At 41.0% G+C, this 72,089-nt stretch overlaps 3 protein-coding genes across 3 annotated transcripts; all 3 read left to right on the plus strand.

Moving 5' to 3' along the window:
- Positions 1–380: 380 nt before the first annotated feature.
- Positions 381–29,790, plus strand: LOC310855776 (lysophosphatidylcholine acyltransferase 1). Its single transcript, XM_083760918.1, has 14 exons — positions 381–643; positions 4,199–4,338; positions 7,971–8,185; positions 15,288–15,400; positions 18,179–18,239; positions 20,029–20,087; positions 20,593–20,627; positions 21,973–22,027; positions 22,251–22,333; positions 23,977–24,102; positions 25,027–25,180; positions 25,613–25,711; positions 26,814–26,955; positions 28,830–29,790. The coding sequence occupies exons 1-14, from the start codon at positions 527–529 to the stop codon at positions 29,057–29,059; spliced, it is 1,629 nt and encodes a 542-aa protein (XP_083617044.1). The 5' UTR covers positions 381–526; the 3' UTR covers positions 29,060–29,790.
- Positions 29,791–41,395: 11,605 nt separating this feature from the next.
- On the plus strand, positions 41,396–58,895 carry slc6a3 (solute carrier family 6 member 3; the record flags this gene model as incomplete). The annotated part of the gene is made up of 15 exons (XM_083761392.1): positions 41,396–41,482; positions 42,059–42,263; positions 43,635–43,766; positions 45,440–45,641; positions 46,894–47,032; positions 48,584–48,718; positions 50,090–50,193; positions 51,755–51,879; positions 52,617–52,729; positions 53,336–53,464; positions 53,685–53,784; positions 55,685–55,785; positions 56,956–57,123; positions 57,571–57,642; positions 58,872–58,895. The coding sequence occupies 15 exons, from the start codon at positions 41,396–41,398 to the stop codon at positions 58,893–58,895; spliced, it is 1,836 nt and encodes a 611-aa protein (XP_083617518.1).
- Positions 58,896–64,947: 6,052 nt separating this feature from the next.
- Positions 64,948–71,229, plus strand: LOC310856670 (doublecortin domain-containing protein 2-like; the record flags this gene model as incomplete). Its single annotated transcript, XM_083762141.1, has 8 exons — positions 64,948–65,237; positions 65,836–65,890; positions 67,957–68,033; positions 68,756–68,890; positions 69,088–69,237; positions 70,198–70,252; positions 70,559–70,739; positions 71,192–71,229. 8 exons carry the CDS (start codon positions 64,948–64,950, stop codon positions 71,227–71,229), a joined length of 981 nt encoding a protein of 326 aa, XP_083618267.1.
- Positions 71,230–72,089: the final 860 nt, after the last annotated feature.

Consider the following 72,089-nt stretch of genomic DNA (forward strand, 5'->3'; position numbering starts at 1 on the left):
AGCTGGTGTTTTTACATTATGCCAGCCATATACAACACACAAGTACAACTGTCAACACAACAACAAGCACTCACGCGATAACGTTGTAGCAAGTAGCAACAGTCAGTCAAGTCGTGCGTGGATACCATAGACTGTAAAAGGTGGATACTGGACGGAAGCGCGCTCGGCGCATGCGCTCAGACAGGAGGAGGGGGAGGATAGCTCCGTTAGCTAGCATCATCATCATCATCAGTCAGCGGACAAGTGGCAACTGTACTGTACTGCGCACTACAGTACAGGAACGCGACTCAGAATATATCCCTGCTAATCCTCAAGCAGAGTCCTGTACGGGTCCACGGGAAGGGAAGATTACACGTTAATAACCTGCACTGTTACCCGGAATTAGCCAGCGTGCAAGACGGAGAAAGAAGCTGCGCAGCGGGCTGAGATTTTGTTCTTTTCTTCCCCTCTGTTGCTCTCTCCTCCTCCTCCTCCTCCTCGGCAGCGCTGTTGCATCCTCGACGACTCTGTGTGATTGTGAAAAAGGATGCTGTTGCACCGGAGAAGACGGTGCGAAGGAGATGGCAAGACGATGGACCATGTTCCCCCCTTCAGAAACCCCTTTGTGCACGTCTTGAGATTCACCCCTGTTGAAAAGGCAAAGGTAAATGGACCTTAACTCGTTCCATCATATTACCGAACAGCGCGTCGGTTTGGCGGCTGTTTGTTGTGTTCTTACAGGTGAAATGATCCCGTTTCCAATTAGCTTTGACATTTTTTCTTGATTGCATGCCAGTCAGCTGAGCTAATGTTAGCTAGCTAAAGAGCCTCATAAGTAACATGTTGCTCTCCTCTCACAGACTTGCAACCTTTACTGTATTACTGTACTGTATTACTGATGTACTGTATGTATGGCAGCCTGGCTGCATCTTGGCCTATATGTTATTGCTTACTATCCAAGCTAGTGTGTGTGTGTGTGTGTGTGTGTGTGTGTGTGTGTGTGTATATGTATATATATATATATATATATATATATATATATATATATATATATATATTTTTTTTTTATTATTATTATTTTTTTGGTGTACACGCATTCCTGTGGTGCATCCCCAACCACACAGATCTGTCATAGCAGAGTTTGAAGAACATCCAATGTGACACACACACACACACACACACACACACACACACACACACACACACACACACTGTTATGGGTCATCCAATTAATTTAAAACAATGAGTTTGTTAGATTTTCTTCCCCCCAAGATATATTTTTGAAAATAGCAGATCAAAAGCTTAAAACACAGTGCGACCCCTCAAGACCTCCTGACCCCTCTTTGAGAACCACTGCGACCAATCATTTCTCTTCACGTTGTCACCATGTCCAACTGTTCGAGCTGGCATGCATATTGACCTCACACAAAACAAACCAGTTATTTGATTGTGATTTGACTGCCTATCAGCCACTGCTTGCATGCATGTGATCATGTCCATGTGTACTGTATATGATTGGATTGATTATGGCATAGCAGGATTGTGTGTGTGTGTGTGTGTGTGTGTGTGTGTGTGGGTCACGACTCAAGGCACCATTGTATCACCTGGGAATCAAACCCCAGTCTCCCACGTGGAAAGCCAACAACTTAACCACAAATCCAAAGGGATATCATCATTTTTCATTCCACAGATCATGGATTTCACAATGCCACGCCAGACTTCCCGGTCCTTCATTGCCATTAGTCAGGGAATATTATCAGTATTACCAGTCAAATCTGTGAATACATTTCTTACCAAGAATTCTCTTCACCAATGTGTTTGTAAAGGTGACTACTAACATATCCCACATTGGTTTATATTCAACCACCCTAGGGGAACTTTTGACAGCTGCTGAAAGTTGGGGTACCATCAACAACCATTATAAGGCAAAATGTTCTAAATTTCATAATGCTCCCATGCGGCTGACATTGCTGCTTGCTGAGCTCGAGACTCAAATCGTGCGGCCTCTCGAGCGAGCTGCGTGCCACAGTGCTGCCTGCCTGCTGGCTAGCTAGCTGCCTGCTTTGTGTTTTTCGCTGTGATCCGATCCGATATATAATAGCCATAGCCTAGTCACTTCTTTTGGGCTTGTTTTCTGGTTGCTTATTTCTCTTGCAATACTGGTGTGTGTTTAGTGTGAGAGAGATGATGTTGTGATGATAAACACCCATAATAGAACTTTGACTTTGATGCATACAAATCCTAGCCCATTTTTGTTTTATATTATTTACAGTAACATCACATTATGTTTTCTAGTCGAACGCCACAGCTACACTCCCTGTGCAGAACTGTACAAATGTATGCTTCATTTTGGCTTTTAAGACAAACCAAACCAAGTGACATCTGTGCACTCAAGCTTTGTGTCTAAATGTTTTTTCTTTTAGCAATTGCATAATCAGAAAGGAAATACATTCCGGAATCACGCCCTATATCAGTGGTTGTGTGTCGTGTGTCAGCACCCTGGCCACGAGTGACTAAGTTATAAATGATTTAATCTAAATCTGCATTTTTTTCTTTTTCTTTTGTGCAAATTTAAACTAGGCTGGTTAGCATTATCTTATAAACACTTTCAGACTAGAGGTGGGTGGACATTTTCTTACCCAGATTATGTCCCACAATGTTATTTAGACCAGTTTTGACACATACAGTAAAAGTCCTCGCCCATCTTTCCATTATTTACACTACCGTAACATCACATCATGGTTTCTAGATGAAAGCTACCTCCTAAGCAGACATACAAATGTATGCTTTGTTTTTCTATTTAAAAGTGAAGGAATATTCTACTCTGAATAGCCTTAACTCCTACTATGCAATTGTATAAACAACAATTCTAGAACAATGCGAACTTGCGATCGCATAGATTAACGCAGCCAAAACCTGCAGATTATGCAGGGAACAAATAAAGATCTGCATATTTTGCAACATTCAACATCAATCACATTTAAAACCCGGCCGGCATATTTCATCTCAAAATCAAGGATTTAGCCCACTTTGGGTTTGAATGCATTTTTTTGAAATGGCACAATAAAGAGGTTCTCAGCCACAACCACTTTCAGCATAGAAGGAAACGCATTCCAGAATTGTGCTCTACCTGTATATTGCCTTGCTCTGCACATAACTATTTTGGGATAGTTCTCAAAGGAGCACCTGGAGATGTGGCTTGGTATGCACGGCGGCGTGGGGGTGGACGTCTCTACTCTACCACGTTATGCTGCATTCACACGGGCAGATGCAAAAGATGCACAGACAGTGTATTTGTAGCTGTTAAACCAGGTCAGGTTGTGGCCTCCTGGTGGCGCTATAATAGGCCAATGTGAAAAGGGTGCCATTTCTTCATACGCCTTCGATGGCAATTGGATGATTTGAGGCATTTTGTTCCAAAAATGTGTTTAGCAAAAATCCACCTGTTGGTGGTGCTATAACAGGCCAATGTGAAAAGGGTGGGATATATTCCTCAGCCATTCCTCAGTCTAGTAAGAGTGCGTGAAAGATTTCACGTCAATTACAGCCAGGCAGTGTTCATGATTTGAGGCTTTTTGTTCAAAACGGGCCAATCTTGCATAGTATCGGACAGATCCGTCTTGAGCACATGACTATAGAAATACTGTGTAGCGATTTGCGCGATGTTTGGACAGAATCTGGAGGACTAATATAAAAAATGGCGGCGGTGGCTCAGGGGTAGAGTGCCTGGATGGTAACCGTAAGGTGGCCAGTTCGAACCCGGGCTCCCCCAGAGTTACTGTCGAAGTGTCCTTGAGCAAGACACTGAACCCCTAATTGCTCCCGATGTGCTAGTTGGTGCCTTGCATGGTTTCCCCTGCCATCGGTGTATGAATGTGTGTGTGAATGGGTGAATGTAATGCACAATCTCTGTAAAGCGCCTTGGATAAAGGCGCTATATAAATGCACCATTTACCATTTACCTCTAGGGAGTGTGCATGCAATGTTTCACGCAGATCGGTGCAGTTATAGGTAATAATGTGAAAATCTGCCTCATGGTGGCGCTATAACAGGCCGTTCTGGAAAATGTGGTGCAGAGGTTCATCGTTGGCATCCAGGGAGTGTGTGTGCAAAGTTTGGCATCGACTGGGTTAAACAACTCGACAGTGTCAGCATTATTTACTGTAAACTTTGTTTACAAAAAAAAAAACTATTGACCATTTTTACTGCTCTTTTGCAGATAGCGTTTATGACTGTCACACTATTCCCCATTCGTCTCCTCATGGCGGCATTCATGATGCTGTTGGCTTGGCCCTTCGCATTCCTGGCCTCAATGGGGCGCTCCGAGACTGTCATCGAACCCCAGTGTCTTTGGAGGAGGTGAGTGCAAAACCATGCAATTTTTATGATGTGGTATACATGGGATGTGATATAAAAGGATGACATTTGACACGTGCAGTAGCCAGTAGGGCCGCCTACTAGAGACCTGCGGATGGCAGATTTAGCCGCAATTGCTGCAGTTTACCGCAGTTGGCGGATGGTGTGATTAATATAAATAGGATGATATAATTAATGCGGTTGGATAACGGGTGAATTGAGTTATGCCCTTATATATTTCCATTGTGGTGTTCCAAGTCAGTAGAGACCTGTGGATGGCGGATTTAGCCGTTGTTGCTGCGGGTGTTGGCGGATGGTGTGGTTAATATAAATAGGATGATGCGTTTGGATAACGGGCGGATAATGCATTTGCGGGTGACAAAAAACTCCATCTGCAGGTCTCTACAGCCTACTAATTAAAACTGTACTCATCGTCTGGGCCGTGGCTCAGCGGTCCATGCACCTTGGCTGGTAATCCAGTCTGGCAGTGTGCCGCGGGTACGACTCCCGATCCCGATGGCCTTTACTGCATGTCACCCCCCCTTCTCTCTCCCCATTTCATGTCAGCCTACTGTCTGTCCCTCCATAAATAAATAAAATAAATAAAGGCGCAAGCCACAAAAAAACTTTTGTGGCGGTAACTCTGTTGCCCACTGGTAGTGTGCACAAGAAATGTGTTGCTCATTGGTCCAGTAGTTTGTGAGATTAGATCTGGACACACAAACACACAGAACAACCCTCTAACAGACGGCTAGACTCCAGCAGAGTCATGCCTTTATAATTAAATAATTAATAAACTGTTTCTGAGAATCAATCGTCGTATAACATCACCTCTTTCCCCAGTTCAAAATCCCTCTAGAGGTTCTGTAGTTCAGTTGTAAGGCATTCACTGCTTGATCCTTCATTCCGCTCTCAGACTTGTTGAAGGCGTAATGATTATGTTCAAGAAAATCCAACAACAGGTATAATCCTCTCATTGAATGCTCATCAAAAAAGGCTAGAATTACCATCTGAGAGGTTAATAAGCAAGTGGGTGACTAAATCGTTTTAAAGGAAAGGAGACTTTGGTGGTGATGTATGATCTTAAAGTAATTTGGAGCTAGATCATCATCTTATAACAAGCGTAAGAATGTAGACGGAATTGGTGATTAGTGATAACTTTACAATTATTTTTATGCTGGTAATGTTGACTTGCCTTTGCCTTCCTAGCTACTGTAGTTGTTAGGCAGCAAGCAGTGTGGCTACTGTATAAATAGCTGGAGGAAGGACTGAAATTCCTTTCCCACTCATTTCAATGAAAGTTGCTCATGCAGCGCATGCTCCTCTCTTCTGAGTTTGAAGACCTCATAGGTCCAAAAGCATGCACATCCTACCTCACAAACGACCTCCTTGCACGAGCCCATTGTTCATTCATTTTTGGGCCCGAAACCGTCAATGCAAATAGTTTTGCTGTCCTGAGCAGGAACACAGTCAAAAGCAATTATTTGGACACACTTAACGTGTATCTGCATCTCTCTGTCTCTCTCTCTCACTCACTCTTTCTCTCTCTCCAGCATGTGTATGTCAATATGGCGCTGTGAAAAATACACATGCATGTGTATACGTAAGACAGTGTTGGTGATGCACCCGCTTGAAAATATTCTGATTTACATGCTTATATTGACAACTTGGATACAAGTTATACTGTAGTTGCATGCATTCAGCTGATGGAGCTGTATATCCTATAACCCTAGGCACGTGCAGAGGGGGGACCAGGGGGGCTAAAAAAGTTATTATCTTTTCAGTCCATATACAGTAAGGGCATGTGGGGGGCTAATGGGGGGCCCTGGGGGCCAATGTGGCCAATAAGGGCTTATGTGGGGGGCCAATTCCACTACTTTTAACGGCCGTGGTCGAACCAAAGTGCTTCACATTACAGAGCATAATAACATACACTGAGGCAGAAAGGATAAAATATTTTAAAAAAGCATTAACTCAAAGTGTCAGAGAGCAACATGTGATTAACATCTGCATCTCTCTCCGTCTCTCTCTCTGTCTCTCTGGGCCAATAAGGGCCATTGGCAGTTTTAGTTTCAGATTAATGAGAACGTATTGCTTATATTACTGTACAATGACATGAAATGGCACAAGTGATGGACCCCACAAAAAGACCATCCCCAAAAATCGTGGCACGCCTACACATGTGCCCTTTTCTGGGTTTTGAGCCCCTGCCCCCTCAGTGCCCTCTTCACGGCTCTGCTATACCCCCGACATAACGTTAAGAGGACATCTCGTTAACGCTATGGTACGTTTAACTTCCTGTGCACGCATGAAAGGCTGCACTGTCTGGCACTGCCTGTCGACTGCTGCAAAAATAAAAAGGACACTTTCACTACTCACCAATACAAAGACGTTTTTGTGGAGTTGAAAGCCTACTTTCCCTAGTGGACACACTATGAGCCCCCACCACACATTTTGGCCAGAAAATAAAATATTTTTACCGGAAGAGAAAATATGTTACTCCAATGCACCCTCTACAGAAAAATCCCATTGCCCCGATTTTTCCTTCCAGTTGCTTCCAATGCATTGCTCATTTTCAACAAGCTAGGGCTTTACATCTACTGTATGTTCTGTATTAGTAATGGTGGTTCTTACACAGCAAAGTAGCTTTGTAAGTCAGATGTTATGCAAGTGCATTACACATGACCAGTGACATTTCTCTGATAATGGTTTAAAGACAAGCTTAAGTGTTTTTTCACAGTTGTCTAATAAGGTTGGGCGATATAGCAACATTTTCCTATCGCCCATCGTCTGGCCCACAATCGCCAATATATTCGTGCAATGTGATTACAGTTTTTTCTACTCGCGGGTCGCGAGTAGAAAAAAATACAGATCCACAAGCTCTCAACGCGTCGTGTCAGCTTTGTGATGAGACACGAGACAGCAGTGTGCATTCTGGTGTGACTGTAAATTATTAAACTCCATGGATCCGGAGCTGTCCGGACTCCGGAGTGTAAACAACATGTAGGCTACAGTACATTAGCCTCCCTCGGCTCGCGATTGGACTCGTAAAATCACGATTGACGTATCGTATCGTCACCCAACACTATAGTGTCTAACTTTTGTACCGTGATTTATTGTGAAACAGCTTTATCTAGTTTGATTTTTTGCATATCTTTTCTAGATCCACATCTGTGTGTGTGTGTGCGTGCGTGCGCGGTGGAAATGACCTGATACACTGGCTTGTTATGTTACGACTAATGCACTTATTGTACACTTGAATTAGGCCTGTCAGAATTATTACGTAATCACCTGATGCAATATAATGTTTTCCAAACATTTTCAAAGGAATTGCTGAAATACAGTAGCACATCTACAAACTCCCAAAGCATCAATGTGATGCGTTGTGAGCTTGTAGATCGGCTTTTGGCCATGTCCACTATTACGTTTGGGAGAGGCATATAAAGTTATTAAATTTGTCAATTAAATCGTTAACACACAATTATTTGTCTGAAAATACTCGTCATGATCATGACAGCGCCAGCTGTGCGATGAGTATTGGCTTGAAATGAATATTAGTGACCTATGTATTGTAGACTTCAATATAAGAAGTCTCACTCATTCTGTCTCCATCTCTGTCACTGCTTCATCCCTAGATTCGTGGATGTGGCTCTAAAAACCATCATGCGGGTCATGTGGTTTGCTGGAGGCTTCCATTGGATTACGGTGAAAGGTCGTAAGGCATTGCCTACAGAAGCACCCATCCTGACTTTGGCGCCCCACTCATCTTACTTTGATGCCATCCCAGTCACCATGACGATGGCCTCCATTGTAATGAAGGCCGAAAGCAAGGATATACCGATTTGGGGAAGTAAGTAACAGCATATACGACTGTAGTTGTTGATTTAGAAGTACAATATATTGCTATTGTGCATGTCTACTACTCTACACCACTGGTAAAAAGAAAAAAGATGGAGGGTGAATGCTTATGGTTGCAATTTAATTTCTAATACAATAAAAAATTGTAGTTCTACACCGAAAGAAACCATAGAATTATTGTCACCATATAAATCCTAAGATACTTGTAAGCGCTATTTGTAACATTTCCATCATGTTCAATTTCCTGACATTCACCATTATATTATACAGGAAGGATCCTATGCATGTATGTCCAAACAGTATTCCCGTAGTTGTTAATGACAACTTTAGTTTTTTTCAACCAAGGCTCATGTTTTAGGTTGTTATTAGAGAAAGTGAAAGATGAGTGTAGATTGTTTTTTTCATTTTCTGCTTTCTTTCGTTTTAGGGATTTTAGCTGTTTTTGACAGGGGGCGGGGGCATTCGAGCATGGGGCTAAATATGTATTTATTTTTACAAAATATTATGGCGATTTCTTTTTTTATTATTTACTATAGTCCTAACCCCAGGAAATTACATCTTGCCACAAAAGATCATAGGATCTACTGAATGTGAAGGTAGCCTACTGGGGGGAAGCCACACTGTGTGTCATAGGCTCAATATCAGTTTGACACATTCAGTAGATCCTGTGATCTTTTGTGGCCAGATGTAATTTATTGGGGTCTAGTAGGACTATAGTAAATAATAAAAAAAGAAATCGCCATAAAATCTTGTAAAGAAATACATATTTAGCCCCTTGTTCGAATGCCTCTGCCCCCCTGACAAAAACAGCTAAAATTCCTAAAACGAAAGAAAGCAGAAAATGAAGAAAAATTTACCCTCGTCTTTTACTTTCTCTAACAACCTAAAACATGAACCTTGGTTGAAACAAACTAAAGTTGTCCATAAAACACTGCTCCTAAAAAAACAAAAGGATAGTACCAGGGAACCTTCTCTCTTGGTTTCTTGTCTGTCTGTCTTTGTCTGGTTTCTGGTAAGAACAGTGTGTGCTCCCCTATGCCTGTGCCCACACTAATTACTGCACTTGTGCTCTATAGACAAGCTGTGCAGTGTCTTATGGGCGGGTGTTAGAGGGTTAATCCCTCTCCTGTTCACTCCTGTTGGATTTTTGACTATGCCCATTTGCCCACAATTATTTAATTTCCGACCAGCGCACCTGCCCGCAACAAAATAATTAAGCCGTTATTGTCCAGTCCCAAGACTGAGAGATCCAAACATATTACAATTTACAATTTAGGCATTTAGCAGACGCTCTTAATCCAGAGCGACTTACAATAATCAGGAACAAAAGCATGGGAATACATCACAAAAGCATTTATCATAAAACATGCGTAAGCTAAGAAAGTAACAGTGGAATATCTATATTATGAGACTATACATATAAGCTATATATATATACTACTATGCTATACAGTACATATGTACTATGGCGTGCTATGACTATATACAATGCAATTATAGTGCCGTCTACATAACATGCTATAAGTCTTTATCAGATGCTATCTAAGTCTACAGAAATGCTATCTAAGGGGGTAGGGTAAGTGCTATGGGCCATGATGGAGTCTAAAAAGGTGGGTTTTCAGACTATGGCGGAAGATTGGGAGTGATGCTGCAGTTCTGACTGCAATGGGAAGTGCATTCCACAGTTTTGGAGCCAGAAGGGAGAAGAGTTTGGGACGTGTGGAGCGTTGTCCCGGCGTTTTTAGTGAGGGTACTTCCAGCTTCCCTGCGTTGGCTGATCTGAGTGTGCGGGAGGGTTTGTAGGGTTCAATCATACTTGCAAGATATGGGGGAGCCATACCTTTGGTTGCCTTGAATGCCAGCATCAGAGTTTTGTATTCTGTGCGGGCAGCGACCGGGAGCCAGTGGAGGGAGCGGAGCAGGGGGGAGACATGTGAGAATTTTGGCTGGTTGAAGACCAAGCGAGCTGCGGCATTTTGGATCAGCTGGAGAGGCTTAAGTGCACATGCTGGTAGGCCAGTAAGGAGGGAGTTACAATAGTCGAGTTTTGACAAGACTGTTGTCTGGATTAGGAGCTGGGCTGATTCCTGGGTGAGGAACGGTCTAATTCGTCGTATATTATAGAGTGTGAACCTACAGGATCGAGTGACAAAATGAACAACCCCAGAATGATGGAGTAAGCGAGCGCAAGAGAGGGGCTGCTTTGTGAGGAGTTGCACAGCGTGAGCACACACACACATAGTGTTTGTGTTTATATTTGCTGTGATTTAAAAAATATATATATTCAGCTCCATCTCAATGAATTAGAATATTGTCTAAAAGTTCATTTTAAGTATTTAAAACCTTTTTTTGTTTTTATCAAAAACTCCTACAGTATCTCAAAATATTATTATATATTTTACGACTCCGAGACCACTAAAACCATACCATACTTGGTCTGGGCTACGTTTGAACAAATTATTTCATCAATGGGGCGTGGCATGGAGGTCACTGTTATGGAAGCCCAGGTTTGCTTTGACAATAGCCATCAATGCATTTGTATTGTTGAGTCTCATGTCTCACACCTTCCTCTTGACAATACACCCTAGATTCTCTGCGGTTCAGGTCAGGCCAGTTGGCTGGTCATTTAAGCACAGTAATACCATGGTGTACACCAGTTACTAGTAGTTTTGGCACTGTGGGCAGGTGCCAAATCGAGCTGGAAAGGAAAATTAGCATCTCCATGAAGCTGGTCAACATACTGAAGCACAACTCTAAAAGAAAATGACTGTCAGTGGATCAACACCAGCAGATGTAAATCATCACTGTGTTTTGTGAAGTCCAGAGTCTCAACACAACCATCTATTATGCACTGTGTGCCACCGTACATTGACGAGCTTTATGTTGATGCTGATCTTCCTTTTCCAGCAGCATTTGGCACCTGCCCACAGAGCCAAAACTACTAGTAACTGGTGTACTGACCATTACTGTGCTTAACTGACCAGCCAACTGGCCTGACCTGAACCGCACAGAGAATATAGGTTGTATTGTCAAGAGGAAGGTGTGAGACACAAGACTGAACTATACAAATTAATTTACGGCTGTTATCAAAGCAAACCCGGGCTTCCATAACACCTCATCAGTGCCACAGGCTGATCACCTCTATGCCATGCCCCATTGATGAAATAATTTGTTAATAATGTGTTCAAAAAGGAGCATGTTTTCACAGCATGTGGCCCATAGATGCAAATTATCTCCTCATTCTGGTACACCATCTTGCTGTCTGCTAACGAAACGCTGTAAATCAATACTTGGGGCAGCTGCTGGCCTCTAATTGGATCATGTCTGACAGAATCCATGTTCTTGTGGGCATTCGGTCCTCATACTAGCTTCTTGATTCCTTCCAAGAGATACTTTTGTTTAACCCCACATGACAATTTGGAGCTGTGGTGTCAGCAGACTATTGTCTCATCCTATATAGCAAAATCCTGATTGTTAATTTAGCTATAAATGAGCTATAAGTATCCATATTTACACTTTTGACGTAGACCATCACTTGCCATATACCAGGCCTTTTGCAACTTGCATTCATTTTGGAGTGTTTCTGTTTTTGCCATCCATCCAATGCATACTCCTTCAGACGACCAACATTATTTTAGAAAGGGAGGTGATATAACTTTAAAATTGACGTTATTCCGAGCCTTGGAAGGGCTGTCGCAGATCTTTTTCTCGTAACACGTGCACCTCCAGATTCCAGACTCACAGAACTATAGTTCGGGAAGCCTTTCCGAAGCAGGAGAGTATGTATTGCGAGAGTATGTATTGCGCTTTTCAGAAACTACTATATATTAATAGTCTCATGCGGAACCCATGCATTGCACACATGACATTTGTACCCTTGTAAAATGCTGTACTGTAAGTGCCATAATGCTGAATGGCCTCACCACTGTACCGTGTGCTTCAACATAATCATGCTTGATTATTAATACTTTGAAGCACTGAGAAAACTGTTGCGCCTTTCTTCGTCCTTTTTTTCTCTCTTCAAACTTAACTACGGTAGCGGTGGTCTCAAAAACATAAGGAAAACTTTGACTGGAAAAGACTCGCTCACCGTATAGAAAAAGAAGTAAAACTCCTTAGACTGAGACTTAGAAAAATATATTTTATTTTATTTTATCATGCTGTGCTCATGGTGCTCTGTGCTCATGGTGCAATTAAAAAGCAAACGTTTCGGTCCTCAGACCTTCGTCAGTGCTATGGTTTTTCACAGACAAAGAACTTGCTTTTACACAACTCCAAAACAATAGCACTGACGAAGGTCTGAGGACCGAAACGTTTGCTTTTTAATTGCACCATGAGCACAGAGCACCATGAGCACAGCATGATAAAATAAAAGAAAATATATTTTTCTAAGTCTCAGTCTAAGGAGTTTTACTTCTTTTTCTATACGGTGAGCGAGTCTTTTCCAGTCAAAGTTTTCCTTATTAATACTTTGCCCACCAAATAACGTAAGTTGCATTGATTGTTAATTGATTAGTCTGCAAGTGCCAATAAACGTAAGTTGCGTTAATTCAGTTTTGATCTGCTCTAGTCAAAAGGCTACTCACATTAGCTTCGGTTGGCTATCTGTTGTTAGCCATAAGACTGGACCATCTTGATTTGCGCGTGCACACATGAAGTTTAGGTTGAGAGGAGTGCTTGTACTGATGGTCTTTCTACTCCCATTCTTTACATGCTTGGTACAGCTAGCAATAAGTACCCAGATGCTGACAGGACGATATTGGTGTGCAAGGGATTTTTACATTTCTTTGGTAATGGGTGCTATTTTGGAAGGAAGTAGAGGTGTATATGCAGTATATACCGTATTGTCTCGAATATAACACGACTCTGATTATAAGACGACCCCCATTTTTCAAGACTCATTTGTGTAAAAAGAACATTGAATGTCAAATAGTCTAGTCCCTGATTATAATACGACCCCGTTTTCTTAGGATATTTCCTTTGGAAAAAACATAGTCTTATATTCAGGCCAATAGGGTAGTTTGTATGTATTCCTCTGTCAGAGTGACATTAGATCCTTCCTTTTAACTACTGTATCTATTCCAGCCAGTTGCCTGCCATGCCACCAACCCAGTAATGTGTGCTAGTTAGGGGTGTAACGATACATTTTAACAATACGATACGATACGTATCACTATACATGGTTGACGATACGATACATGGACGATATTGGTTCATTATGGCGATCCGATACGATACGATTCAATGATTTGAAATCGATACAGTAACTATTTAAAATACATTGACATTATTTTAAGTAATTAAACCCCTCTTTTTCATTTTTCTTCTAAAAAATGCTAAATACCACGCACAAAAATGTAGTATTGAATTTCAAATTTTCAAAGGGGGGGTAGTGAATTATGTTGTGTGATGTGAAATGTGAGCTTTAGTCATATTCTATCATAATCAAATGCTTTTGGAGAGAAATGAGTCACTTTCAGTAGTAGAACACTGTAGAGGGGAGCTGTGTGTCTGACTGTGCCCAGGTGATGATGGTCTTGATGCTCATCAAGGAAGGCAATTATGTTTCTGCACTGTCAAAAGTAATGCTACTTCTTTTGTAGTAAAATGTGAAAAAAGCTCGGGGGGAAGATAAATTAGATAAAATTCAAAAAAGGTTAATTCTTCTGGAAAATATTTTTTGTTTAAAATATTGTGAAAAATCATATCGCGATACGAATCGTATCGTGAGTTGAGTGAATCGTTACATGCCTAATTAATTGCATAGCAAAATTATTCAATACCGATTATTTCCATTGCAAAACGATACGATACATACTCAATGTTTCGATATACTTATTCTTGAAATTAAAATAGATTTTTCGATGCAGTTACTATATCGTTACACCCCTAGTGCTCGTGTTCCTGGCAGCAGTGTATGCGACTATGAGTGGCCAAATTCTGTTAAAATCTGTGACCATGGATCTTTTTTTTCTTTCCTCTCCCCACCTCCTGCCTAGCCTAGTCAGGCTTCAACTACTGTATTACAGAAGAGCCAAATTACACTTCTGCCAATTTCCAACCTACTGGCTAAAACAAGCAGCATACACAATTATAAATTTCATTGGACACCTATCGCTTGCTGGCACATCATCTTTATTGTCAGCTGCATGCAAAGAATCAGCCTAATCTTTTGCAGGAGAATGTTGGACATTAAGAATGAACTGGTCTAAATGTAACATTTCACGAATAATAGATTATTTCTTTCACCTTTATTTATTCAGGGAAGTCAATTGAGAACCAGCTCTCTTTTACAATGACGCCCTGATTACACTGTACATAGCACACAAATACATTACAAGAAAAAATTACATTACAAGAGCAACCAGAAGATAGTTGTGAGTAGCGCAACAAAAACATCAGCTACAGCCCTGCACAGACTGTAGAACAAATTGTAGTGGGCTAACTGCATTTTTAAAGATTATAACCCCCATGGTTTATGTCTAGGTACATACTGACAACGACAACAACAGCAAGACGGCAGCTGGGCAGGCAGGGCATCCACACCTGGTCACAGACTTGTAATAGACACACCACAACTGTACTGGTTCTCAAAATGCAAAGGCACACTAAAGGTGCTGTGAAAAATTCATGCAGTTAATTGAATAAAATCTTCATGAATTCATGTGCATTTCATTAATCTAATACATCTTTATTTCATTTTAATAATCCATCTGTAGTAGACTTAATCGGGTAAGGATTGCTGGCTCTGCTGAGTCTGTGTTAGCAGTGTTTTGCCTTGAAATCTGTGGAAAACATAACACATCTGTGTAATGTTGCTCAAAAGTGGAGGGGATGTCACCCCCTCCTCAGCGCGAAAGTGGAGGGGATATCCCCCCCAACTCGTGACATTGCCCCCTGCGTGTGTGTGTGAAAATATGATCTGAAGCAAAGATTTGAGTTAAAAACGTGCACTGTGAAAGAATATATATATTCATAATCATTAGAAAGCACTTTATTAGTGTGTGTGTATATATATATATATATATATATATATATATATATTTCCCTCCTGTGTTTATATTTTCTCTTGTTGTCTTTTCTCTGTCCTCCAGCCCTGATCAAGTACATCAGGCCGGTGTTTGTGTCACGCTCAGACCAGGATTCCAGGAAGAAAACCGTGGAGGAGATCAAACGGAGAGCACACTCTGGAGGCCAATGGCCTCAGGTAGGTGGGGGTAGATGAAGTGATCACACGCACACATGCATGCATGCACACACACACACGCACGCACACACACACACACACACACACACACACCCACACACCATATGTACAGTACTAGTGTAGATGCACAGAATAACCTGGGAGGAGATTCAGGCAGATCGAAAGAAAACATTGAGTTCGAGCTCTTTATATTTTAAATAAATAATAAGTAGTGAATGCACCGTTGGCCTGAAGTACCCGTAAGCGTTAAAGATGGAGTGCTGTGATTTTTTTCCACCCTTAAACATGATCATCAGGTGTTATTGAGTTATATAAGGACGTATAATTTTTTCAAAAAAGTGTACAGTATTTGTTAAAATTGTGGTTTTATGTGGACACACCCACCAGTTCATTAGGACGGTATGCGTGAGTTTAACCTTAGCACCACCCACCTAATCCAGTCACTCCGCCTCCTCCTTTAAGACCACCCACTTGTCCTAGTCCCTCCCCCTCCTTATAAAAGGACAACCCTTTTGTTTACAAAATGACAAATTGGTGTCTGTAATGTAACAAAAACTCATGTTTTTGTGAATGTTAGAAGTGAACACTTCCCATATTTCTGAGATATTGGATAAGCACCATTATGCACTTATACTGCCACCTTCCATGTATAGGCCTATAATCCATGCATACATAACATATCAAATCTGTTTTTTCAGATTTTTTTTTTATCATTTATTTATTTCCTCCAATTATATTGACCATAATACAATCAGCTCAGCTCATCATCCAATTAAATCATAGTTTAACAGCAGAAACAATTAGTTTCATAGATCATTTAGCATGAATCATTTGCCAATATATTGTAGGCTATTGATTTCCTCCAGCTAAGCACCCTGGCATTGAAACTGTCCTTTATTGACACAAAACACTTGCACTGCCCTAGGCACATGATGCTCTGGACAGAAGACTCTCCACTCTTTTATTGCTCTGATCAAACTCAATTTACAACATGAATGTTCCTTCTGACTGCATTTCAGTTTCAGCAAAAGTCGCCAGATTTAAAGAAACAAGCGGCCAGGTCCACTAAAATATGTCACAGAAATTGCCTTGAATATTTATGAAAAAGTTTCAACAACACCAATCCTTTTAACAACATATTAATCTGAGGGTCCTTCACATGAACCATTGGTCAAGTCAACCACATCTCCCCTGAAAGTTACTTATATGAAAACAAGCCCAAGTCGCTTGTAATATCCAGACATGGCAACAGATACTTCTAATTCTTGACTTTACAGCCTTGTAGTTGTATAAGTATTATGACCTACATATTAACAGCCAACAAGAATGCACACTGTGACACTACACTGTATCAAAGCCCGACCACTGTGATTATAAAAGAAACAACCGGCCCAGGCCGTGGCGTAACGGTCTGGGCACCTGACTGGTAATCCAGTTGCAGTGTGCCGCGGGTTCGACTCCCGAGCCCGACACGGCCTTTACTGCATGTCATCCCCCCATCTCTCTCCCGTTTCCTGTCAGCCTACTGTCTGTCCCTTCAAAAAATCAATAAAAGGCGTAAGCCGCAAAAAAATATCGTAAAAAAAAAAGAAAAAAAAAGAAACAACCTACTCCTTGAGAACAGCAAGAGCAACTACAGCAGAGCAGATAGGCTATAAGGCTAGCTGGATTGTTGTGGTTTCCTTGATTAATCCTGAGGACCCGACATGAACATTTACTTGCTTCCAATCTAACGAAAAACTGTCTGCTCTGCTGTGAACTGGTAATGTGTGAAATGACTGTTTGAAAATCTGCCACACAGTTAGGCACAGAGCAGCAAACTGGCTGCGCCGTTCAGTTCACACGTGTGTATGTGGCAGGCAGCTCCGCCCACAGAGGTTGTCTTATTTAAAAAAATATATATATAGAGGGGGAGGTGCGTGTGTGCGTGCAATAGTAATACGTCACACTATCAGTGTTTATATCATTGGCCCGTTTGACTGTCAAGGGTTCAGCCTCCAGGAAGAAACCCTAAATACAACGTTATTACACTATTGCACATAAAAACGACTCCAGGGTGTCTAATGAAGTACTGTCACCTCATAGACACATGAAAAACTGGAAAAGATTGTGGCACTCCATCTTTAAATTGAGCTTCATCCAGATAGAGCTCCAGGACAGGGTTTGCGGTAGTCTGGTATGGGCGCGTGCCATCCTCCACCAGTGGTAGTCGGGTGTGGGCGTGTGCCATCCTACACCAGTGGTAGTCTGGTGTGGGCGCGTGCCATCCTACACCAGTGGTAGTCTGGTGTGGGCGCGTGCCATCCTCCACCAGTGGTAGTCGGGTGTGGGCGCGTGCCATCCTCCACCAGTGGTAGTCGGGTGTGGGCGCGTGCCATCCTCCACCAGTGGTAGTCGGGTGTGGGCGCGTGCCATCCTACACCAGTGGTAGTCTGGTGTGGGCGCGTGCCATCCTCCATCAGTGGTAGTCGGGTGTGGGCGCGTGCCATCCTCCACCAGTGGTAGTCGGGTGTGGGCGTGTGCCATCCTCCACCAGTGGTAGTCGGGTGTGGGCGTGTGCCATCCTCCACCAGTGGTAGTCGGGTGTGGGCGCGTGCCATCCTCCACCAGTGGTAGTCGGGTGTGGGCGCGTGCCATCCTCCACCAGTGGTAGTCGGGTGTGGGCGCGTGCCATCCTCCACCAGTGGTGGAAAAAGTACTCGCATGTTAGTGTGAACATACCCTAACACGTGATCCATAACGTGATCCATAATGTATAATTTCCTGTCTTTCCTACAGATAATGATATTCCCAGAAGGAACATGCACCAATAGATCCTGTTTAATCACTTTCAAACCAGGTGGGGATGCTTCTTTTTAATCTTTCTACCCACACACACACACACACACACACACACACACACACACACAAACAAACACACACACACACCAATCTTGCCCATAGGATAATAATGAATCTGGATAGAGCTTCTGATTTGTTGTCAATTCAGTATGCTAAAGCTCCTGTGTTGCAAGCCACCATTCTCAAGTCAGTCATGACTCATGATGTTATGATGTTTAATCGATGCAGCTAACGTATCAATTCAGATCGTAATTGTATTGCAAAACAAGCTTTTATTCTGCCGAATGACCTTGTTTTGAAATTAATTTGCAGCAGGTGTGGCTTGTCAATTTTGAACCTGCTTCAACTTCCTGAGTCACGTTTATATGAATAGAACTCTCTTCGCCATTATAGACAAGATAACGTCTATTATTGCTAAGCAACATGCTTTTTAGTGATTTACACTTTAGTGACCAGCTCAGTGTTCTTGTGGTTAAAGTGGCCATCCTGAGACTGGGAGGGTGCGGTTCAATACCCAGCCGAATCATACAAAAGACTGTACAAATGACCCATTGTTACCCAATGAATCAAGGGTTGGATTGGGGTAAGTCCCTGTGACGCACTTGTGGTAGCATCATGTCCAGAGGGTGTACTTGTACATCACGCTGCAGAAACAGCAGATGGGGCCACATATTTTCTATAACATTGATTGATACTCACATATGAGATTACATGCTAAATAGGAATAAAGATTATTAATTAATTAATTACAAAAGAAAACAATCATTTTTTACCGGTAACAAAATGTCTGGGCAGCTTTTTTTTCTACCAGCCACCTTGCCAGGTAAGACAAAAACATAAATATTGGATTCTGCTCTCAAACACACTCATACGCATGGATGCTTCCTTTTTTACTCTCCTTGTCAAAGTTTCTATACATTCTATAGACATAAAAGCAGTCACCGAATTGGAAACCATTTGACCATGAAGTACAGCGTTCATGCAGGACGACAGTCATTGTATTTTAAGTCAGAGACGGGCTGAGATGACCTGACTTCCTGTGGGTATATTTATAGTTTAATATGTCAAGGGAAGATTACAGTGGGAGAATTCTAGAACTACTGTACTTCCACTTTACTTTTATAGGGATGTCTGTGTTATAACTGAACACTGTCTTATACAGTCAAGGCAATGAAAGAGTGATCTCAATGAGTTAGTTCAATTTCTCTGTTACCCAAATAACTAAGGAAATGATCCTTAATGGTCTTGCTCCTGCCATACTAGAAGTTATTTTTAAAATTGTTTTAAGTATGTATATAGGGCTGTCTCCAGAGGTGACTGGATAATACCAGAAAGAATGTTTTTAGTCAATCTGCCTTTTCATTTTGAGCATCACATTGTTGGAACATTTGGTTGCACTTTCTACCAATGCATTATCACCATTCTTTTCATGGTGTGTTAGTGTATTATTATTGTCAGTGTGGTAATACATTAAAATAATTTCATAATGCATTGTAATCACTGATATAATGCATTGTATTGTGATTATAAGTCACTGTATTTGGTCATTGGGAGCTTTAAGTAAAGTGAACAAATAAAGCAATAACATACAACACATAATATTGCATCTGTGGCCTTCATAGACATTTCCAATATGGTGGTCAAGTTTACTTTAAAAATGCAATCAATTATAGATGACCTGCAGATGTGTAATCTTAAAATTGAATTAACACAATGTTAATTAATCTATAACACACAATGTTATGACAAAGTGATATATTACTTTAATTGGCATGTTTTTCTTATAGGAGCATTCATCCCAGGAGTGCCAGTGCAACCAGTGGTGTTTCGATATCCAAATAAAATGGTAAGAATTCAATTTAGTGGATTAACTGAAACATGACATGCATATTAGCTGGCCTTGCTTAGGATACAATGAAAATATAAAATTCTGCCATGAATTTACTGATAAGGTACAGATACCGTTGTGTGAGTGTGAGTGTGAGTGTGTGCGGTGCATGTCCTTTCATACATAATTTGTGTGTACAATTTGTGTGCATGTTTATTGTGTGTGCGAGTGTTCCTCACCCCAAAATCTTCTGCCAAGTATAGGTCATGGTGGATTTTGTGTACAATTGTGATTATGCATGGCTCTCTACTGGGTCTGGAGCTGCTATATTTCTGCCTGGAACTGTCGGAAATGTTTTGCTGAATATTTCAAACAGCACACACTTGGCAAACAGATGCCATATTTGCCTTGGTCTTCCTTCATTATAACCCAGATCTCAGAAAACTAAATTAAAATAATTTGCATTCCATTCCACATGCAGTCATTTGCTCCAGTGATTACTTTTCATTTATTCTGTCTCTAGGACACAATCACATGGACGTGGCAGGGGCCTGGAGCGTGAGTACATCATTTTCCATGAAATAAGCCTTATGCCTGTTATGTTTTGTTCATTGTGATGACTGTTTTCTTAAAGTGGTCCCCGGATCAAATTCCACTGCTGTTAAGTATTGGCAATATATGCCTGTTCAGTCTGTTGAATCTTCCTCAGTACGTTTTGTTTTTGTTTGTTCGGCCAGTTAAATTGTTCTTCGCATCTGCAGTATGTGCAGGTATTAAACCTCTAGTAATAGCACATTAACACTTACTGCGCCATTGCCATTAATGTACGTCAATTAAAGCAAATTAATCAATGCTACCCTCAACGCCATTGCTGTAGAATAAATGGCAATTGAGCTTTTATATTTTTTATATATTTTTTAGATCTGTTTTGGCTGTCAAGAATGATTAGTTCAATCGTCATATATGCGTTTAGAATTAATCATGCTTTACTAGAAACATGGAATTAGAGCAATCCTGATCAGCTCATAAATGCTTCAGTATTATTATTATGGCTTATGGTTTTTGGCCATGTATGTGACAAATTGCGTGACATTAGCAAGTCTGTGGATTACTTGCAGGGTAGGAAAATAACATGAGCCTCTAACCAAATTCTGGGACATTTTGAATGTAACTGGTAAGTTGTGGTACACTACCAGATACTTTGTTCGGTATTACATACAGTAGCGTACAGCCCTACACTCCCTACAGCAGCATCTGAATTAAAACTAAAGTAATGGCTGTGTTGCTGTTATGTAGTCTTTCATTGAATAGCAGAACATATTTATCATTGTATTGTTTATCCTTCTCAGTCAAACCCAAGAACACTACTTTATTTGAAGCATTTAGATTTTGAGGTGTTTTGTCTCTTGAATAATTCTGTCATTCCTCACGTGCCTCCTCATAATGTAGATGTAAGAGTTGTCATATGAACTCAAAATACAACGTTAAGAGATCGAATGGCCTGGGAAGTGATTAGTGGGGGCTGTGGCAGAAAGGCTGTGGTTATTATCCTCTTCACAGTATCCTCTGACTGAGTTTGACTCGTTTATAGTCTCCAGGGTGCTGTTAGTTGCCTTCCCATTATAGCAGCAAAACTGCATACAGTCTGGCTCGACTGACTGAACACACACACACACACTTGTAACTCTTGAACAGTTTTGTCTGCCTTCTCGGATGACTCTTGTCTCTCGTTTCACGTGTCAAGAACACACTGCTTGAGAACTGCTGACACTTGCATGAGAACTTCTGACTGTAGTGCTTCATATGAATCATATCCCGCCTAGGGTACAAATTAATACCTTTTACTTTTTTTTTTACTGGTATACTTTTGTTACTTGATTTGCTATCTTGTCTAATTTGCCAGGTTTGAGATCTTGTGGCTGACACTGTGCCAGCTCCACAATGAGTTTGAGATAGAGGTGAGTGCCAGAGTAGGTTTGTGTGTACATGTGTGTGAACATTTGTAGGTAAAGCCCTAATCTTTTTAACCTGTCAAACCCTACTGATTTGACCACCATCCTCAAGGGCTCTATACTAGGCCCCCTCCTTTATTTCCCTTCTATACAAAATATCTTCGCTGTTAGATGCCTGAACTTTGTTATAATGACATTGTTCTCCTGTTCACCTGTTGCATTTCTGAAGTTCCTTCCCATCTACACACCCTCTGAGGAAGAGAAAATTAATCCTGCTCTCTTTGCCAACAATGTCAGGCGCATCATGGCCAAGTAAGTGGTACCTTAAAGTGACACTAATATTAAATAGTAATAATAAGCAAATTATGTCTAACAGGGCTGTTACAGAAGTCTTCCATACAATGTTCTTTAATGACTTGTGATGATTTAAACTCTTAAAGTGCAAACATAAAAACAGTTTTTGCTACATATTTTATCCAAAACTCACACAAATCATCATTCAGATTTTTCATATTTCATTCCCATTGTTCATGATTGCTTTCCAATGTTTGCGGGAGGGGCCCAAAAATTGCAAACATCATGAATGCAGTGTTCGATCGACACATTTTTGTCCCATATTTTAAACAACTGCAACAAACACTGACGCTCAGGCGTCAGTGTTGCAGAAATGTGATTCAATGAACATCAAACAATTTTTATACCCAATACTGTTTTCCTGTAATTGCCATCAAAATACACTATCATAGGGGGCACGGTGGCATAATTGGTAGTGCTGTCGCCTCACAGCTAGAAGGTCCTGGGTTGGATTCCCGCTCGGGACGCTGTGGGCGCTGGCGGCGTGTTTCCTCTTCCTCATCAGTGCCCATACCCGAGGCGGGGTTGGCGAAAGTGGAGTTTGCATGTTCTCCCCGTGTCCCCTAGGGTAGGTAGGTACCCTCACAAAAAACATGCAGTAATCCTGGTCTCTAAACTGCCTCCCCCTGGCCAGCCGGGGCGCCTGATGGAGGGGAAAGGAACTGGTTGGAATAACGTGTTCCTTCCACACGCTACGTCCAACTAGGGAAACTCCCCCTGTCAGGTGTAAAGGAGCAACTTGGACACTCAGGCATGAAGGAAGCATGAGTTCAAGTCTGTTGCTCTCCCCATGTCGGGGGTTAGGTTGGTGGAGGGTGTGTAGAGCCCAGGATCACATTAGATAATTGACACCATGGTGAAAAATGGGTTACAAAATCGTGGGATAAAACAATTAAAAGAAATACACTATCATGAACGCAACATCCAATCAATTGCAAATATTGGTCTCTATAGATTACACCCCCAAAATTGTGTTTTCTTCTGCCCATAGGGGGTGGCAGAAATACCAAAACTTCAACTGTATGTCGTAGAAACGCCCCCTGTACTTGAGCTCATGCTATACTAACAATTATAACTTAAGAGCTACTAGTTGCAATAAAAGTAATTGCAGTTTCTCAAGTCTTCTCGGTTTTGCAGGTGAAACAATTACTGAAATACTTAAATTTGATTGTGTACCAGTTTACTATGGGAAAGTGCCATTACTAGCCATTGCGTCAAATTATTTAATAACTGAAATAACTGCTAATGTTTGTTCAATAAACTCCAGCTATTATTTTATCCCTTTCCCAACAGAAATGAAAAAGCTTGGCAGCATCAAATGATCTATAGCACGTTCGCTTTCATTTTATAAATAATTTAATCTGAGCTCTTCTCTCTCAGGCTACTGGTATCATAATGCAATCACTTTGACTTCATTACTGTAGTTGAGCCAAACGAACAGCATGATGCTGCTCCAATCAATCATGCAATGCCCCTGCGGCCCACCGGTGGGCCCCGGCCCACAGGTTGAGAACCACTGTATTAAAGCATGTACTGTATGGTGTGCACTGCACATACAGTACTACTGTTGTAGTCATTGTCTACTCTGTGCTTTCTTCCAGAGCTCTGGGGGTCCCCATCACTGACTGCTCATTTGAGGACTGCCAGCTGGCCATGGCAGAGGGCCCACTCAGACTTCCAGTGGACACCTGTCTCTTAGAGTTTGCCAAGCTTGTAAGAAGGCTGGGGTGAGTCCCTTGAACCTCCTTAAGCATTATTCCCACACTATGTAAGATACATACATACATTGTTTGTTTTTTTTAATAATTTTGGGACACCCCAAAATAATTTGGCGACCCCCCTGAGGGGTTGCGACCCACGGGTTGAGAACCCCTGTTTTAGGGAATGCCACAGTACTGAATTATACAATGATGAGTTGAAACCATGTCACGTAACAAAGTGCAGTGTAGTATGATATACAGTATATCCAGGGGCTTTAAAGTACTTAATTATTAATTATTTGCTGCACAATGATGCACAGCATCAGTCATCTCTCTCTCTCTCTCTCTCTCTCTCTCTCTCTCTCTCTCTCGCTATCTCTCTCACTCAAGGCCTTGTTCAAAAAGCCTCCTTACTAATCTCTCTCATCAAAACAATTTCATTTCAAAGGGGCTTTATTAGCATGGGAAACATGTTAAAGGGATTGTGACATTTAAAAAAAACATTTTGTGATAGGTTTTCTGAGCTCAATTACACCCAAAAAACCTGAACTTTTAACATTCAGTAGATTTTCTGTGGTCTGGGGTTTTCAGGTTTTCTGAGCTCAATTACACACACACACACACACACACACACACACACACACACAGACACAGACACGACACAAGCATGTTTGATTGGTAACATTGAAGGAAACATTACAAGTGGGATGTAACATTTGCATTACTGAGGCGGCAGTGGGAACTCTATGCAACCTGTAAACTGTAAACAAGCATAGTTTACGTCTAGGGAGGATCAGCAGTGTGTCGGAGTGGGTCTACTAACTACAGTACACGGTCTGCATTCTCCTCATTGTTTTTGGATGATGGAATGGCATCACAGTCTACCAAACCAGAGTACCCGCCAGTTATCCACTTATTAACTTCTAAATATTTTGTCCTCCTCTGTGGCAGTTTGAAACCACAAAACACAGAGAAGGTTCTGCAGGATTATGGGAACAGAGCCAGGAAGCTAGAGGGAGAGAAACTGAGCTTAGAGGACTTTGCTCAGTATTTGGATGTGCCCGTCTCAGACCTGCTGCGAGACCTGTTCTCTCTCTTTGACGAGGTCAGAACTAAGGACTTTTTAAAGACAGAAGTGTTTATTATTATTATTATTATTATGTATGTATTATTATTATTATTATATTAATGTTGTTATTAGTATTAGTTGCATTAGTACTATTAGTATTTAGTTTATTTAACTGAAAGCAATTGATTTCACAGAATACACTGTACACAAATCACCCCCAAGCACTCACAAATCAAAAACGAAAGGGGATAAATGTGACCGATCTAACCCACGGTTCCGGTTATATTAATTATGTTGGTGTGGTTCCAATACAGCCACCATAGCGTAGCGTCAAATAAAAGGAAGGTCTTAGTAAATAAAAATTACATCCACTCAATTCTACCAAAGAAAAATGGAGCAGAAAGGGAAAATAATTGCCTGACATCCGACCCCATCTGCTCGATTCTCATGCCTATTTTTATTTTCCAGTATGAAGACAACTCCATGGATATCAGAGAATATGTGATTGCCTTATCTGTTGTATGCAGACCTGCAAAAACTCTGGACACGATGAGATTGGCCTTTAAGGTACGTTGTGTTCCAGGCTTCATGCTTATCTAGCCGGCACATGGGAATAACTTTTTTCCATGCTTGCTTACAGGATCATATCAATTCCAACAATTAAATGTCATTCAGACCAGACTGTTTCAACATTCAAATCATACATTCAAATCATAATGGAACATTGATAAATTAAAACACATCTAAAGGTGGCCTTACACTAGCCGATTTTTTTCAATCTGAAATCTGATAGCACCACACACTACAGGATAATCGGAGCGGGGCAGAGCAAATATCAAACATTCTTGATGTTGATCGGGCCGATCCCGATCGTGCTTTGAGCGTCCCGAGCAGATCGATTGAGTCGGGCACCCCCCGAGTGTCAATAATGCCCGATTATCGGCTAGTGTAAGGCCACCTTTATTGTAAATGTTTTATGTTTATTGCCTGGCAGTGGCACACTTAGCCACATGCAACATCCCTATTCTTGGCATGTCATAATAGACGAACACATATGGCAAAAATATGTCAACATTGGCAAACAATAGCATACAAGCTCGCAATGCTTATAATATAAGCATTGCATATTATGCTGATCTGCTCATTTTAGTGAAGAGACTTTGTGAGGCAAAGAATTAGGTGACTAAGAACAGATCCCTGTGGGTCAGTCAATTATGGATCTAGTACAAATGACAAAATTAGCAACAGGTGCATACTATTCCAATAGTTGTTACTATTTCCTCACAAGCTTAGATTTAAGTTAATTAATGGTTTATAAAGAAACTGCAGGCTTTTGATCTTGTCGTGGACACCACTCTAAAACAGATTATCCCACAAGGTTTACATGTTGGTTCTTTGTTTGTGTTCAATAATATTTCATTTCATTTTCTTCATTGGCAATCTAACAAAACAAAAGAATGGCACCAGCTGTTCCAAAGCAGCGACTATTTGTTTGTTTACTTATACATTCATTAATTTGGGAAATACACAAGAAGGAAATGACTTGGTTATTGCCACACACACTGTGGGCCTGTACAGAATATATGCCTGTTTATCTGACATCAACTCTTTTGTTGTACACCTGGCGGGAAATCTCACAAATGCATGTTTTCATCCATAATGTATCCAGATGTTTGAGGCAGAGGAGGATGGAGCCATCACAGAGACGGAGCTGGCCATCATCCTAAAGACAGCGTTGGGAGTGGCTAACCTCAGTGTGTCACACCTGTTTAGTGCCATTGACGTGGAAGACACAGGCAAGATCACATATGGTAATTATTATCATATATTGATGCTTCCCAGGACAATTTGTATATTCATGTATTATTCTTTACTTGTTTTACCACTTTCAATATATCTACAATCTCATCACCATGTGACACCGCCATATGATGAAGTATAAAATATGGCTTAAGTTACACATTCAGATACAAAATCCCATTTCCCCACTTAAAGCCATTGCACCACTGAATTTAAATGGGCAGTTAATTCTAAGACATAATCACTGACTGTGTTTCAGACATAAAAAAAGAGGAAAAAGCTCTGCATATCTCAATCATTAAGTCTTTATCCTTCGCACATAATTCCTTAATTATCCAAGACAGTCTTCAACAATTGGATATCACAACCTTCATTTTGCATGACCAAATCTCATTGAATGGGTTTTGTATCATTTATACAATGAGACACATGTACGGTGTACACTGAAGGAAGATTGTCTTCTTTTAATTTGTCACGTTTGTCTCCATTGTAGTTGTCTCTAAGATGTTTAATCTTAAAAACTGTACCATCATTTTTCTTTTAGAGTTTTTTTTTCTTTCTCCCATTATGGAAATGTATCCTCCCCACACATTTCTGTGTGTTGTCACTGCTGTTGTATCCTACTGGCTCACCTGCCAGTGAGGAGCTGCTGTTGTATGTTGTATCCTACTGGCTCACCTGCCAGTGAGGAGCTGCTGTTGTATGTTGTATCCTACTGGCTCACCTGCCAGTGAGGAGCTGCTGTTGTATGTTGTATCCTACTGGCTCACCTGCCAGTGAGGAGCTGCTGTTGTATGTTGTATCCTACTGGCTCACCTGCCAGTGAGGAGCTGCTGTTGTATCCTACTGGCTCACCTGCCAGTGAGGAGCTCCCACCGGGTGGACGTTTAGCTCTCGTCCTACTCCTCCCGCCCAACACTCCATTCTGACAGGTGCCGCCCCAGCCCGTATGAGAATGTGCATTCTACAACAGGTCGTTTCGAGGAAGCAATCTGATTGGTTGAAACGGTTTCTAGCCGTGGATCAAACCAGCACTGTTCACCACCTAATCAAAACAAAGAATTCAGCCGCTCTGTTCTCCCAGAGCGCTAGGCTTCAGTGATGCTTGCGGAACTCGACTTCGTCTCGTTCCTGACCGCATCACTGTCGTGGCAATAATCACGTTAAACAACACCCTCTCATGTAATATTGCTTAAGTCACAAATATCACCCTCCCTGCCCAGCTTCATTCCCCCAACACGGGCCAAGTTTGTGTAGACGCTCGACAAAGCCAGATGTACCCCGGCACCTGAGCGCCCCATCATTTTTCTTTTACATGAAGGAAAATTAGATTCTGCAACAAAAATAAATACAAAATAAAATAATAACTAATTAATACTTGAAGGAAAATCCTTCAAGTATTTTTCCTTAAATACTTGAAGAAAAAGAAGAAAATAAAAGGTTTCCACTAATCATAGACTAAATCTAAAGTGACTCCCATCTCGTACATCTTCTAAAATGTCTCCTAGGTCTTAATTACTGGTCCGGATTTGCCATTTGAATGGAGTTCTTGCTTGGGAAATAATAATGTTAATATAATTTGCTTGGGAAATTATAATGTTAATATAATTCACATCAATAAAAGTACTTTGATGTTCCATGTGGCCAAGCTCGGGGTGGTATATTCACTGTCAGTTCATTTTATCACACCCCTACTGCACCAGTCATTCATCATCTCTCCAGTGTCTTTTATTAAGTGAGAGACAGTCAAGTCATCATTGAGAGCTGTGTCGTCACTCGTCAATGATAACAGTGGCCCTTCAGCAATGCCAGTTTCTCTGAGAATGATGTAATCGTCTAACGTTTTCCTCTTTGTGTCTGGCGCCCTCTTGTGGTGTTGCTGCAGAAAGTTTCAGAAGCTTTGTGGAGCAGCACCCAGACTTCGCTGAGGAGCACCTGTATACAGTCAATGCAGTCCTCCATAACTGCCACCACCGTGGACACCAGGTCAAACGCAGCCTCCCTGTCACCAACAACAAAGTCACTGCCACTCCCAAAACAGCCAACGGTATCTGTCCTGACTTCAGCCCTAAAGACCATTACAGCACAATAGACAGACTTAAAAAACACACCTAATAGTTTATAGGGGGACCCTCACCTCTCCTGGTGAGAGAGTGGAGGAATGTGTGTGTGGCTAGTAAGCTGTATTTGAGTGATTAGCCAAAACTACGAAAACGAAGACATTCACCCCCTTTTTTATTATCTTTCCAGAACATTTTCTGGAGTTATTTTTTGTCTGATAAGAGTTTATTTTCTTTTAGATTATTTTTGTTTAAGTTGTTCTTGGTGGAAGAACGTCTAAATGCCAAACGGTGGCAGTTTCAGATACAATGCTTGAATACTTGAAGGGCAAGCACTCAAAAATTCCTGATTTTCCTGGGGTATATTTTTCAACATGGTACTTGACTGTGCATGTTTTCACAATGAGGGAAGCAAGCAGGCCCTGTCTGTAAAGGAAACTAGTTTTTAGTGAAATCAGTGGGTTTTATTTTTTAACTTATTTTATTTCTTCTTTTTAATGGTAGCTGCCTTTTTGAACTGAAATGCGTTACTTAAATGCATGGGCTCATATGTGTCTGAGCAGTATAGCGGATGTCTGTAGGAGAAAGACCACAGAGGACCAGTGACAAATGTTATAACCACTTGAAGTGTTAAACTTTAACGGTTAAACTCGAGGTGCTCACACAGTGTTTGTAGAGAGGTGGTTATAATCAATATGAGTCTGTTATAAATTATACTATATTATATACATTATATATACTGTGTGTGTGTGTGTGTGTGTGTGTGTGTGTGTGTGTGTGTGTGTGTGTGTGTGTGTGTGTGTGTGTGTGTGTGTGTGTGTGTGTATATACATACATACAGTGTGTGTGTGTGTGTGTGTGTGTGTGTGTGTGTGTGTGTGTGTGTACATGTATGTATATGTATATACATATATATTCATTTAGCTCAGGGTTCAGTAACAAAAACAATTTAAACTTGTATGATGTCGTCATTTTTCACATTTCACTGGGCTGCTCCTGTGTGCATGAGTTATCATTCGACACGCAAACAATCCTCACCAAGGCTTTTCTTTCTAATAAGATATGCAGAGCTTTTCCCTCTTTTTTATGTCTGAAACTTTAATGGACATGGACCAAAAACACAGTCAGTGAATATGTCTTTTAGATTTTACTGCCCATTTCAATTCAGTGGTGCAATGGCTTTAAGTAGGGAAATGTGATTTTGTATCAGAATGTGTAACTTTTGGTATCAAACCATGCTCACTTTTGTCACTCACTCTGGTCAATGATCATTCCAAAGACCATGCTGTATTACTTTACAATCTGCATTCCGGTTGCATCACACCATCCTATTACAGTATATCTCAACTAGTCAACTCATGGACATTTCCGCTGTTCTGGTATACTGCATTTTTATACAGAGATGGGAGTGAGCAACTTGTGAGGGATGCAATAATCATAACTTTACAAAACATTTAAACTTCATATGCATCAGCAACAAAAATCTGCAACAGAAATGCATGCAACACGTCACGTCAGACTTTTGTTCCACAGAAGCATAATAGTGGCTTTATACTCAGACATTTTTCGCTTCAAAATCTCGTTCACCATGCTAAACGTGCAGGCGTTACCAAAATTGTCTTCCTTGTTTTGTTTGCCTATATGCATGGAAGATGTTGTATTGTTTGTTCTTTAGTACAGCACATTTGGTGCTTTGGTGCTGTTATTTAAATGTTTGCACTGTCATACTCGTGTTTGAAGGCCCAACCTGGAGTTTGAAATGCCCCAGCCATGGTGCCGTTTGTATAGGTGATTGATTCATCGTTTGACTTGCTACACGTGACAGCTCAGTGTGAGCTTTAAATGTACAGTATTATAAGCCTGCAGTGGATGTTAGTATAACTTAATTTTAAGAAAGATATGATGGTTATCTTCGGTCTGCCATACACTTCAGAACTTCATGTTAAATTGCAAAATATATATATATAAGGAGCTGGAGTCATACAGATAGCCAAACTTCAAAATCAGACTCTCTTAGTCTGGACAGAATTGCCTTTCCAGATCGTATTACAAATAATCTGTTGTACTTGATGTGCTGCTATTTACAGTAGCCTACACATCATGTGGTTGGTCCGATTTCTTCTTTTTCTTTTCTTTTTTATTCACAAAAACAGTTTAAAATGCATATAGAATTTCAACATTCTGGAAAATCTTTTATACTATGATATAGCACTTCTTTTTATAATAATACTACTATCACATGTTACCTGAATATTACTTACAATAATTTGCTTACATTTGAAGGAATATTTGTTTTCAACTAGTTGCTAGATATTTCTCTGGGGGTAGAGAAACTAACCCAAAAATTGTTATATTATTATTATTACCAACTATTGATGAATGACACACTGAGCGTTTGAAAGAACACTTCTGAAAGTAAAGGGGGAATGTATACCATTGCAGGGCAGATGATGTGAAACAATTTAACTACTTTCTTAAACCCTCAAGTTTGAGTTAAAACCTTAAGTTTTAGTGACATCGAGTTGCAACTGTACCACTTTTTTCTGTCTACACCAAATCTCATTGCCCAAAGAAATAGCAGATCTACAATCTCAAAACGTGTTGCTCATTTGTCATTTTGAGCTTGTAGATCTACTATTTCTGGTAAATGTTCCCCCCAGAATATGGATGCTGGGGTTCAAGTTGTTAAAGGACTCATCTAGAGCTGTGCGTTGATAGTTTGACTAATTTGAGTGTTTGACATTGAATGTCCCTTATGAGTCAAAACAACTAAGGTTTTGACATGTATTATGCGTAAAGTCTGGCATGTTTGTGAGCATTGTGTACATGACTTCTCCATCACATTCATGGCCCTGTACATTTGTGTCTGCATTACAGCTTTCAGTGAAGCAATATTTTACATCTTCTCTAAGCCTTGTCAAGATTGATCTTTTTGAAGAGTTCTGATATGTATTTTGAATATTCCAAATGCAGGGCATTTTGTGAATTTTTGATGTATGTATATTAATTATTTTTATTTTCACTGCCATGACAAAAGATCTGTGATCTTCTCTCCTCTGCAGATTGTATTCATGGGTTTTTATTTCCCCCCCCCCTTTGTATAATACTGCAATTTTTCCATGCTGTATTCCTCAAGCAAGTTTTATTATTGCTATACTACTATTATGACTATTGCTGAGTTGACTGCTTAGATACAAAATTAAGATTTTGTATGGAAACCGATAGCCTTGAATCTACAATATATAATTATTTTATTTTATGATTTATTTTTTAATGATTAAAAAGAATGTATAGACAATCTTGTCACAATCAGAAGCTCCTCAAAGCCGCTCTTGTACGTAGTATTTTCACTCAGAAGTAGTTGTTTTCCAGCTTCTATTTTGTATCCTATTTGAATCCTCCCCATGCATTAACTATTTTTATGTTTGAAGTATGCAGGTTGATGTGTCAAGCCTTGAGGTGATGTTGAACACATATGACGGGCTGCACATGAAACATTCCAAAACATTCCTGTAATTAGATTGTATCACCACACATTATTTATATTATTTGTGTTGTAACACAAACTATGTATTCGTGCTCGCACTTTATAGAACTATTTTTCTCTTCTGACCCTCTCCCTCATGCCTGAATGCTGTAATGCATGTTAAGGTTACAGTGCTGTAGCTTAATCTTGCTAATGTGAATAATTTGAACGTTGATGTGTTATTCTTTTTCATTATTATTATATAATAAGAATACACAAGCTATTGAAGAGCAAATGTTAGACAGCTTCTCCTGAGCTCCCACCACACACAGTTTTAAGAAGAACATTTAGTTGGTTACAACAATGGTTAGATGTTCCCATCAAATGTGATGGGAATATTTAATGCTTTAATATGTATGGCTCAGTGGTGCGCAACTTAAAAATAGTAGTAAATCAGATGGTTAAAAAAAGAGACTCAAAACGCACATCTATGAAGGCCTCCATACTGTTCAGAGGAATGTCTAGGCAAAATGTGTGCATCAATGTATCCTGGTGACACTGCACCATCAATGTTCACCATTTGCTGTGTTACTGTACAATGTTTGATAACATGTCTTGTCAAGCATGTAATATGACTGTGAATTGTAAATAAGGACTGTACAAGGAAGGTTTTTATTTTATTTTTTAAGACCCATGCTGAGTTTTAAATCATTCACTCATTCATTGCCTACTATACATTATAGTGGACTATAATATAGTCCACTATAATGATTATACTCACTATATTATAGTGATTATAATCATTTTGGACACAGCTCCAGTCTGGATTTGAAAAATGGCACCTGATGTTTGAGGCATTGTACCACTAAAGGTTTCAATGTTTTGTTTTGAATGATTCTTTTGAATAATTTTCTTTACTAAAGATTAATGTCATTTATGTGTTACTTCAAAGATAGGCAGTTTGTTATGTTTAGGCGCTGTCAGACCTACAGTGTAACAAATCTTGACTGGAGCTCCAAAGTGGGTCAGCTTTTGTCATTTTAAACTCTTGATCCACATTCCTCTTTTCCGTTTGAATTCAAATACCTCACACAGAGAATTGTTCAAGTTTTCTAAATGCTGTCAATCTGAAAAAAATCTCAACATGCAAGAGCTAATATTCTATTTATTCTATCGCTGCCTGCTTACAATGGTTTGTCCAGCAGAGAGCCTAAGACGAAGGACCGTGTGCTCTGACGTTTGAACAGGGTGCTGTGTCTTTCTGATGGCTTAGAGTACTGTAAGTGGATGGAACCACGGGCTTGCTGTTTTCTCTGTACCTTTCTGTTAATGTCCTTTTTCTATATTCCTCAACTTGAGGTTTTATTTTATGAACGTATTTTCATAAAGAGTTAATACTGCAGGCTACATTGAATGTGTCTGTTCAGGACTGCTATGATATAACTTGTCTATACGTATGTGACTCTTGGATTAAAGTGTAAAACATAATGAAAGATGCATGTCTCTTGAATGTGTCTCACTTCTGTACTGACACTGCAGTGGTATCTTTTTATTTTAGTTTCTAGAATTCCACTGACCTGCTGATTCACTGATTCCTCCTCTTGAGTCTTAAATTGGAGGTCCTGGGCCTGATGCTGAAGCTTGTGTTTACGAAACCTTTCAGACTTTCTTATAGGTAAGTGTATGTCTCCCTCTTGAGGTGAAATTCTGTATGTTCTTTCCATAGCTAATATCCTTGTGCCCTTTGTTTCTGTAAGAGACAAAAAGAATGCCTAAACATAACCTTAACGATAACCTTAACGCTAACCTCACAAAAACTATGTTTAAACTTAACCTTAACCTCACAAAAATATGCCTATAAACCTAACCTCAAAAAACCGACTTTACTAAAAAGTAGTCTGTAGGTGTGGATTGGGAGTCTAATGACTAGCAAGGCACACTACCACCAAGCTGGCTGCCAGAATGGGGTTTTCTGGCTGTATTAGAATGTAAGAAAGCCCCGCACACGTGGGCGCCCCACTACTTTCAACTACTATAGTAGCCGGCGGTGTAAAAACAAGCGCTTCAACCTGGTCTCCTACGGACGTCGGATACAATATTGGTGTTTTTCTGAGTGCATTTCCATCCAGCTTTGTCCAGTTACACTTTTCAAGAGAGTTACCGCGGTAGTTCATTAGACAATTAATGATACTTGTTGTCTTGTATGTCAGATCTAAGAATGTAAGAAAATGGTCAAGGGTGAAACTATAAGCCAATGACTTCTTCTGTTGTGGTCCTTGCTGTTATGAATGTTCATATTCATGGTAAGTTGGTGGCTGTCTGCCTGATGAGTTACAAGTTACAACATTCACTATATGCAATACTATTTACATTCGTAAATAGCAGGCATGTCACAAAGTAATGCTTTATGTAGGCCAGGTCTTCAACCTGACAACCTTAAAGCCTTAAGTTATATTCTAGTGGTAGCAATTGTTCCATTGTATGGAATCAACATAAGAATGACATTTCTATAACAGCAGACATTTTGTGTAATGTTTTGCATTTGGATGGTGTGTGTGGTCGCAGTTGTAATTTAATTCATCTGGTATTGATTCCAGCTTCCAGAGCCTTTAGTCATTTATGGTTATGAAATATCTGATGTATGATGTGCATCTCAATAGTCCATTTGGGTTTGCTAATATCACTGCTCAATTATACCAGCCCTGTCGTGGGGTGCCTATATTCTGTCTCTCATAGTCATAATAACCTAAAACACACACACACACACACACACACACATTCACACATTTTAAGCTTTTTATGTCAACTAGAGCTTTGCCTGTTGGGCACTGGCCTACTTGGAACAATGCAAGTTGGAAATGCATGCCCATTGCCCCACCCAGTTATTATGTCTGTGTCCATTTTATTGCATTTACCATGGCAAGCCCCCAGGTCATCGTGACATCAGCCACCATATATGTTGCTCAGGTCATCGTGACATCATGTGACATCAGCCCCCATACATGGTGCCCGCCCAAGGTCATCGTGACATCATCAGGGATGGATATCCCTGATGTCATAGTATATGCGACCTGCTGTCGCAGTTAAGCCCATATAAACGAGTTCTCAACATTCAAACTCTAGACGGGCTTGCCCCAAAGTTATTAGTGCAGCCGCAGCCGGCGAAAACTAGAGTTCTCAACAGGCCCGAAAATTAAGGCCTGGCCCTACCTGGGCCCTCATCAAACCCTGTACACTCAAGAGAATGTCCCCGCTACCACTCTTTTTTTTTTTTTTTTTTAAGATTTTTTTTTGCGGCTTACGCCTTTTATTGATTTTTTAAGGGACAGATAGTAGGCTGACAGGAAACGGGAGAGAGATGGGGGGATGACATGCGGTAAAGGCCGTGTCGGGTTCGGGAGTCGAACCCGTGGCACACCGCGACTGGATCACCAGTCCGGTGCCCAGACCGTTACGCTACGGCCTGGGCCCCGCTACCACTCTTAGATCTTCATATACTGTCATATGTTGTATGTTTGTCCTACACAAACATTAAATTCCCATTGACAACGAATGGCCAATTTTACCTCATGGTATCTGAGCAAATAGACAGTGTCTATTTTACGTCATGATGATGTACGATAAGAGCGCCCCTCACATCACGCGGGTGTGATTTATTTTAATTATTTTATGTTTTGCTTGAAATAACATGAACCAATCCAAACATTACAAAAATGACATGACAATTCAACTTCCAGAAGACGTGGGGGTGAAGGATTAAAAATCAAACCAATCAATCAATTGCCAAAGGAAGCGTCAGTGTCTCAAACAAGCACCCTGTGGGTTTTTTTCTTTAGGTTATGACTATGAGAGACATTATGTCCATATAGGCAACAACATGTAATCAATGAAGGCAACGATAGGGTGGGTCCAATTGAACAGACCCAAATGACCTATTGAGAGATGCATCATACATCAAATATTCCATTCAATAAGTTTAGCTTTGTGTTTTTCCCAATAGTTGATTACGTATTTAGTTTTCTCCTCCCCCTTTTAAAGTGTCCTTGCGAAAAGTGCTACATTTGAGATATTAGTATTATTATAGGAATCATATAGCACCTGATAGGTTATTCTTATCCCTATATTAGCTTTTTTTATTATTTGATTTTTTACTGTTTCTCTGCAGTGAGTCCATCTTCTAATCCACTGTGATATTAGAGCTGCACCAGTGCCAGTTGATGCTGGAGTCAGAGCAAGGATGCCTTTACCACACTTGAGGTAAAGTAAGTAAGTAAGCCTTTACCGAGCCCTGAGGCCCTTGCCGAGACATTAGGCGCATAGGGCAGCTAGGAGCCTGTTTCTGTAGCATGAAGCAGCTTTGATGTACACCCCCTGGACATGTCGCTAGTATGTCGCAGGGGTACACACTTGAGGTAGATTATGATTATTTCCAGGAAGAATTTAGAATTATTTTGAATGTATTAGTAATGAACCAGAGAATCAGCTTTATTGTCACGTCACAGTAAAACAAAGTGGGTGGAGTTTGTTTTTGTGCATGATTCTCATCCCCTGGTACCAGTATGTGACATTAATGAAATGATGCCATTGTGAACATTGTATTTCTATTCTATTTATTTGTATTTCTGTGCACTCTTGGGGGAGAAGGTCAGGATTATTGACAAGGTCAGAAATGGATATGGAACTGTTACCTCTGCCATCTGATTCCGGATAAGCAGATGGATGGATATAGATTCAGCATAAAACATGAGTAGTTTATAATAAAGTATAAGTAATCTTATGGGTTTGTTGAAGCTCATGTACATTTAAAGTTCAATTAAAACCTAATGTTTTGTTAGTTTGCTGAATATAAAGTTTAAGTGAGTAGCTAGGGTTCATCCACTTTCAGATATCTTTTGGGAGTAAAGTGGTGGATAGACGAAGATATATCAGTCAGACAGAGATAGTCATCCTTAGTAATAAACTAATAAAGTATTATACTACGTGTACTGCACATTACATCAAACTTTTTATATCATGAAAATTCTATTTTGAAATCATGTATTTAGTAGTTATTTATATTTAATATCACCACCCCCACCATTACACTATTGTCATGCACCGCAGCTCACACACCACCGTTTTGGAATCCCTTTATTAAGGCAACGTTGTGCGTTATCTTTTATTGTTTATGTTCACCACTTCACTTACGCACCTGCTTTTAGACTTTTAATCCGGGAGTGTGAAAGCTTTGTTGATCGATCAGGATATTGAATTTGCCACTGTATTGGAAAATACTGAATTAAAATGTAATCCAGAATTGTGAGAACCACTGCTCTTCTGCGTCTTCTTCACTCTGTTCACACCTCTGTTCACTGGGTCTCAGCTGTTGCATTTATGAAAACAAGACTCTCCATTATGCCCACATTGTCATCATTGGAGAAACCTGTCTATCTAACCAGCTCGCATCAGCTCAACGATTTCTGATATGCATGCTGAGTTTTGATGGGTTGCACTTCAAAATGTGTGTGGTGACAGCGGGGTTGGGGTTGAGATTGATCGTTATGATTGGCTTGCAAACAACAAGCTGTCATTCTGGACACGTGTATCATAAATGTCTCCGTGGGGACCGGGCTGATTGTGTTATTTGATGCCCCGGTGCCGGTTTGGTTTAGTTTGAAATGGGAGAGGCCAGAGTGTTAGGATTGATTCTATTAAGGCCGTTTGGACATTTCAGGTAATGAGATTTCTGCCTAATGGCAGAAACGCATGGTGTGGTGAGAGATGGAGACAGAGAGAGACGGGACTGCTGTGGCCTGATGGTGATATGTCCGAAAGTACGGTTCCAGACACCTGAACCTGCATGTAACACAGTACATGTCTCTCTCTCTCTCTCTCTCTCTCTCTCTCTAAAAAAACAAGGTGTTCAAAGTAGGACTTCTTGATGAGTTGCCTGCTGTATTTAGTTGATTATCACATCAGAACATTAGTTGAAAAGCTTTCATTCATATGGCCTAAAGTCTAGTTCAGACCAAAATCGTGATGAGACTAAACTGCTTTAAGCGTGATTTATACTTCACCATACGTGATGTCCGACACATTATGATCAGTTTCTTCTCTGTTACCGTGGAGGCCGTCCTCCTCTATGGCTGTGAATGCTGGACACTAACACAAGCCCTACAGAAATCCCTGGACGGTGCTACACCAGAATGTTACGTGTGGTACTGAACATCAACCAGGACGAGCACATCATGCCCCGTACGAGTCTGTACGGGGCATTACCAAGTGTAACAGAGAAGATAGCAGTAAGGAGGATGAGACTAGCTGGCCACTGCCACCGACACCAAGAACTCCCGGCCAAAAAGCTTGTACTGTGGGAACCAACACACGGGCATCGATCGAGAGGACGTCCTACACATACCTACGTGGACGTACTAAAGACAGATGCTGGTGCAGAAAGCATAAATGAGATGGTCAGATGTATGGAGAACAGAGATGACTGGAGTCGCCGATGAAGGGCTCGTCTGAGGACGACATAGAGAGAGAGAGAGACGTGATGTTAAACAATGTCACAACACATCACATCCGCAACTTTGTCAAATCCTCATCAACCTCATCAAATCTGTGATGCATTTTGAGGATCATCAGAGTGAAAATTCTCAACAATCCTAATATGAGGACTAATGGTTAATATTAACCGGACCATACAAAGCAATTAAAAAGCAATGTTAACTAAGTACAAATAACTGTTGAATAATAACTTGAATCTGTAGTGGGAGTGGCTCAGGAGGTAGCCTTCTGTTTCCACTTGGGGAAACAGAAGGTTCCCAGTTTGATCCCGGGCTCCCTCTGCCCTGACTTAGTGTCTTCTCAAGGTGTCCTTGAGAAAGACACTGAACCTCCAACTGTTCCCGTTGAGCAGGTTGGTGCCTTGCATGGTTTCCATGCCGTGTAACGTTTTTGGTTGACAGAGCATAAATTAAACATTGCAGCAGTCTGAATCTCTCCTACAAGACATTGTGGATTTATTTTGATTGTGCAGCTTTTTTACGTTACCCAACTTTCTGATACATCTTTTGTACAACTTGAACGAATATACCACATTCATCCTTACACTGTACTTCACCACTTAAACCCTCTAGTCTAGACTTTGTAAACTGGTCCGCTGTTTCTCCAGGCTCACAGTTTCTCAGATACATTGATTCAAATGAATTCAGTGTGGAATGTGATAGTCACTAATGTAAGGTTTTTGGACACGTGTGTAATCTATAATGGACTAATTGTGTGTGAGCTCAAACCGTCACTCTGGGCACTCTTTTGGTGAAATAAATCAGTTATAAACTGGAGCCTAGAAGTGTGCAAGCAGTTTTCTCAGCACCTTATTTGGTATTGAATTGTTTCTTCTTGCTAGCTGTAAAAAAAATAGTAGCTCACAGTTTGATCAGTTTCTGAGGGGTGTCTTGGATCAAACATTTGCAAAGCTTTGGAGAAGAACAGAAATTAATTATTCACCAAATATAAAACAGAAAGAAAGAAACAAGAAACATCACTTCACAATGTAAAATGTTGTGAGCTTGTAGATCGGCTGTTAAAAACAAATACAAATTTTGCGTTGATTCGATGATAAATGTGTGTGTGTGTGTGTGTGTGGGGGGGGGGGGGGGTTAAAAAAAACTGCTTCTGCTATTATAAAATTAATTGAAAAATTAACCAATCAAAAAAATAAGCAATAGTTGCAGCCCTATAACGATACCTTGATCTGGTAAGTACGAGTCACGAAAGAAAAACGCACAAATCAAGCAACAACCTGATCAAATGAGTGAGGACACAGAGAGAGAAGGAGGGAGGGTGCAGGGGGTGGAGGGAGGGTGCAGGGGGTGGACACACTGAAGACCACAGTTAGGGGAGTGACGGACAGGGAGAGTGGAGGGGGGTCGCATGTTGTGATTGGGTCTCATATTTCTGGAGTGGTCCCACAGACAGATCTTCATACCAGACCCAGACCACAGGGTACACTGCGCTTTTTCCACAGGGGGGTCTGGAACGCTATACTCCAACTCATCACAGATTATACTGTCCTCCACACTCACCTTCTCTCTTTCTCTGCTACCTCCTTATCGTGTTTTCCCATCTTGCCTGCAGGCTGCCCTTCTTACAAGTCTTGTATTTATAGAGGGTCTTCAAATATGGTCAGCATCATTTTGCAGTGCGCAGAAGAGACGCGGGGAGGCTGGAAATAAACTATCAAGTCAACCATCCAGGACTGGAAAAGCTTTTATTTTTTATTTATTTTTTAACAAGGTGAGAGTTTTAAAAATAAATTTAAAATTAATTGAACACACATTTCTTTTCTTCCTCGTATATTTTCATTACTTCCGTTTTGTATTGGCAAAAGTACATAATTTACTTAAATCTCGGCTTATTGTATTGGCAAAAGTACCTAATTTACTTAAAACTTTGAGCATTTCTATGGCATTTCTATGGCAACAGTTTTAGGTATGGTTTATTTTTTATAGACAATGTTCATAGTTGTATCCATGCTGAAAATGTTCCTATTTTCATCTTCTTTTTCCCCCCACACATCAAAAAGGTAGTAAAACAATGTTACATGAACTTGGTTTATAATTCATATTTTATCTTTTGGAGTTCAAATGCACTTGAGCAACAGGTGATGGCGATCGGCAAGGCGCTGTGAACAAAATGGCTGATTATCCCATCCTTCGCTCTCTCTATGTATCTATGCACATAATATGTACATGTACTGTATATGTACACAGTATGTGTGCATGCATGTGTGTATGTACTTACAGTATGTACTTTCTCCCTGTCTCTCTATTTATCCATCGTTCTCTCTCCCCTTGGTATTCTGTACACCTACATTCCTACTATGTAGCATCCCTCTCTGTGCCATTCTCTGGCATTTCTCTCCTTGCGGCTGTGAGCCCCTCCATGCTGAGAGGGAGAGTCACTGTTGGCCTGATGTCTCCAGTGGTAGCCCCAGAGAAACATGACGCAAATACCATGGGTCCCAAAGAGGTGAGTAGGCAAATCAAACATTTAGCTAATCAGGGGAGCTTAAGAGAAAAAAGTGTTATCTCCGTCCGTCCGTCCGTCCGCCCGTCCATCCATCCATCCATGCATCCATCCATCCATATCTGATTTTTAATTCTATCCAAGCAAGTGATGCTGATCCTTGTGAAAGAGTTGAGTTCAGCAGTGGCCCCAACCATCTAACGATCTCTCATCTTTCTGTTTATTACACCGTTTCATTCCATTATTATTCCAGTGTAAATTGATCTTTCTAAAGGACCAGAATGGAGTTACATGTAAGTGTACTATATCTCTGCCACACTGGCCGCAGCCATTTATATATCAATCTAACAATTATGCCTGTCACCTACTTTTTGATGAGATCTCTTTGGGCCATTCAGGTGAAGCTAATCCCTGGTGAAATAGCCGGACAGCATTCAGTTCACAAGCAACATCCTATAGTGGCCTCACTGATCTATCCAGCTAGCCTCATCTAAAGTAAAAGCCTTCTATTTCGTCCTATTCCATGCTCTAACGTATTATCTAATCTCATGTATTGACTGTGTTCCCGGGCATGAAAAGGTTGAGCTGATCTTGGTGAAGGAACAGAATGGTGTTCAGTTCACCTCCTCCACCCTGGTGGCTCCCGCCCAGGGTGGCCCCAGTGGGGGAGAGGAGAGAGAGACCTGGGGGAAGAAGATTGACTTCTTGCTGTCTGTGATCGGCTTCGCCGTGGACCTGGCCAACGTCTGGAGGTTCCCCTACCTCTGCTACAAGAACGGAGGAGGTGAGACCACGGGGCGAGCGGGCAAAGCAAAGGATGCGGCGAGAGAGGGGAGGGGAGGGGAAGGAGTCGGGATGACCTTAAGCATTTTAAACCTTCCACACACACACACACTTGTAGGGGGTGGAAAGAATTTCAGCAGGGGTTGTTGTGTGTTTGCATGTGTGCGTGCGTGCATGTCCTATAGCATATTTGTGCACATATTACGTAGTCACGTGTGTGTGTGTGTGTGTGTGTGTGTGTGTGTGTGTGTGTGTGTGTGTGCTGTTTGAGGTTTGAATCTCTTTATAGAGATCAAAATAGGGGGGAAACCACAGCAGCTGCTGCTGCATAGATTAGCTCCAACAATCAGTAGGGCTAATGATAGCTGTTTAACAGAGGCCTCATTATGTTTAAGAGTGGTAATGATGCTCAGAGGTACGGCTGGCAGTGGCTGGAACCCTGCTCTGCAGCCTGCAGTTCAACACATCTTACCACGTTTCCATGAATCCTGCACGTTGTCATAACTTATTTAGAGAACAGTACAGCCGACTTTCAGTGTGTGCACTTAAGCTATAACTATTATCAGAACACAGATTTCAGGATTGAGGAGCTGACTGACTGCCCAGTGGCTTTGCCAGGCCCATGCATTCTACACTCTGGGGGCATACTATGGTATCACACTGGAACTGGTACTGGTACATTATAATTTAGTCACAAGCTCAAGCTCACAACGTGAGCGTGTAGATTCTTTATTATTCCGATTATTTATTCAGATGCATCTCCATTAGCTGCCACCGAAGTAGCAGCTACTCTTCCTGGGGTCCATGACAAAATAGATCTGTTCTTTTTGCTACTTTTGTGTGACAAAGTATACAGTAGGGCTCAGTGACAAAGGAAGTAAACAATTCTGTTTCTGTAAGAAAAAGAGATATCCATCAGTATAAAAGCCTAGGACTGTTCTTACTGAATATTAAAACATGACACAGTTCATGTGCTAAAACCTATTTTAAGGATGAGAGAAAATCCTTCTAAGACAGGGACCACAGGCAGCATCGAAAAAGAAACAAAAGCTGACATAATGTGTCTTCTTCAGACCCTGAAGAAGACACTGTGCTGTCAAAAAAATTTTGCACTGTTAAAAGTTTCGAAAGATGATCCATGCGCTCCTTCTTAGGTGTGTGTGTGTGTGTGTGTGTGTGTGTGTGTGTGTGTGTGTGTGTGTGTGTGTGTGTGTGTGTGTGTGTGTGTGTGTGTGTGTGTGTGTGTGTGTGTGTGTGTGTGTGTGTGTGTGTGAGAGATGATGATGTGTGTTTAAAGTTAATATCCTATTGTGTTGTGGACCATTTGTACATGGCATGCATTTTAAATGTTTTTGCATCTTTGGGCGTGCAGGTGCATTTTTGGTGCCCTACATGTTCTTCATGGTGATAGCAGGCATGCCTCTCTTCTACATGGAGCTGGCACTGGGCCAGTACAACAGAGTGGGGGCTGCAGGGGTCTGGAAGATATGCCCCATATTCAAAGGTAAGGAGGAGGACAGACACCCTCACACCCTACACTGTCAAAGTCATTTAACTCTGAGCATGTACAAATTAATGACTCACACACACACACACACACACACACACACACACACACACACACACACACACACACACACACACACACACACACACACACACACACACACACACACACAACCTCAATCTCAATCTCAATCTCACTGTGGTTTGTTTTTACCGTTGTGAAAAGTGAAAACTGTACAAAAAAACTTCTCCCAAAGTTTCTTGACTAGTGGATTGATGAAACCCTTTTGAATTGGTTTCGCTTCAGAAGGCATGATTGTCAGTCAGAAGGCTGGACATTTTTTTAAGCTAAAAGGTCAGATTGCCATCTGCAAAATGCTGTTTATTCCACTTACAGTAGCTGGCAGCAGTGAACAGTGTGGTACCTCAAGTTAAATTTAGTTGAAACTAATATAGCCTAGTCAATTGTCACTCAAAGTCTATCTTTTGATCACAAATATGATTTCAAATGCTGCGACTATCAGAGGAGCATCTGCTGTTTCACAGGATGTTGCCAGACACTGCCCTTTAGAAGAGAGCCTTTTTTCTGGACTGAAGGACGCTGTGTGTGTGTGTGTGCGTGTGTGCGTGCGTCCGTGTCCATGTGCGTACCTCCTATGTGCGGACATGTGCTGTCTGATGGAGACCCACTGAGGACGTTGACGTTCTAATCACACGCTTGACGTTCTCTCTCTCTGTTGCACAGCAGGAGGATAACAGTAATTATTTACAGGCACGCTCGCACACACACACACACACACACACACACACACACACACACACACACACACACACACACACACACACCCACACCCACACCCACACCCACACCCACACCCACACCCACACACACACACACACAGACACATGCAGACACATATTGACAGTAATTATTCTGATCAACAAGCCGGTTTCCTCTAAGGATCAATGCCTCTAGTGAAAAGGACTGAGAAGGACAGACAGGCAGAGAGACTGAGAAATTGGATGCCCACATGTGGTGCTAATAGCCGTCGCCTGGACAAATATCAAATCCACGTTAAGGAGGAGTGTAATAAAGCCACTGTTCTGGTCATGGTAATTATGGAAGTTTAGCAATGAAAAGGCCACCTTTGAGAAGTGGACATGGTTTGAAATGCAGGGAAAGGGTAGCTGAGTGGAAAAATGAAGGGTTAGGCCAGCCTTTGAAAAGTGTTGTCCTCATCTTCATAGAAATGGCAAGACTTTGATCTGAATATTCATCCACTTAATAAGTCAGACAGTATGTGCACCCTGTGGTGTTTTATGCACTCTGATAACTGGTTTTCATTGAGCACAGTGAGGGGTCAATATGCTGTTCCCAGAGAGAAACACACACACACACACAAGAAGAATAGGACATTGGAGGGCATGTTGTGTTGCAGTGGCCAAACTGGTTTGTTTTCATTTGGGGGGGGGGTTTAAAAGTCAGCACACATTGGCTGCATAATTGCCAATACCAATGTTGTCCAAAGCGTCAAATAATGGCCATTATTTCGGCCAAACCAAATATCGCGCTCTATATGACACATCAACTGGCATATCCAGCTCCTGAGTCCTGACCATGAAGTTGCCCAACCCCATCTCATTATTATTATTCTATTGTCCTTCTGTCAGGTGTGGGTTTTACAGTGATCCTCATCTCCCTGTACGTTGGGTTCTACTACAACGTCATCATCTCCTGGGCACTCTTCTACCTGTTCTCTTCGTTCACCAGCGAGTTACCCTGGGTGCACTGTAACAACAGCTGGAACAGCGACAACTGCTCTGACTGGGCATTCAACAGCTCCATCAACACCCCAGCTCAGGAGTACTTCAGGTAAATTATGTCGGCCCCCACAAACAGAATATACAGGCATCTCCATTCTGCAATCTAATCTGACCTAATCTGTCACATAAGGCAACTAGAAAGATTGCACTCAGTAGAGTAACTGTATCGTCAATGTATGCCATTTCTCCTTGTGAGAAATTATGTAATGTTTTTTTACAGCTTCCTTAATTGTTTCCTTGGCTTTTTCAACGGAAATGTTTGTCATGTCTTTGGGGCTGCCTACTGATCATCCTACCAAGTTTAATGAAATCCTGCTACCCTTTAGCAATTTTGACAAGGATCTCTTGATTGTTATGTGGATCCTTGAACTTTTCTCCCCAAAAGATAATCATCTCTTCAGGACAGGCTAATGATTAACAAGTTTCATGTTTCGAGTTATTTCGAGAAAAGTATCATTTTTAAAACCTAGTTAACCTAAACTAAAAGTTACTAGCCCTCATGGGAACTGTACCTACAGCAATATTTTAGGATATACTGTAAGTGCATTTGGAATGTTGAAATATTCGTTATTATTAGTTGATAACGAAAGTCATACAAGATAAGATAAACCTGTATAAACCTTTATTGAGACAGCTGGATGTGTCTCCATTCGAACACAACCAGGTGTCTCCTATCCAAATGAGGGGCTGTTGTGTTGTGACAGCTGAGACATTTCATCAAAGTTAGTGAAAATGACTGGTTGCTATTTCTATCCATCCACCTGGGGACAATTTTGCCGCCTGAGTCAAACATTATTTGAATGTAAATTTCACAGTGGGGATATACAGTTAGTGTGATGTTACAGACCTAAGTCTGAAGCATCTTCATCATTTCTCATCTGAACTGTAAGAGTGAGCTACATTTGATAATCTGATTTGCTCTGTTAGAAGGCTGCCTTGGGAATCCTCCCTGCCACAAACAGTCTCTCACTATCTATGTGTTGTTTATAAATTAAATTATTATTATTCACAGTATGTCACATTTTTGTTTTATTTCAGGAGTTTCCAGAATCAGAAGTTCCCTTGTACCCTGAGATTTGTGAAGATGCTTCAGTTTTAAAATCCTTCTGTTTCACATTTGAAAAAAAGACCCAGACAGGCAGTGGTCATTGTATAGTCAATGAAGGAGAAATGCCTTCCACCATGGTTACCATTAAATATTTAATAGCATCTCTAAAGTAAAATTCCATCACAGGCTATAAATGATAGCTGGGATCATGTTTCATGTGTGTTGTCCTGGTTTCCCTGGGCTGTTGGTGCAGGCGTGGCGTGCTCCACATCCAGGACAGCACAGGTATTGATGACCTGGGCCGTCCTCGCTGGCAGCTGACGTCCTGTCTGGCTGTGGTGATGGTTCTGCTGTACTTCAGCCTCTGGAAGGGAGTCAAGACCTCTGGAAAGGTTGGACATGAACAGTACCAATGTTAATTACCGTAATTTCCGGACTATAAAGCGCACCTGAATATAAGCCGCACCAGCTAAATTTAGGGTAAAAACCAAATGTGTACATATACAAGCCGCACTGGACTATAAGCTGCATAGAGGCCATAGAGATAGATTTAGAAGGTCCCCTAGTGGCCGTTAGCTGTAAAAATCCATTGTATGCAGGGTTCAAAGCATGGGGAAAAGTAGCGGCTTATAGTCCGGAAATTACTCTTCACTGTAGATGTATTAGTTCAGAGGGATCACATCAGAACATCAGGCCACACACTGAATCTGGTTGCAACTCTACTGTGCATGACTTGACCCAGTTTCTAAACACAGTTCGTTATTATAGCATGCCCCCTTTTGGACTGGAGGGAACCAACCCCAGGAGTATTTCCAATTTTCAATACTTTTACTTCTACAGTAGGCCTACTGCCACTACATCTCAGACTCAGAGCCGGCAAATGTACATTTACTCCAATACAATTTCTTTGTAGATTTTGATTATTATTACAAAGCCCATAACATTTCGGCCTTGTGAAAACAAGCTCACAGCTTGTGGATCTGCTATTTTCAAAAGATATATATACATTTTGAAATGGGACATTTTGCATAATGAGTACTTTCTACTTTTGGTACTTTCAACTTTCAAGTACATGTTGATAACACTTTTGTACTTTTATTCAAGTCAATTTTGAATTCCGGACTTTTCCCTTAAATAGTATTGAGATTTTACCATTTAGGATGGGAACTGACCTTGTGGGGTTTTTACCTTTCAAGACAGGAACTCCTTTTGGGGTTCTTGTTGCTACCGTATTGTATAGTATACTAGAGGTTGCTCACATCTAGCTGGAAAAAAGAAGGAAAAACTCGGCTTAACGCTTCTGAAGAGAAGTAGATGTTTAAGATGGAGGGAGTGAGTGTAATAGCCGGTTTCACAAACGGAAGCGACCGGAAACGGAAACTGCAGAAGCTGGGTTGAAAACGTAAAGGTAAAGTGAGTGACATCAGAGCACAGACAGCACAGAGACGTAAACGGCAGTTCTGCAAAGTCCGCATACGTCATGCGGCCTATGACTTGTGACACGGTGACCTGGCGATTTCCGTCGCCAACTCGCCTAGCTCAATTATAAATATACATACATTTATTTATTTTTTAAATAAATATTTGAAGTTTTGCAGAAAAGACAGGATTAAGAAGGCATTTTTTTTAATCGGCCTCATATCTAAATGGGTTAAGAAAAGTGTTTGCTTGCCTTTTCACCAGTGTAACAGCTTCTGTAAGAAATGTCAGGATTTAAGCGAGTGACCCATGACATCCTTTCTAAACCATAGGACTTAAAATGAACGCACGCACGCACGCACGCACGCACACACACACACACACACACACACACACACACACACACACACACACACACACACACACACGCACACACACACACACACACACACACACACACATATTCATGTCCAGATGTTCTGTACATATCCCTACCATTGTGTGTGTGTGTGTGTGTCCGCCAGGTCGTGTGGATCACAGCTACCATGCCCTATGTGGTTCTGACTGTACTGTTGATCCGAGGAGTCACTCTGCCGGGAGCCATTGACGGCATTAAGGCTTACCTCTCTGTGGACTTCAACAGACTCTGTGATGCCAAGGTGAGCTGGAGTACAGAGGGAATGGAGAGCGAGTGGGAGTTGGGGGGGTCTCACCATAGAGTATTAAAAGGATAGAGACTGATCTGGCGCGAAGCTCCGCCCCCTCTGCTATTCATGTCAGTGGAAGTTGCTCAGTGGCGTTTTGAAGCAGCCCGAAGGACCGTCTATTTCCGCCTTTTTGGGCGCATTTCCGCATTGGACCACCAAATTTGTGGTCCAATGCGGAAATGCAACCGAGCGCTCAATGTTAAAGCCCAGGGTTTCCTCGTCATGAATCCACGGGTCCGCCTGCAGTCCTTCCTCTTACCACTAGGGCCCAGCGCTTCAACGTTGGAGTGCCTCACTGGCCCCTTGGGTCTCAGTGGTCTCAGTGGAGAATGGAGTATAATACAGGTGAGGAAACAAGGATGCAGGGAAGAAAAAGCGAGGTGAGGATGACACGTTGACTTGATTCATGTACTGGCATTTCAGGTCGTTGGTTAACAATTAACATAGCATATAATCAGTTCAACCACTTTAACCCTATGCTGTACATCGGCTAAATTAAAAAATATATATATTGAAAGAAATTTGACAAATTTTAAATATATTTCTTCAAGCCTTTATTTGATAGCAATAGTGGAGATAGACAGGAAATGGCAGGAGAGAGATGGGAAAGTGCCTCAGGTCGGTCGGATCTGATCCTTGATGGTATGACCTCTACCAGATCATCCACAGGAGCGCTCTGAGCTAAATTGCCAATCTACAAGCGTAATGTTGCAATGCATTTGAGCTTGTAGGTCTGCTATTCTCGCAAGACATTCCTTGCAAATAAGTATAATATACTTGATATTATCAAGCCCTTATGCCACTAAAATCTGTTTTATTTCACTATAATTAGCTTGAAAATCTTCATTAACCTTTTGCATTCTTTCGGAATGTGATCTACATGCGTGGTTTAATGACAGATTGTGGTGCATCTGTTTTGAAATACCTGTCGTACCATAACCCCTTCAAAGAAATGGTTCTAGTGGAATGGCGTTTACTATGTAATTCATTGCTAATATTTTCTCTATCATGAAATCCACCACGAGAGCTTATGAAAATGTCCAATACATGCCTAATAACAGTGAGCATACAGGGAGGGGGAAAGAGAGAGGGAGGGAGGGAGTTAGAGAGAGATAGAGAGAGGGAGACAGAGGGAGTGAGTGTTGCATGGCAGTCATTTGAGAATTAGATTAGACATATGCATGGAGCAGTAATTTGCAAAATTACCCTCCGTATTCACAAGTGTCTTTCATCTACTGCCGTTGAATGAGTTTCCTGCAATTATCCCTAATAACAGCTTTTTTCCTCTCCTGTGCCTTTTGTTTGCCGCTCCACACTCTCCAGGTCTGGATCGAGGCGGCAACACAGATCTGCTTCTCTCTGGGAGTGGGGTTCGGTGTACTGATCGCCTTTTCCAGCTACAACAAATTCAACAACAATTGTTACAGGTAAAAGCAGTTGGAACATTGTAAGACAATGGTGAGAGAGATAGAGAGAGAGAGAGAGAGAGTGAGAGAGAGAGAAATGTACATGTACGCAACGCACACACGCACACGCACCACGGTGCACGCATGCACACGCACACACACACACACACACACACACACACACACACACACACACACACACACACACAAAGTTAAATTACAATAACCTTTGAAATCCTTGAAACCCACCATGGCTTTGTCACCCTCCTTTACACCGTACAGAAATAACATCAATGAACTATGTCACCCTTTGAAAAGAATCAGACTCCTACAGAAAGCATGTATCTCACCTTTCACAATGTTTTTCTACATCTGAGAACTGGCCTTTTATCTAACTGACAGACCTGTTTGGTACAGTTCCCAGAGGAATACCAAATAAAATAAAATGGGAATTATGACATTATAGGCCTATCAATGACAATACCATCCAGTTCAATGAAAAGTCCACTTTAAGGAAGTATGCGTTGTTGAGACATATTTGATCAATGATTGATTAATTGTTTGATGGGTGTTGGGTTGATTGATTGTTATTTGCCTTTTCAACAATTAATAAAGGAATTGATTGACAACATTCAGCAAATTCAGGTTTTTAACCTAGATGTTGTAATGTTCAACTCTTTAAGATATTACTTCAGTCTGTCTGCCTGTCAAGGTTATTGCGACTGCAGGTCACATTTACTATGAAATCGTGCATTTCCCGTCAGTCAGTCAGTCAGTCAGTCAGTCACGCCCATATGGTCATGCCTCATGACATCATTTGGTGTCATCAATATTTAGCCCATATATGGAGAACCCTGATGTCATCGATATTGGCCAGAAACTCTAAATCTCACCTCAAACCCTTAGATCTCCAGAGCTGACCTGTTCTGACATTCCATATGTTGATCCTTCCCCATCCATCCTTCCTCTTCGATGTCTCCCTTTTGACTGATACCTGTCCATTTAAACTCTAAACGGGCCTGCCCCAAAGTTATTAGTGCAGCCACGCGGCCACGACCAGCAGCCGGTGAAAACTCAACAGGTCCGATAATTAAGGCCCGGCCCTACCTGGGCCCTCATCAAACCCTGTACACTCAAGACACTGCTCCAGCTGCCACCCTTAGATCTCCAGATATGGTGCTGACCTGTTCTGACATTACATATGTTGATCTGATCTCATCAAACCCTGTACACTCAAGACACGCTCCATATATGGCCAGTACAGAATTCATTCCATATGTTGATCTGCCAAAGTGCCAGCAGTCTGCTGTCACCCAGGTGGATATGTTGATCTAACCCCCCATTTGGGACTCCCCCAGCAGTCTGCTGTCACCCAGGCGGATATGTTGATCTAACCCCCCATTTGGGACTCCCCCAGCAGTCTGCTGTCACCCAGGCGGATATGTTGATCTGACCCCCCATTCGGGGGAGTGCCAGAACACCAGAACTGGAACATTTCTGTTCCAGTTTTAACCGTTTATCTTTTTTTTTTTTAAATACTGTTTAATAACCTGCTTGATATGATTCTATTTTATTCATCCAGAGATGCCATCATCACGAGCTCCATAAACTCGTTAACCAGTTTCTTCTCCGGCTTCGTGGTCTTCTCCTTCCTTGGGTACATGTCCCACAAACACAACGTGCCCCTGGACAAAGTCGCTAGAGATGGTAAGCCATTTTGTTCTCATATCACACTCCAACATGGTGTAGTGGTGATTTCATCTTTAGTGGTACGCTAACGCTATTTTATGTCGCATTCACACCAGGAAGCCAGGAACATGCTCATAAAGTGCTCTGTGTTCAAAGTGATGGGTTCTCAAGCTTTTTCATGCCAAGGAAACCCAAATTGATATGCATTTGGACACGGACCTCCTGGTAAATTTATATAGCGCCTTTATCCAAGGCGCTTTACATAGATGGTGCATTACATTCACCCATTCATACACCGATGGCGGAGGAAACCATGCAAGGGTTTAGCGTCTTGCTCAAGGACACTTCGACACTAACTCAATTGTTGTAGTACAAGCTCGGAAGCGTGGCTGCTTTTTTGAGTGTGGTAAAAAGGACCCCTGGGGGACACCGGACCTCACTTTGAGAACCAATACTCTACAATGTGGTATGTGAAATGAGAGAGCGGAAGGTATTGGCGGATAATCCATAGTATAATTTTAGTATTGCTCCATGATCAGCACTATCACATGATAGTGTAAACCCCCCACAGTGGAATAGCTGATGTCAAAATAGTAGAAACATGTTGCAATGTTTATTGAAAGAGTGTAAGTATGTAAAAGGAGTCTGGTTGCCAGCACTGTAATAGTTATCAATTTCAACCGATCTGTTGTTAGCTTCCTTTTTGGCAATCTTGAATTTATAATACACTACAGTGAGACTTTGTTTCTTCTCAGGTGTTGGGTTAGTATTTGTGATTTACCCAGAAGCCATTGCAACATTACCTGGGTCCTCGGTGTGGGCTGTCATTTTCTTCTTCATGTTACTAACACTGGGCATTGACAGTGCTGTGAGTACACGCACACGCGCACGCACACGCACGCACACACACACACACACACACACACACACACACACACACACACATAGCCTGGTTAATAAACCAGACTAATATCGCACGGACCGCGGGATATTAGTCTGGGGAAGCTCAGCTTGGATTTCATTTCCAGGGGGGCGGGTTGAAACATTTTCTCTTTGACGCAATTGGTTAGAGCTACTGTCAGTCAAAGGTCTCAAGCATTGAAAGTCACTGTACCAAAGCCCGCCCATATTGCATACCGTGTCCCGATTGGCCGCCCCATTTCTCTGGTGTAGGAAATGGGCGTACAATTGAGCCTCTCCAGACCGTAATCCGCCGGCAGGCAAATTCTTTTTTGCCAACGGCTGATTCGGTCTGGTTTATTAACCAGGCTAACACACACACACACACACACACACACACACACACACACACACACACACACACACACACACACACACACACACACACACACACACACACACACACACAGATAGCATAGATAATAACAACAACAACAACAACAATAATGGCTGTCGTTTTCCATGTTCATCTTTGCTGTATTTCAGTTAGTTATTATGTTCTGATCTATTGTAGATGGGAGGGATGGAGTCGGTGATCACAGGGCTGATTGATGAGTTTAAGTGCCTTCACAAGCACCGCGAACTCTTCACCCTCTTTATCGTAGTCTCAACATTCCTCACATCTCTCTTCTGTGTGACTAATGTAAGTAATATGCAAGTGGTGGAAAAAGTACTCGCATGTAATGTCTTTTATGTCCTAAGGATGCCCAAAATAGAGATGTAGAAAAGAAAATAAGGGAAAACTCTAGTTCTTTGCTTAAATATCTACAATATAGTATTGTTTTGTCTCTGTTGTCCCCCCTCTCTCTCTCCCCCTCTCTCTTTCTCTCCCTCTCTCCCTCCCTCTTTCCGGTCCTCTCCAGGGTGGGATGTATGTATTTACGCTGTTGGACCACTTTGCGGCAGGAACATCGATTCTCTTTGGAGTGCTTATTGAGGCCATCGGCATTGCATGGTTCTACGGTGAGAAAGAGAGGGAGAATGAAGCAGGAACGGGTGACTCCTGTCTTTTCATGGCCTGCAAAGCTGATGTCACATTAGAGGGATTGATGAGATATGTGTTGGTTCAGGTCTGTGCCTCATTGCACCTTAGTCCTATTAGACTTAAGGATTCTGAGGCGGACAAGTTTTTTGTCAATAATGATTGTTGCCTCTTCAGACTCAGGCCCACATTAGGTCCACTTAGTTAGGTAGCATGGTGTGGAAGTAGATATAGTTCTAGGAGGGCTTATTGATGTTGAATAACTTCAGTTGTGACTGCCTCATTGTTTTTCACGGCAAAACTCTCTTATTTTTACACTGTATTCTGAAGATCATTAAGCTAGTGGGCTACCATTTTCTTATTTTCTTACTAGTATAGAGATACATCATGTATATTCATCTATGTCCAAACTCCCACTAAACAACAATCCTGTGAACAGAAAGATAATGCAATGTCTAACCATAAATGGCAGCGCTTCCATTTCAGCACCATGGACAGTTCACAACTCCAGAGTGCGTGCCTATTTTCACAGTCGGACCAGTTACAAACTATTTTCAACAATTTTCGCTTTCACACAACATTAACAAACTAACAAAATGTCATTTCAGGATAAGTCATGGATGTTTGAATTACTTGTTGTATTCTTTGGCTAGAATTCTCAAATCAGTCCATACTTGATTGCATAATGATAATGAATGATAATGTTACTTTTAAATGGTTACATGAAAGCTATATCATTAAGATGATGATTTTATGATAAGAGGACCTCCAATACAGAGTACAGAACAAATTTCCATATGGGGACATTAAATAATGAGTATTATTATTATTATTATTACCAGTACAACGCCCTGAGGGGGAGAAGTGACCTCGCCCTAAAGGGCGAGGCTGCGTGCACGCATCCGCCTGGGTGACGGCAGACTGCTGGGCGAGCATTATTATTATTATTTTTACAACAACAATCGTCTAACTCTAAACCTACCAGACCACCAGTATGATTCTTTAAGGTAACAAGATTGATCTGAATTTCTATATCAAGTCTGGTGTTGTCTAGCTCTCTGTCTATGCACACTGAGGTCTATAAAGAGTTAAATGCTAACCAGACCCAGGGAGGTGAGGTCTGTGTGGCTCCCCGTCACTGGGTTTTGACCCTGGCAAGTCAAATAAATCTAGCCTACGGCTTCGGTGGGCCTTTTCCCAGGTCCCATCACTGCTGACAGGAACCCCTTAACCACTGGCCTCTGTGGCCCTCCATGGTACCATGTGCTACATGAGTACATTCTGGTTTGTTCAATACCTGGCAGTCAGTCTTGATTTCTGGCTGTGCAGTTAGAGATGCCCTGCAGGCAGGAACACGGTGAGAGGGTTTAACCACTTAAACCCTATATTCTTAGTAAGATGGAGTTACTTGCTGTGTACTTTTTTACCCTCTACACCAAACGTCTTCACCATAAATAGCCGATAGCTCACAACGTGTCGTCATGATCTTGAATACTGCAATTCTTCTAAGAAAGTCCCCCTCAAGAATAGGGATTATAGGGATTGATCATACTGTACAATACATACAGGTATATGATGCTTGCTATACCCTAGTTATGAATACTTTTCAATACTTTTATATTTTGTATCGCACAGATCAAGTGCACAGCACAATAACAGTAGCTATTCTCTTATCTTTCTTTCTTTTTTACTTTTGACTAACCACTTAAACCCTATACAGACCTGAGTTGTAACTGTACTTTTTTCCATCAACATCAAATCTCTTCGCCCAAAATGACGATGTACAAGCTTGTACATGGGCTATTTTTGCTGAATGTTGCCCAGAATTGGGATGCTGGGGTTCAAGAAGCAACATTGAGCACTTATACATGTGTGTTTCAGGAGTGGACCGTTTCAGTGACGACATTGAGGAAATGATTGGCCATAGACCAGGCTTGTACTGGAGGCTGTGCTGGAAGTTTGTCAGCCCCTGCTTTCTCTTGGTGAGTCGGCTGAAAAATCTGCATAGTGTACCTCAGTCCTTCACCTTTTCTTTCTCCAGGGTCCGAAGGAATAGCCTCGCAACACACACTTATAAATTGCCAAGAAAACTTGTCACAGCTTGAGTTTGGCATTCATGTTGAGTTGCTACTGTATAGTCTTCATCATGGTCCTTCAAACGTGTAGCTTTTAACAGAAGAAAACCCCACCCAACCTGCCAGGGCAGGTTTTTTACTCTGTGTTCTGATGCGTTTTCAGGTGCAATGAAAAGACAAAGCCCTTTTTGCCTGTGGGTGTCGCTGTTGAGGGATTTAGCCTGTCAATCACCGCCTCTGCTCCGAAAAAATATATCATGAGACCTTTAACATCCATTCAAATGTCAAAGTGCAGTACATCTGTAGCGGAAGTAGCCGAAGTGGATGCTTTTATGCAGTTGTCTGTGAGCCCATAATTGTGTTCAGTATGTGCTACTGTATGTCACAGACATCTGAGGAGAGCAGCAGTGGGTGTGTTCAATCATGCATTCTATTAAATTCTAAATTATACTTTAGTGTCTAAGAAATTATAATTATGGATGAAGATCTTATTACACTTAACGATGTGGATGGTTGGCAAGTATAGTATGCAATATTAGTAAAATAAAGTGTGTACTCTTACAGTCAGTGGTGTAGTAGCCTAGTCCACAGTGTCTGGAATAGTGGGTGTAATTGTGCCTGTAAAAAAGCAAGTGGGTTAATGTTCTCTACCTACAGGTACGTATTTGCTATACCCTCCACTACACAGAGTACATTATATTATTAATGTAAGCTACTTGTCCGTCCGTGTTAATGAGGACAAATCATTTCACCACATAATAACACCATAGTAACACCTCCTATGTTGACAGAACATTTTACTGCTCTCCACGGAAGAAATATTTGTTTGTTTGCTTTTTTTTATTATTATTTATTTAGAGAAGCCAATTATTATTTTTTACCCCTTTGATCTCCCAGTTTCGTCGTTATGCCAATTAATTCCTCCCACTGCTTTCCACTGCTGTTGTGCCCTATGCTGGCTCAGCTGCCTCTGACGGATGCCACTGGGAGGACATCCGTCCTACTCCTCCTTTATATTTTATCCAAAAATGCGATTGTAGTGTTTTGGAATGAAATCCCTCTCCTCTCTCTGCACAGTTCATGGTGGTGGTGAGCTTCACTACGTATAACCCTCCAAAGTACGACAACTATCAGTTTCCTATGTGGGCTAACTTGTTGGGCTGGTGCTTGGCTATTTCATCCATGATCATGGTGCCTCTCTACGCAATCTACAAGCTCTGCATTTTGCCTGGAAAGTTCTGTGATGTAAGCCTAAATTATGTTGTCTTGTTAGCAAATAGTTTGTAGATGTTATGTTTCAGCTAAGGTTTCATTCATGTCCACCATATTCTTCAAGCTGCAGTAAGTTTAATTTGGTCCTACAGTATATGAGACAGATTTAAGCATTTGTGGGGTTCCTTTAAAGCTGCACCATGAAAGTGTTTAAATCTAAATGTGTTATCATTCTAAATAACAAAAGGATAAAATCAGCCCTTTGCTCCTAATTAAAACGCAGTACATTTACTGTACAAGTCATGTTCTGGTATCAGCATGAGCAGACACTTTGGAAAACTCTCCATTTGATATGTTTTTATTTAATTTTTCAGGGTGATTTGTAAATAATAAATATTATACATACAGTTACATATATACATACAGTTATAACTTATAAGATAAACAAGCATGCATATTTTGTCTCCTCTTTCTGTACAGAGACTGGCTTATGCCATCACCCCGGAGACAGAACATCACTTAGTGGATAATGGGGAAGTTCGACAATTCACGGTAAATGCCCTCTAATAATGAAGAGTGTTCAACCTTTATTGATCCCACAAGGCTAATTCAGTTGTCATAGCAGCACCACAATAGGAAACACAGGGCAGATTGATACAGATCGGGGTAGGGATACAGCTATAGGGAGAGATATCTCTTTGAGAGTAAAGAAATAGAGTGGAAATTAGGTACCAAAAAAACAAAGAAAGGAGAATTGAGGTGAACACTACCATTAGTGGTATGGGTAATTATGTCAGTCAATCGATAAACGAGTAATACACAATCTAACAGCAGTAAAACATATTTAGCCTAATGTACAATCTATAGGAATATGATTAACAATTATGTGGTAATATGGGTAATAATCAGTGCAGGAGACGGCAAATAATAATTTAGTTTTAGTCAGTCTTTTGAATAACATTGGTTGCATGCTGAAAATAGCTGTTCTACAAGCTGGACGTGCTGCAGCTTAATTGTAGATCTGCTCATTTCAGGGCGCAACACCCGAGTGCAACCAAACATCTTCTCCGCTAGTTCCTCCCTACCATTTTAGTCTAGTTTTTATTTGTTTGATGAAATTGTCAACATATTTAGTCTTAATTTTACTCATCGTAGCTTAGTTTTTATTTACTGTAGTTTTCGTTAGTGAAAAAAGGTAGTCGACAAACACTTTTCGTCATAGTTTTAGCCGTTGAAATGAACAGTGGAAGACCCGCGTATCCCAAACGTCTTGGGCTGGGTTCTGGATTAAAAGTGTATCATCCTCCTCAGACCTTATCATCAATTTGCTTAACTTTTGCATGACACGCAGTCGCGTGATGACAGCTGATGTCACGGCACTTCATATTGTTATCAAACTGAAACAGCAGATATTGTGTTATGTCTCATCATGTTATTAAGAATAAAGATAGACATACAGTTCACAGTAGCCTATACGTCCGTGGTTACACATGTTTCAAGTTCATAAAAAGTATGTTTTTTGGAAGTACAGTATGAAGTTCATTTTATTTATTGATTATATTATGGTGGTAGACCATGTGTGACTACATTTGACTGAGGGACTGCCATTGGACTTTTTTGAATTTTCGTTTTTTTCATGTCATATGAAAGAAGGGAATCATAGCTTCAAATTGACATATTAGTTTGACCTACCGGTATGTATCATAGTGGAAATAAACCATGAGTGGCACAATTAGTTTTTGTGTATTTGCTCATGTCTACATCGTATTCTTTTCCCACAGCTGCATCACTGGTTGAAGGTCTGAGAACAAAGAGAGAGATAGAGAGAGAGAGACAGAGAGAGAGAGAGAGAGAGAGAGAGAAGGAGAAAAGATGAATGGAGAAATGAGATGAATGAATGGTTAGCTGCTCTGCAAAGATCTGATGAGCTCAGCAGAAGAGACAGAGGAACAGGAAGAGGTGATGTTGATGATCATACTAATACTATACATGCCATACAAATCGCTGTGGTCTTATTGTCATCAATGGACGTGAAGCTGTGCTGTGATCCTGGTCACCATAGGTGTTTGCACTCTGATGAGGGAGATTCTGTCAAACACGTGAAGCGGTATTCATCCTTTGGTGTTATAGAATCATATTCGTCTAATCACAAGGCATTTTTCTTTATATATTTGTGTTATTTATTTCCATCGCAAAGGATGGATGGTAATGTGAGAAATGTTTCTCATTCAAACCAAGCCACTATAGCTTAAGAAAAAGTAATACCTCCACTCTTCCATCGAAACTGTTTATATAATGAAAACAAAAAAGCTCGTGTTGAGCTCAAAATAATTGTTGTTGTTTTATTAATTGGACTGCTTTCATGGTGTAATGTAGTTCTGTGGAGCCAAGCGATCAGATCTCCAGCTACTGATACATCTGACAAAATCCAGTAGTATCAGACCTATGCCCATTGCTTGAAAAACAATCCTGATACCATCACAAATTAAGGAACGCCCTAAAGTCTTGGTTTCTGTGAGCTGTAATATATTTTTACATTTCAGAATTGTTTCATCCCATTCATTGAATTTCGATGTCACCCGTGACCCGACTTATCAGTAGGCAGAGATCTCTGTTCGTCTGGCTACGTGAGACTAGGTGTAATGAAACAGTTCTGATATTATATAGCTAAACAGAAACCTTTTCCCTAGTCTGGTAAACCGCCCCGGTCGCGAAATTCATATTTCCATGTGTATTCTGCAAAAATAATGGATATAATACAAAACATGGGAAAAGATGGGAAAGAAAGGCGTTTTTTGATTTGCATCCTAAAATGAAGGTGGTACATTGAGTGAATACCACTAGCTAACCTGTTTGACTTCATTTCAGTCAATATCAGTATATATTTGTCAGTATTTTATACAATGACTGTTATCATAGCTAATGTTTCCACCAGTATTCTATATATCAATTTATTTGTTTGAATCATACAGTACATCATTGAGAAATGTTAATCTGGTATTTGTGAAAGGGTGAAAACATGCAGATGAAGATGCTAGAATATCAATGTAGTCCTGTAATGGAAATCAATATGATTATGACAAAAATCTATCTGTGTCATTCTGTTACTGCTGTTATGTTTATTTATATTGAATGGGCTAGAATGACAGCTGTCTGACACATGATTTATGTGCAATATTATAGAGCAGAGTATCAGTACAGTGGTACAGTAGATAGCTTGGATTATTGTGACCATGCCATCTGTGGCATTATATGACTGGTTCAATCTACCAAAGAATAAAGTTGAATCCAGGGGGGCAGTCAGCCAGATATTTCGTGAAGCCTCATTTGAAATCGGTAGTTCATATAATGGCCTGTTGTGGCGCTGGACCGGACCCAAAAAGCCCCATAGCTCCATAGAGGCCCATGTATTTTGGCCCAACTTCACCTAGACTGTATTACCTTAATAAACATGGTCATGAATACTTTCTTCTTCCAGTCACTAGTTTAAAGTCTCATTTCTAATGTCATAATATTCTTTTTGGAAAATGATGGTCCCATTAATTAAAAAAATGACCATAAAGAAAAAAAACCATCGCGTATGTTCTGAGGGGCGTGGCTACCATTACAGTCTATGATCGGGATTCCCCTCCCACTCGAGTCAAAATAAAAACCAACGGAGAAGAAGGGGGGAAGTCCCGCCTCGTTGTCTGGGCAGCCAATGACCAGCTGGTATACAAAACGGAGCCAGCCAATGGCCAGCTGGTACCAAAGATGGCGACTTACATCAGGAATTAGCATATTATTACAGGCTTCATTTTACGTTCATGTTAGACCCGGGGAACGCTTTGTCCATATTTTTTACAGTCTATGGTTGAATCACAGAGGATCTGGTTTTAAGTACTGTAGATATTTCTTTCTCACATGAGAGTACATTTTCTAAAAGGTTTTTATTTCAAAGAAACTTAGCAACTGTAGGCATTAATAAGGGGTAAATTGCAATCCCTCGTATACCGAATTTATAGTGAGAAAGGGGCCACTGCACATATTTATTAACTAAATTAATAATAATTATTATTATACAAAAATAAAGTAAAAATGTGTGGTTTACATTTCAAGTGTCTGAGTGACTGTCAGCTTTATTTTCACAATTTATTGCAGAAACATTATCAAGTTATTCAAGACATTTAAAAAGCTGCTTTTTATTACAATACGATTTAACTGTAATGTAATTCATGAAGTATTATAAATGTATATTGTGTAAGTAAATATAAAGTAGAGGGCTTGTATTGTATCGTACTCTATGATATTGAACAAGAACAGAAAATGGATTATTCCTTTGTTGCTGTGCTGTTCATACATTTAGTATTTGCCTTAATGATCTCTATCAAATACATGTCAATACCGATGTACAGTATATGCCTACAGCTCATAGAGCCCTTTCTTTACGTTAAACAACGTGGTTTGATCACTAAAGCTGTTTACAGATGGGTCAACAATGTGCTTGGTTTCAATGTGTGCATGCAACATATTGGGAGAGTAATTATATCCTAAAATTATATTTGTGTTATGTTACCTTGTGAAGTTTCTGACTGGGTTTATTTTGTACAGTCGAATAAAGTCTAATGGTTGACATACTGTAGCCTACAGTATTATCTCTCTGTGTGTGTCCGACCTTGCATCTAATCTTGCATACGCAACAAGCTCAGGACTATTTAAATTAAAACAGTGGTTCTCAAACTTTTTTGAGAACCAACGCCTGCCCCCTCTCCAGGGGCAACGTGCAACAGTCACATGCGTTGCCGGTTAGGACTCACCTGTGACTCCCGACATGCGTTGCCGGTTACAACACATGTGTTGCCGGTTACGACACATGCGTTGCCGGTTAGGACTCACCTGTGACTCCCGACATACGTTGCCGGTTACAACACATGCGTTGCCGGTTACAACACATGCGTTGCCGGTTACAACACATGCGTTGCCGGTTACAACACATGCGTTGCCGGTTAGGACTCACCTGTGACTCCCGACATGCGTTGCCGGTTACGACACATGCGTTGCCGGTTAAAACTCAGCCGTGGCTTCCCTGTGAGGTTAGGGTTTGGGGCAGGGTGTCGGACTAATGCCTGTCGGACTTTATATGGCTTTTGAAGATTACGTCATGTGGCAGCCAAATCTTTGGACTTTTTTTTAGAACACTTGATGTAAATCGTTTGCCATCCAAGACTATTATGGACTATTATATGGACTTTAATGTTTATTTAGAGAAATTATGACGTCTATGGACTTTAATGTTTGTTTAGGCCCATAGATCACTAAATGACGTAAGCTGTCATGTTGCCGATATAAATATATTTATGTTTTCATGTCAAGGACCTCCACATTGATTTGTATTTGCCATCTGACCCCCATCAGATTTTTTTGCCAGGAACCCCCTGACAATGTTTCAGAAATATTCCAAAACCAGTGTCATTTTGGCACTGCACAACTATAGGTCATATGAGACGCTTTCCGAGTTATGTCCAGTGCAGAGTAACAGACACACACACCAAGGTTATAATCGTTTTTGTTAGTTTTATTCTACGAGTTAATCAAGTGGACAGTAACTACAAAGGAGCACAGACACACAAAAGTCAACCCATAATGATGGCAGGTCACCATTTCTAGACCTTTAGATAAGCTTGAAGCTCAGGCATTCTCACACCCATCCCAGTCAAGGAGATGCTGTAATTGGTCTGGCCTTTGCTGAGACAGAACAACATTACATTGATGTTTTGAGAGAATAGGTCTCTCTCTCTCTCTCTCTCTCTCTCTCTCTCTGTACACGTGACTGTAAGCAGTATGTTTTCAGGAGCCTCTTGGGCTCACCATTGTTTCACAAGAGTATTGTTTTTGGCACTAGTGTACAGGGATGCATGGCCCATCAGATGGCGTTAGCTAAATGTTTTAACACATCTTTAAAGCCTGTGATAGAGAGAGATGACACCAGATGTGCTCACCTGGGCCCAGAAACAGATTATCCCATCTTGATTAATCTGACACAATCAATACATACAGTATATTCTCAGAGTTAAACTAACACTCATTGAGCACAGTGTACCCATTAATGTAATTAACTGCATGCTGGGATAGAGTTTAAAAGACACCATTACAGCATCCAGTGAACAACAGCAATTATGTCATATTATGTCTTGGCACAGTTGTTAATAGTGAAAGGGAAGAAGCAAGCACGGTGGTGACACATATTACTGTACATCACCCAGGGATCATGAAACAAAATTCTGAGATTAAATAGATTGAATATTCAGTTTGGCACATGCATGTGCCCGCACGGCGCACGCACAAACGCACACACGTCCCACACACGCACGCACGAACGCCACCCACCCACACACACACACACACAGTCACACACACACGCACACACACACACACACACACACACACACACACACACACACACACACACACACACACACACACACACACACACACACACACACAGAGAGAGAGACGATGGATGAGAGTGTGAGAGAGGACCTGCTAGAATTGTGTAATACTGCCCTCTACCAATGGAATATGAGAAATACACATTGACTGGCAAGCATATTAGGCTATTATAATTTTGTAAATATATTATGTATACAGTATACAGACACTTGATTGTTGTTCATGGGAACTACAGCAGCTAACAAGCTTGAGTGATGCTTGAATATAATACTGTGTATTAAAGTGTTCTATGTATCATTTTGTGGTGAACTGCCTAAGTAGTAGTAGTAGTAGTAGTAGTAGTAGAACTGCCCAAAAATAATGAATTTGGATTGGATATGCATCACTCTGTGAGATTGCACACTGTCAACAATTGTAAAGGTGCTCATGTCATGTGTTATAGCCCCGTTACTTATACAAGTACATGCAGAGGATACTAAAACACAGGCAGACTCAGTTGATGTTATGTTTTCAAGTGGGAGCCAATGTCCTCCTGAGAAAAGATTGAAAAGCGGCATGGATAATAGGCCTAGTATAAAATGATATGGTTCTGCACCACTATACATGCACATGTTTGCTTTGTTGTTATGCAACACAATATAGATCACAAAACAAACATGTTATTTTGTCTTCAGGCAGTACTTTCGGGATGCCATTGACAACCTTACCCCATGCAGCTGTCCCTTTGTGCCTAATTAAGCATCTTGGGCTGGAGGAAGTTTAAACTGTTAGACCAAGCCAAGGAAATGTCAACATTGCAGTGAAATATCTACATATATTGAGCTGTTCTCTTTTCATATAAAACCACTCTTCAGTTCATATATATTTTTCATACGAGGTAATGCCAATTTACCTGTTCATCTTTATGGCTGCATGTGTAAAGTATTTGGCACTTGAGGATTGCGGAATAACGTTACTATGGAAACGTCCCAACAGATGAGTTCCCATGATACCTCGCCTCGCCTGCATGGTGGGGCGGAGGGGACAGGGGAAGCAGTCAACGAGCCTGGCTGTGACTTCTTATCGTCAGTCAGTCACCTGTGGGCTGTGGCATTCATTCAGTGGCATTAGCATAGCGGTAAGCGACTCGAGCGACAATAACCCAGAGCCCTTCCTCATGTCCCGCCCGTGAGCGAATTGCTTGATGGATATTTAAGCATATTTATGCCGTGAGCGTCATTGTACGCTGGAATTGCTCCATTCAAAAAGACAATCCATTCAGTCTTTTGCGCTTTAGGCTACATGTTTCATCAACGTTTTAGAAAGGATGGAGTCAAGTGGTAACTTATTCGTCGTGTACTGATAAGTTGCTTGAGATCTTTGTGAAGTTCTTTAATATCGTTCGTTGAGTATTCTCTCGGCACGTACGTGCTACCTGCGTTACGCACCATGATGAGCCCTGAAAAGCCAAACTTTCTCACCCAGCCAGTTGTGAAGAGCGTTTTCATATACAGAAACGGGGATCCTTTCTATGAGGCTCGTCGTATAGTGATCAATCAAAAGAGGGTGTGCAATTTCGAGACTTTGCTGCGAGAGGTTACCAGTGGGGTGAAACCCCCATTTGGAGCCGTCAGGCACATTTACACACCCAGAGCAGGCCACAGAGTGGACTGTATGGACCAACTACAGAGCGGCGAGCAGTACGTTGCTGCTGGGAGAGAGAAATTCAAGAAGATAGAGTAAGTAGCCTATCAAATCCTTCATTGTTAGTCATTTGGAATTATGTTTTCCCATCTGTTCTTTCTTTCTTTCTTTCTTTCTTTCTTTCTTTCTTTCTTTCTTTCTTTCTTTCTTTCTTTCTTTCTTTCTTTCTTTCTTTCTTTCTTTCTTTCTTTCTTTCTTTCTTTCTTTCTTTCTTTCTTTCTTTTCTTTTCTTTTCTTTTCTTTTCTTTTCTTTTCTTTCTTTTCTTCCTTCTTCCTTCTGCATCCATGGCCAACATGCATAAATGTGTGCATGGTAGCATTGGTCTAATAATGTCAATGAATGTGTTATGTAGAAATGATAGAATACCGGTACATCCCTTAATCTTGCACACAGCTATAGAGGCCAAGACTAATAAAGTAACAGAACCTTTCTGCTAATTTCACAGCTGAGCATGGGTGGCTGAGTTCAACAAAACAGTTGGTGTGTGTGTGTGTGTGTGTGTGTGTGTGTGTGTGTGTGTGTGTGTGTGTGTGTGTGTGTGTGTGTGTGCGCGCGCGCGCGTGCATGAGCGCGCGCATGCGCATCACATCAAAAATACTAACTTCTGTGTTGCATTTTAATTGTGTTTGCAGTTACCTACAAATTGGCTCCAGAAAGAAGAGGATGATGCAGACTCTTCCATTACAGGTAAGATCTGTTATAGGCCTACAGCGCTCCAATATCAGAGTGATGGATCTCACTCACTCACTGCGATAATGAGCCCTCACTGATTTAGGTGCGCGTTCATGTGAAGTCTGTGAGGGCTTGTCTTTCTCGCCCCCCTAGTGGCGAAAAATAAAACTTCTGGGAACTCAGATTAGGGTTACACTAATGATAATCTGAGTTCCCAGAAGCTTTACACTAATACAGGGAGGTGGGACAAGGCAGGTGATAGCAAACAAGGCAGACAGGAAATCTCAGAACACTACTAAGGTACAGAACTACTAAGGTACAGAACACAAATACAAGTAATAAGTCCCAAAACACAGACAAAGTCCAATGAAATCATGAAAATGTGGCACAAATCTTTGAATAATATATTATTTCAGAGCGAACGTTTTTAACTCAAATCTTTGCTTCTGGGGAGTCCCTGGAACAACATATTTTCAGATGGGGGTCCGCAGCCAAATACAGATAATTCTGGATGTCCTTGACGTGAAAAAGGTTGAGCACCAGTGCACCACTGACAGAAACATAGGTAGACATTTCTTTTAGTATCGTCCTCAGGTCTAAATGGGTTAAGGGAGATTTTTCCATGCCGTACACCGTGCCATATTTGACTACTAGATTGGAACAACCCCAACACGCACGCACACACACACACACGCACACACGCAGACGCACACACACCGTGACTAGTGGTGTGAAAAAGATCAGTTAAGCGAGGTGTAATGCTTACTCACTCACCTCCATTGAGTCAGTGAAGAATCACTTTGTCGTTGTCTCAGTGTCCATGCATTATTAATTATTGGATCGTAATCATCCCGTCTTGAATGCATCTTTAATCACCAGCTCCGAGTTGCAGCCAAATCAAGAACAGCTTGTTGTGGTCATGCATCCCTCAGACTCAACAGGTCAACAACCCCTCTCAAGCGCTTTTTCTTTTCATGAGTCAAAACGTTCATGTTGTCGTTTTCTTAATGCAGAACACAGTTTAGTTACTATTTAACTTGTTGTGCTTACTTCATTTATGTTCCATGATCTGTCCACAGTAAAGTTTTTCTCAAATCACTGATTTGTTGGTTTGAAGGGGCAATGGTTTTGAAGAAATTCTTCAGGCAGCGAGTTTTATAAATCCCATGGTTTTGTGCCCATACTGTATATGGATCTGAGTGATTTGTTTTCGCCTGATGCCATGATGACATATTGAGGTTACTGGCTAGACAACACACATATTTTATAGCTGGATTGGGAACTCCTTATGGCTGAGTCATGGTGACATGACCGTGACATCAGAGGTCGACTGGCCGGCGGACCCCCTTAAGGCAATTTTAATATAGGATGGCAGCCTATCTTGTTGAATCTTGTTCAATACTATAAAACATTAAAGCAACCTTGTCTTCTTTAATTATTTAGCAGCATCACATTCACTATGTATGTTATTCCCCCATAATCCTGTTTTCATTCCAGTTCTAAACTTCCATTTCAGTTTTTTTTGTGTCAATTTTAGGTGACTTATAGAACTTTTCACCTTCCTGCTTCTGCCCTGCTCACCTCTGTTGCTAGGGTGCATATTAAACCCCAGAAGACTTTTAATATACTGCTTCCCTGATCTTGCTGTCCCTCTCAGGATCAAAGCTTTAGTATCACAATGGGTTGCCAGGTGCTATGGCAGAGCACAGGCAGTGATCACTCTCTGCAACCTCATACCCCCATAGGATTATGCAGGAGCCATTCTCCAGTTCATTATGTCTGTAGAGATGCGGGAAAGTATTTCTGTTTGGACAATAGTTATTTGTCTCTCTTACCTTTTGGACAACATTTTTATTTCTTTGATGTATCATACTCTAGATTTATGGGATGTTAAAGCAATATACTGAAGGTTTCAAATTCATGTATTTAAAAAAAAAAGTCAAACTCATTAAAATGTTCTTTTTCAGTTTGATAGCATGGAAGCAAAACAAAGAAATTAATCAATGAATTTCAGCACAACAGCCAAAAACTTAAGAGGCTGAACAGCATTGAACCATTTTAAATTGATTCTTCCCTGCCAGGCTAGACCGTTGCCCCAGAGTCGAATCATTGTGTCCGCTAGATTCCTTAAACCCATCAAGGAGCCGTATCCAATATTGTGAGTTAAACTTTAATATTTTCTTGGGTTGCATCATGGTACTGTGGAGAGGAGATTGTATAATGCATATGTATGGTATACTGTACAATATATCTGCTCATTCTGCTGTCTGGAAGAAACCACCTAACTCCAAAATGTTGAAAAAAAATATTTTTTTCAGTAAATGAAGAAAACCACACAGAAGTGCATGGTGGAGTTAGATGCTTTAGCAGACAGTTTAAGGGTCAAATGGAGTTAAGAGGTTTTGTCTGAAGCGCTTACATTTTTACTACTTTTAATTGGTTCAATATTTTTAACCAACATACAGTGTGTCCAATAGCACTGATTTATGCAAAAAACGAAACAAAAAAACAATCAAAAACCTCAAAAATTGAGTTAGGTGGTTTCCTCCCGACAGCAACAATACTTATATGTATATTGTATACATGCATTATTATTATGTACACATATCTCAGGCAGCTAATTTGAGAAAAAAACACGACCAAGTGTCAATGTTCTAGCAAAATGTACCAAATTTATTTGATTGTGTATGTGTACAGTAGGACCTATATGTGTATTGTTGTTTGTATGTCCGGCCTTGGGAAGGATGGTGAGTGCATGGGGAGGAATGGGGAAGGCTGTAGGGAAGTTGTGGGAGAAAATATAAAACCAAAGCGTTGTTTTTATTTTTGTAACTTGTATGATGAAAAATGTACCATGATAACGGTCGTTGTTGTCCTCAGTGTCGTAGCGAATGGGGATGTGTTGAACCCAGCTGCGAGGCTATTGATCCCCCAGAGGATGTTGGATGAATTTGACAGAATTCTAGAGATGGTCACAGAGAAGATGGGTCTGAAGATTCTGGGGGGTGTGCGGAGGTAAGCATTTGTTGTGTGTAGGACACTACATGTTGATAATTGATTTGTTTGATTATTCTATATGTGTCTGTGTCCGAAAAATAGAAAAAATATCCACTCTGCAAAATGTGAGCTTGTCGGTGGATTTTTTTTAAATTGTGTGTGTGTGTGTGTGTGTGTGTGTGTGTGTGTGTGTGTGTGTGCGTGTGCGTGTGAAGCCTTTACACCTTTGAAGGCCACCAGGTGACCGATGGGAAGCAGCTGGACACCGGCCAGTTCTATGTTGCTGTGGGCAAGGAGAAGTTCAAGAAGCTGCCATACAGTGACCTGCTCTTCGCCAAGCCAAGAGGGACAAGGAGGGTCAATGGGTACAGGTCTCACACTTTAATTGAAAATAAAATACACAATGTTTGTGCAGTATATTTGTACAAGCACTCACAGAAACCATGTCTATTTTGTGTTTTAACAATCTGTGTATAATTTGATAGTTACAGAACCGGTGCATTTCCTTCTTTATTTAATGTCAAATTATAATTGTGATAAGCAGCAGATTGTTATATGTTGGACATTTAAGAAATGTTGAACTTCTAAAAGTTTATCAAGGGCAGGTAGAGTAAAACTAAATAATCCTTGCCGAGCCATGAGGCCCATAGGGCAGGACAGGAGCCTATCTCCTGTTTCTGTAGCGTGAGGCAGCTTTGATGTACAAGTACACCCCCTGGACATGACGCTAGTATGTCAGGGAATTTACCCCCAGAGTCTTACCCCCAATCCTACCCTTGATGCTGAGTGTCAAGCAGGGAGGCTTCGGATCCGCAAATTTATGCAAATAATCTCCTTTGCAGTTTACTACATATCGTGCATAACAGATTTCATGCATCTATCTAGGTATTGCTACAATCAATTTAAAGCAGTTATTTGCATTTACACAGTACTTTGGGGCTACAGTCTAGCCCAAAGTACTGTAGTCGCTAGAGGATAGATCCAAGCATTATTAAAGAGTACTAGATGAAAAAAAGAGGTGGCTGCAGATTTGTGTATGTGTGGTCAGACAGTTGTTTTCTGAGACTGTAAGATGCAGTTCTACTATGGGACATAAGATGTCAGCATACAGTACCTCCATTTAAAGGCGTTATTTATATTCTGACATTCACTGTATCATGACTTTATGAGCCACAGTCAATCATGTGTTTCCCCCAGATACATTACAAGATTTCAGTTGATATTTGTCCAGCATCACCTTTATCAGACAACAACATACAATAACATTACTTATTCTTGACACACTGAATTAAACTCTTGTTTCTTTCTCTGTTTTGTGTTTACAGAACAAAAGCTCACTCTCTCCCCCCTATTTACAGACTCTCAAAGCAAAATGAAAATGTAAGAATGATACAGACATTCATTCAATTAATTTACTGTTTCTATTTGACAACTTCTACAATTTCAAAGGTGTAGCAGTCATTGATTCTTGAACAAGGTATTCTATAAAAAAATATATATATATTCTGAAATCTTGTTTATTGTCATTTATTGACCTTTTAATCATCACATGTGCTTTAATCGAATAAACTGCTGATTGAGTGCAATGACACTATTGCCCTCTTTAAAACAACATCTGTTTGCAATATCAGTTTCATACGTAAATCCTAATGTTCCAAAACGAAATGAGCTTGCTGTTACCTCCAGAGTAAGTCCATGGTACGGTGCAGCTGTGATGATGAAGGTGGAGAGACGGCTCCTCCAGCCCAGGCTGAGAACAACAAAGAACACTTGTCTTCCATCGTCAGAGACTTCTCCCAGGCCAGACTCATCTCCCTCAGGAAGAACAAGAGTGGACTGAGCATGTCCCTGAGTGTCCCTGATAACGGTAAGGCAGAACACAGTGGAGTTGAATGGAGTAGAAAGTTACACGGCTTCCAGATTACAAGGAAGACCTGGCATGTTGTGTTGGACAATATATCGATATTATATTGATATTGTGAGACTAGATATCGACTATATTAATTCAAATATTCAAATTCATGTAGGCCTATTAGGCAAGGGATAATTGATGGCAAGCCGGGCATTGTTGAGAAACACTGACAATAGAATACATTTGACGTTACTGCATTGTCTATTTCTCGCTTCAAATAGGCCTATTGAGGCGTTTGCCTCAAAGTGCCCCTTTCCCCCAAAAGAATTATGGCAGGCTGTAAAAAAAAACAAGGGCCACGTATGATCCGGTCCGGCCCCATTAGCATAAGACATCCAATGTAGGCACTGCGCACCGCACGCGCACACATGTGCCCTTTTCTTGGGTTTGGGCCCCTGCCCCCTCAGTGCTCTCTGCACGGCCCTGCCTCAGAGCCTTTAATTAGCGGTCCGTTATTGAGCTCATCGGTCATTATCCAGAAATAACACACCGCTCAATTCAGTGATTGACCAATCAGCCAAGCCACTTAGTGAAGCTATTTAAAGTTTCAGTGAGTATCCTCAACTTCACCTCATCAGACGTCATATTTATTATTTGTTGTTTGATCTGTTGTTTGTGTTTCTGTTAGAATTTTTGCATGTGTCCATGTAAGCCTTATGGGCTTGTGCATAAGTCAATTAACACACCAGGCATTTGCAAATATCTGTTATAGTTATCCTATAGTTATGCGTGTTTGCAAGTGAATGGCAGACACTACTGTACACCATACCATAATTACAACATCAGTGTGGATGCTTAATTATTTATAGTTTAGTTATATTGCGTGTGGACTGGCCTTTAGCATAATGTGCCACTGCCATAAATAAACTAAGGTCACTTACTCCATATTTAACTAGATGGTCCTGGATATCTCCCTTTAATTTGTTTGATGATGTAATGCCTGGCTTCTCAAATCTTATGTAACATGATATACTCTCAAGTGTCCACTTAGTGGCACTGTTGCTCTTTGGGAAATATTAGAAGTAGGTCTGTGAGGCTCACAGCAGGACAGCAACATAGCATCTCTCTCTGTTCTGTGAAACATAACGTCATCGTCTGGCCTTATAACTGGTGCAGCATTAACCCACATAGAAATCATCTACTGTACAGTATATAGCACACTTTGTCTATATGTCTACTCAAAAATAGCAGATATACAAGCTCATAGCATGGCATGAAAATCTGTTTTTTAGAAAAGTTTTTAGAAAAATCTTGAAAATGTGTGCAAATCTTAATCTTAATATATATATATATATATATATATAT

Source organism: Protomyctophum parallelum (assembly GCF_964188405.1).
Source record: "Protomyctophum parallelum genome assembly, chromosome: 3".
Lineage (NCBI taxonomy): Eukaryota > Metazoa > Chordata > Actinopteri > Myctophiformes > Myctophidae > Protomyctophum > Protomyctophum parallelum.

Bases quoted from the DNA above. Each gene is read 5' to 3' on its own strand.
- LOC310855776 (XM_083760918.1), top strand. From the start codon at position 527: ATGCTGTTGCACCGGAGAAGACGGTGCGAAGGAGATGGCAAGACGATG. The intron at 20,628-21,972 runs GTGAGTACATCA...CTAATTTGCCAG, and splicing joins ACGTGGCAGGGGCCTGGAGC to GTTTGAGATCTTGTGGCTGA. The intron at 25,712-26,813 runs GTACGTTGTGTT...TAATGTATCCAG, and splicing joins CGATGAGATTGGCCTTTAAG to ATGTTTGAGGCAGAGGAGGA.